The sequence below is a fragment of the Parasteatoda tepidariorum genome, chromosome 3 (genome assembly GCF_982258835.1).
Source record: "Parasteatoda tepidariorum strain Cologne lab strain chromosome 3, Ptep-v5.0, whole genome shotgun sequence".
NCBI classification, from domain to species: domain Eukaryota; kingdom Metazoa; phylum Arthropoda; class Arachnida; order Araneae; family Theridiidae; genus Parasteatoda; species Parasteatoda tepidariorum.
The window spans coordinates 87064095-87125042 of NC_141757.1; the positions used below are offsets into that span (position 1 = coordinate 87064095).

Here is a 60948-nt window from a genome sequence, read left to right on the forward strand (position 1 = left end):
TGTTGTCCCTAAGATGTGGATATTTACCTGTCATGTTTTAGTTATTCTAAAAATTCACTATTATGTACTAACTCATACATTTTTGTTAGAAACTTGTGAGAATTTTTATTAAATTTATAAAATTTTTAAACTTGTGTCTTTCATTTTTACATAACTTATACACTATTTCATATAAATGGAATAATTTTTAAAGCACGCTTTTAACATAATAATGCAAATGAATTGTGTGAACACTTCTCAAAGTTTCTTTCATTCTTTAAAAATAAAACGCATTTTACTATTTTTTTTATAATTAAGGGACATGCATTTTTGCTTTGAACTGACCAGCACCCTCTAAAATCTTTAAAAAAAATAAAGAAGAAGAAAAACTAGTATCTATAGGGGATCCAATTTAATATTTGGGGAACAGAAATTTCTGGCAGAGGTTTATTAACAGAACTAATTTTCGTAAATAATTTAAAAGATAAAGCGTGTGTTTTCAATTGTTCTTCAAAAACTTCACTGCCAGTTTTTTTTTAGATTTCACTGGTCTTATTACTTAGGACAAATAATTTTTCAAAAAATTTATTAGTATCTTATGCACAGTCATCTGACCTTCTAACCCCAAAAAAGAGAGCATTTACATGTTAAATAAATAATCATTAAAATAAGCGCAAAATAGTTAATTCATTAACGTTGATGAAAAATGATATGCATGTGCTTAGTAGCAGTTTTATAAATGTACAAAATATATATCCATAAAATAAATATATATTTTGAATTTAGTAAGATTTCATAGTATTTTTAACAATACATTATTGTATAATAAAAACAAGAATGAGAAACAACGATCTTTTTATTTCATATTATTTTAAAGAAGGCACTATTATTTTTCATAAACAATATAGTGTTAATAAATACTATTGTTAAAGAACAGTGTAGGCAAGACTTTTAAGTTTAAACAATTTTTTGTGTAGAAAGGAATTTTTTTTTTCTTTATAATAATAATTTATACTTCAAATGTGAAATTATATTTTTATAAAAGTTGAAAATAAGCTTGTATTTTTTTAATATTTATTATTCTAAACAATTTATATTCAAATATAATTTAATTTTGCAGCCAGGAAAATAAATTAAGCTATAAAACTCAATGTGATTTTATGCATTAGCATAATAAAAAATTTCAGGAAAGAAATGTCAATTAATAGAAGGAAGAAAAAAAACTTTTTATTGAGATGTTAGTACAATTTTGTCTTTTAAACTGCAAAAGTTAATCAGCTAAAACAAGTTTTACTTGAAATATCTAGGGTTTTACGATTATTTCAGAAAAATCAATGCACTTTTTTAAAGAAAAGTTTTAAGTTAAACTGGTTTTTTCTTGAAAGTATAGCAATCAAAAATCGAATTTTATTTAAAGATTCAGTTATAACTAGTTCGACTAATAAATAGAATTATTATAAAACATAAATTTGTGATAAATTAGTATTAATAATTAAAAGTAGTTTATTTCATTTATTTATTTCATAATAAGTGTAAGTGTTCCCCCCTCTTATATTTTGATTTACACCGGAATTTGAAAATTAATCTAGAATTGAGAATAAAAGTTCAGAGAAATTTTAGTAGATGACGCCACTAAGTGAAAGAAGATACCTAGTTCGTTTCCGTTGGTTTATTTCTGTCTTCATATCAAGGAGAGCCGGAAAGTCATGACTGTACGTACAACTAGTAGAGCGAAAAACGCATGCGCAAACTTTGCACTCGTTCAGTTTGTTCAGTCCTTTCATAAATATCACATTTTTAATGGCAACAGTGTCTTATGTATCACCGCATTTTGGTTGACTGAGGTTTCACGAAACGTGGCCCGTGTAATTTTTAAATATTTAATTAATTAACAAAATGGGACCTAAAACCAAGAAAGGAGCTGCTGACAAACGTAAGATAAAATCTTTTACACTAGACACATTTTTTTTCATAGCAAGTATTTCTTAATATATATTATTTTAAAGGTAAACATGTTTCTATTGCAATCCTCGTGGTTAAGACTTGTATGTTTAATTTGTCGAAGGTATTAAATTTCGTTATTTTACGTTTAAAAGGAACTTTAATAAGCATTATGTGTTCCATGTTATAGCTGAGTAAAAAGCAAATGCACTTAATATTTAAATTTTGTATTAGGCCTAATATATCATTTAGCGTAATCGCGTCTAGACCACAAATTTCGTGACTGTGTTCTAAATGAAGAAAAAAAGTACTGTGACTTCACAAACACTGTGACTTGCTTATCACAGTTTGCTACTTTTTTTTTTCCTTTCAAATTAGCGAATTGCATCCCTCATCTTATGTCCTGCACTGTCCACTCAAAGTTTTGTTAAATAAATTTAATATATACCTTAACCATTTCAGCAATTTAAGTTTCCTCAATTATATTGTTTACCTTTTAATTATCATTAGATATAAAAGATTCAATTTCAATGCAATTCATAATCCTATTGTTAAAATATAAGATATTCTAAATTTGCTCTTATCTATCTTCTGAATGTCTGGCTCTTCCTGCTTTTAATTATTGTCTATCGTTATTGAATATCCTAGTGTCCGAGATGCTTGTTTTTCTTTTATAACACCTCAATTTTTTTTCAAGAAGAAATTAAATTAGCTTCATCGTTTTTTTTTCCTTATCTCTGACAGCTTCATTTTCTTAACGTAATTCCTATTGAAAATCAAATGCTATTTATATTATAAATGATACAAAATGTAATAAAAGTTACATTTCAAAGTTATCATTGTTAATTCTGCTGTAAAAAGAGTTCTGTATCTAACCAACTTATAGTTTAAAGTATATTTATTACATGTAAGTTGGATGTTCACACAGATTATAAAAGTTTAAGTTGAACTATATCAGTTCTATATTTTTGAAAATTAAACTAGTCTATAATAATTTGAAAGGACAAATTGACTATAGTTGATTGATGTATGTGCCCCTCTGTACACAATTTATACCTGAAATCACAATTACCCTTGTAGCGTTAATATTGTTTCTGATACAGGTATACTCTAATTCTGTTGCATAGTATTTAAATTCTGTGAATTCTGCAACATGGAGTAATGAAATACCTTCTGGTTCGTTGAAGCAGTTGTTACTGTTACTGGACTGCTAGTATCAAACAAGATTTTTTACTTATGCTTTCCATCTTTTTGTTTTGTAAGGAGATGATTGTGAAAATGTTGTCTAAAGATTTGCTTCTTATCTTTTTCCAACTTTTTATATATAAATTTAGTAATTTTATTTAGGTGAACTGAGAAAGCTTTTGTTTATTTGCTGTTTTTGGAAAAGTTTACTTTCAGATCAAACATTGTACAAAAAAGATTTTTTGTTATGAAATTTTTATTATTTAATTTTATACTAATGTTTTTGGTTAATTTGAAATGATATAAAGCTTTTCAAAATGTTTCACCAAAAAAGAAAATCTGCTAAGCACCAACAAGAAATCATTAGTGATGTATAACTAGATAAAAAGAAAGTGAACTCTCTGGGTTAAACTAGATCTGTTTAAGTAATTTGTTACAAAAGCTAGACAATTGACACAGTCTAGATACAATGCTGAGATATCTACAAAAATAATTTTTTTTTTTTTTTTTAAATTGTAGTATTGGATCAGAAAGAAGTGTTTGGTTGTGTTATCAATAGTAAGCTAGTTAGATTATATATTCTTAACTACACCTTTGTTTTAGCTACAATTCAGTGTGTTTAATAAAATTGATGTAATATGTTATGTAAATTCATTACGAATTTTTTTATAGCCCCTAAAGCAGCTGCTGCCGCTAAAGCTAGCAAAACTGAGAAACCTAAAGAATCCAAAAAAGAAAATGTTCCACCTGCACCTAAAACCGGAGCTAAAGCAGAGAAGGTTGCACCAAAAGGCAATAAAAAGTTGGGATCTGGACAGTCAAAAGCCAAAGCTTTAGCTGCCAGAAAGAAGGTAGTCAAAGGTGCTCATGGTACAAGAACGAGGAAAATCAGAACAACTGTTCAATTTCGAAGACCACACACTCTCTCCTTGAAGAGAAATCCCAAGTACCCACGCAAGAGTGTACCTAAAAAACCACGGTGAGGCATTTAAGTTTTTTTTATTATTATTATTTTTTCAGTTGTAATGTTGCTGTTTTTTTTTTTTTGTTTGTTTGTTTGTTTTTTTTTTTTTTTTTGTCAGTAATAATCTGTAATATTGATAATGTGTATTCAATCTATATAGGTGTAATATGTGGTTCATTCTAAGCAGGATTTGCTGAGCAGGTGCGCTGCTTGCTTTGAATATTAAAAAACGTTACACCTCGTGTGTCCTTTGAACTTGATTACGCACCTAGATATATTAAGATATATTTCACCAATTTCTTGTACATCCACAGGGTTTGATGGATGTTTTTCTGTCGTAATTAATATTTGAACTGTTTCCCTATGATTTATTTTTAAGTATATAATACATTTTTACGACATGCTTATTTTGTTCTTGGGCTATCACTTCTTTGAATCTTGGTGATTTCATTGTAGTGTTACTTTGTTAATTTGATATTTTCAATGCGATGTTGCGCAGTTTGAAATTATAGTTTGTTTGTTTTTTATGTATTGCGGTTGTAGATTTCATCACAATTGACATCTTTTGGTGATAGTTTTTTTTTTTTTTTTTTTTTTTTTTTTTTTTTTTTGCTATTATTTATCATATTATAGGAATTTTAAACGTACTCTGATATATTTTATACTTTATTGCAACACGTTAATTATCGCTTTATGACCTGATCATAAGTCTGCATGGTTACGATATTATGGCTGGGACACTTTTGGAGACACTTTTTTACTGGCAATAAGTTATTATTACAGCATTTAACATTTTCAAAATTCGAGAATTACGCTAATTTTTTATTTGAAAAAAATTTGATAATGATAAAAATTCTAAATGAAAAGCATTTTTTTGTGCTGGGAAAAATTCTGTAACAATTTATGTTTAAAAAAGTGAATTAAACATTAATATGTTTTTAAGTTGTTTTTTATCTACCCTTTGCTTCAAATTTTTTTATATATTACTTTTTAGCTTTGATCAATGGTCTACTATTAAGCATCCTCTTACCACTGAATCAGCTATGAAGAAGATAGAAGACAACAACACACTAGTGTTTATTGTGCATAAGAGAGCTAACAAGCCTCAAATTAGAAATGCTGTCAAAAAATTATACAACATAGATGTACAGAAAGTTAATACTTTAATCAGGTATATTTTTTCTTAACAAATAGTTGTTAAAATTTCTTTAATAGTCAAATCTTAATTTCTTTTAATAATTTTATGTGACGTCTTGAATTTTTTTCTCTCAATTATTTGTTTAATTTTTCCATTTTATTGGATACCAAAATATATTACAGTCTACATGGATCTGGTTAGAAGAAATTTGGGTCCGTTAACGAACTCTTCACAAAATATCTTTTCATAAAAATGGACCCTTCACAAATTTGTTTATCTCCCTTATCGTTTTGTTAAACGAATAAACCAAGAGAGAAAGACAGGTGTAGATGAACTAAGTTTTGCCTTCGTCAGATGCTTTGTTAATCCGAAATTAATATTCTGCTTTCAGCAGCATAGGCTAAATACCAAATATTTGTATGTTTGCATCTACAGGGCTGATAGTGCTCCAGATTTCCAGACTTTTCGCTAACAGTGATCCGGAAGTTTCTGGAGATCGAAGGTCCAGACGTTTCAGAAAATCATTGATCACGGAAGTTTCTAGAAATCAAATTTTCAAGGGTGGAACTTAAACACTTTATTTTATTTGGTTGTGAGGGAGAGCCAGAGCTATACTTTATAAGCTTATATTCATGATTAATATTCATTTTTTATCTGTAAATAGTTGTTATAATCATGAACTCGAGAAAGAAAGACACATTTGTAAATTTTAATTTCTTCTCCAGGTCATCATAGGTATGTGTAAAATTTTGAAAATATTTTAAGTAAACTAAGAAATGTTGAGAAAGGGGGGAAAAACTTAGTTTAAATTTTTTTCAATTTAAACTTTTTTTAACTCAAGAAATTTTCCGGAATTTTGATGTGGGCTGACAGTCACCCCTGCATCTAATTTAAAGTTCAACATTATTAGTTATTAAGTTTATTGATTGATAAAAAAAGTTTCTAACAAATTAGTAAAAGGTTTTTGCACACATGCCTGTTATTAAAAAAATCAAGACTTGTATAATTTAGCATAATATGAATTCCGAATAGGTGCTATTCGGCGATATTCCGTTGGGGATGAAAACTCGCAAAAGCGCCCTGTATTGAAAGCTCTTCTATTACCTACGACTAGCTAAAAACTATATGCATGATCAAGCAAAATACCAACTTTTGCAACTACACTGTTAATGGTATCCGATTATTGGTTGCAGACCGTCGGGAGGATCCATCTCTGGTCGAGGGGCGTTTCGCTACTTTCCAGTGGTCTTCAATAACAATACTATTCCGTCTAAGTTAGGTATCTCTGAGTGTGTCAGGATGAGGCAGTGTTGTAAGCAACCGTGAGTTAAGTCATAGCAGAAGACTTGATTCAGTGGCAGTTGTTAGGAGCAACATCGTGGCTTTCTTACAACTTAATTATCAGCAGTTGCAGATTATACTGTAGTTAGCTCTTAATTTTTTATTTAAAACAAGTTAATAATCCTTTTGTTCTGAAAAGTTTTTGGTGTTTTTTTTTTTTTTTTTTTTTGTCTTTATTAACTTTGATCTGTTAATAGCTGCCAAAACCTAACTCCCCTTTCTTTCAAATTTAAACTGCCTTAGGAATCTGGCTGTGTTGGTCAAACTTATTTAAATTATCAATGTCAATGATTCTATATGCATTTGTTTGTTAAAGCATGTGAATAATTTTTTTATTCTGATAAGTTTTGAATTCTTTTACTGTTGAACTGGTAACTTATGCCATTATAATTTTATTGCAGGCCCGATGGACAGAAAAAGGCCTATGTGCGTTTAGCTCCTGATTATGATGCACTTGATGTAGCCAATAAAGTAAATTTCTTTTCTTTGTTATTTCATATTTAAAATTATTTAAGAATTTTAAACCTTAATATCTTAAAAATTTTACTCAAATTGTTTTTTTTTTTTTTTTTTTTTTTCCCTCTCTTAAACAAGATTAATGTTAAATCTGCAAGTATCATTTCTTTCGTGATAATTTTTTTATATAGCATTAATAGAATTTCAAATAGGTAGTGTAAGTCTGTCTGTATTGTATAGTATAATTTTTTTAATTAATTTTAATTGAATGGCATATTTGAAACTACAAAAACATGTTGAACTGGGAATAAAAATCACACAGAATAAAAGTTATACATTTTCTAAAGATTATAAAATTGTTAGAGCAAAGCATTTTACAATCTCAAATATTGATATGATGGGGTGATGTTTCACCCTCTTTTGCATGCTCATTCATAAGTAATTCATCAAGAAAATTTAATCGGTATTTCTTGAAATCTAATCTATAGACCGGATAATGGTACCAAACTACTTGTACTGTGGTTAGAGGTAGTTCATTTTAAACTAGGTGCCTGTGCTCATTAAACATTCATTTACTATTTGTCCAAAAAAAAAATTAAAAATAAATACATATATTGTATAGACTCAATTATAAAACCATTATGAGGTTAAATTTATAGTTCTTAATTAGTGTTTTATATTTTTTGTCTTTTACATGAATTTCTCATGTCCAAAATATTTTAGATATTTTAAGAGTTAGCATAATTTTTTTTCTTTTGCTTGATCAACTAATTGTGTTTTAACAATGTCATATAAAAACTAATTTTTTTCTTTTCTTTGCAGATTGGAATCATATAAATTGAAATTTTGTTTAAAAAAATAAAGATTGTGAAAAAATATTGGCTGTTATGTTTTATTAAAAGTTTATAATTTTGGATGCAAACACTCAAAAAAGTTGTGCTGCTTTGATTTGTGCACTTCTGGCCGTTAAAGAAGAATTGTGGCAAAAAGTACAGTCAAACCCCGCTTTGGTGAACACGGCTTATAATGAACGAAAGACACGGTCCTGTGCCTTGCTATACACGTATAATGTTATTTTTAGTGGATATAGTGAACCAAAAAAGTGAGGAAGTTGAATATAATGAACTTTTTTCTGTCTTTGGCTGATTCCCCCCCCCCCCTTTTTTTTTTTTTTTTTTTTTTTTTTCTTTGTAATAATTTTGAAATTCTACTTCAAAATAAATACATATAGCGATTTTTAAAACCATCTGTAGAAACTACTTTTATGTGCTCGAATGGCAGGTTAGACAGGTTTAAAAAGCGGAGTACCAGAAATTCAGGAAAAATTATCTGAGAGTCGGGAAGTGTTTCCATATCTGATGTAGAGGATTGCTCATTAGCTAAAGATTACTAATTTTTATTTGTGCGCAAGACGAAGAGTGATGAAAAATAATACATTTTTTGCTACTACATAATATTTTTCAGTCATTTATATGAATATAATGTAATAGAAGGGAGGAGTTTGGGAACCATTGGTGAAATTGCCTGCTTAACGGATATAGTGAACCGAAATTTCGGTCCCTTGAAGGTTCACTATAGTGGGGTTTGACTGTATATGCTTTTCTTAGATTTACTGATCAAGGTCCTTGTCATTCAGAGGGGCAGGAGTCTCATACTGTGTAAAGTCCTTTAATCGTACATCGAAAATGACCTTATTTTCATGTAAGATAGCATTCAGATATATTGTTTTGAATAGGTTATTTTGTAAATATGTTAATGATCGGCTCAAACCAATTTTTTGGATGAAGTCGATCCTTGTAGACTGCTTTCCACATAGTGGTTATTTAAACTATTACTTCCAATGGCTAAGTAGATTTGATTGATCTACCACAGAATGTATCAAATAACAGAATAGATATGATCCGTGTATTTCTACTAAAAATACTTTTATTGCGTTCTTCGTTAATTACAAAATTTAAGTTCTAGCTTTCGATGGGGGGGGGAACTTCCAGTTATGCAGTGACTGATCAATCAAACATTTTATATCAGTAAATTAGCTGTCTGGGTAAGTTCAAAGCAGCTAGTTTTAAGATAAAACTTGGGTGCATTGCAGGGAAGTCACTGCCAATAGGTCAAGCAAAAGCTACTTGCTGACAAAAATATTTTGCATTTGCAAATGTGTGGTAGAGCATATATTAATTTTCAACAATTAAAAACATTTCTTTTGGGGGGGGTGAAAATTCAAACAAAAGCTCATTCATATATATTTTATGATTATGTGATGCATAGTAATACATATATGTTCATTATATTACGTGATCCTTAAATTTCAACTAATTAAAAAATTTCGGATAAGCCAATAATTATATACTTCGTTCAGGCAGCTCTTGTTTTGAACATTTTATTTATTGTCCTTTAATAGAAAACTCATTAATTTTCCTTTTTTAAATTATAGTGATAGATTAAGAAATCTGTGGCAATTCTTATAGGTTTTGTAGTTAAGTAGTTTCGAAATTGATGTCTATCATCTAATTTTTAAAATATGAATTGAGGAGCAGTCTAAATTATTTGATAACTAGCTTCAATTTAATATTGGTGTGAGAGAATATTAATTATTTTTTAAGGCCTTGTTATTTTTAGAAGTTTTTATGTGTTGATCTTGAAATCCACAAGTGAGCACCACAATGAGTTTTTTTTTTTTTTTAAATTGTAAAAACAATTAAGTTCCCTCTTTCCCAAGAATTAAACTGATGCAGGCAAAAAACAGTTTACTTTTCAAAATACGTGAAACAAGTCTATCAAGTTATAAGAGCTGTGTTATAATGTACTTGAGTTGTGTAGTCGTACTTATTTTACTTTGAGATTCACTATACATACAGTCTTATTCTTAAGGCATTTTTTTAAGTTTAATTAGTGCCGCATGCAACTTAACTGTTCCCATCTCAAACTCTGCCATGAGAATTGATGCAAGATAAGAATAAAATATTTAATTCTCAAGCTAATTTTAAATCAAAGAACAGGCTACGGTGTATTTGCTTTAATGCTTAATTTTTCTTTTACGTAGAAGCTAATTCTTTTGGATAAATAAGTCTTCTGCATTCACAGCATAACAAATAGCTATTGTCTTCATTAATATTTTGCAGTAATAGTTTTTTAAACAAGGATTTTTTTTGTTGGAAATTAAATAAGTGTGGTGTTTTGTGTAAGAGTTAGAGGTTCTAGGACTTAAACTTAGTTTTTAAACCAGTTTCTTTAGGCATTTTGAAACCTCTAAATGTATTTATGCCTTTATGAAATTGAAGTAAAATAAAGAGAGAAAATTCGAATTTATGGAATGCATTTTAAGACGTGTATTTATAAAATAGTATTTTCTTTTGCGCTTTTTCAAGTCAACGTGTTAACAAAAAAATGTTTCTTCTTCTTTAGGAGCGCAACAGCCCTTTGCAGACCTTGGCTGTCTCAACAGCACGCCAAAAAAAAATTTTATGGCGGTTTTTTTTTAAATTTACAAATCAACGAAAATCATAATACAGCTATCTTATTCATTTTCAGCTACAGGGTTGTGAATTCAACTGTTAATTATGAAAAAAATTGATCTCTTTTTGAAATATTTTAAAAATTTAACAGTCTTTAATTGGTTAGTACGTTCAAATTGTCTTGTTAAAGTCTGGGTTCTATCAAAAGATTTAGTAGGGAGCAACTGTTTTAGACAATATGAATGACAAGTGTTAGCTTAAAATAAAGGTAAGCAGGCGTTTATATTTTTTTCGTTCGCCTTGTCTGGGTAAAGACAGTAATTTTCAGCGCCTGGCTATCCTATTTTCTTTAAAATTGTTTTTTTTTTTTTTTTAAATTTTATTGTTAACTGCATTTTCAGACTGATTTTCTTAAAGATTAGCGAATCTGAAATTAAGTAAATTAATATGTTCAACTGGTGGGCCATGCACAAAGTGATTCAAAATTTTATAAGGGTAATAGGAAATTGTATTTCTTTGTAAAGTTAAAGATAATTTTACTTCAATCAATAATTCAAAATATTAATAATAATCAATGATTGTAGAATGTTAATTAAATGACATTTTTGTAAACAGAAAAGTAAAAATTAGGATTCTCACTATAAGAAACTATCGAAATAGTCGTAAAAAATATTTTGAAGCTATTTATCTTGGGCAAAATTTTGCCAACGAACCGTAAGTATTTGATAGTCTGAAAATTCCCTTGTGATATGTTATTGCTGAAACTACGAATTTAGATTTAAAAAATTAGTGAAAAGTTATGAAAAAATAATGTTGCTTTAAAACTTTTCAAAATTTCAGGGATATATTTAAAATAGTGATAAGAATATTATGTTCTAATTTTAGATTGAATGAATAAAAAGCTCACCTTTTATTTTAAACAACCAACACTCTTAAAGTGAGTGGAACTGATCCCGCAAGTTCTTATATTTTTTATAAAACTTTGCATATAAAATACCTTGAATATCTTAATAATAAATTAGGTTCTTACAGTTTTAAGGTCCACTGTTCCTAAAATATAAACATTTTAATTTCAATTGTAAAACTTTCCCTCCATCATAATGCTACATTATCTGAGTAGAAATTTAAGGAGGGTTTCTGCGGGTAATATAGTTATATGGGGGTAAATAGTTTTATCTTGTTACTATACCAGAAGGCAGCTAAACTTTTAGTCTGAAGAAATTCTTCTCAAAGCCAAACAATAACTAAGATTGCAATGAATTCAAATAAACAACTTTAATTGAACTTCCGAAAGTTATGAATGCTGAGAGATAATAAATTAATATGCGCTTTTTCTTCAAATTGATAGTTTATTGAGTTCAGTTTTGACTCCTCAGACAAAAAATGGAGCATAAGAGAAAGGGTTAGGTAGTTAAGAGTTGGTTATTTAATTATTATATGGGGTTGATTAAATATGTATTATAAACAAATTCTATCCATTCATTTTTTGTGTTTGACTAACTCAACTTTTAAAATAATTGGCGGACTACTGGTCTGAGACCACTATGAAATAATAATCACTTAAAAAAAAGTATCTTATATGAGAAAAATATGTGATCTTGTGTATTTCAAAATCAGTGCTTAGAGAACTGAACTCTGGTCTGGAGAGGCTGCGGTTTGATCCTCAATTCCCCTAAGATTTGCCAAGTACTAGAACTAGGTACTTTTTCTGATGCTAGTAAAATCTTAGGAATTTTAAGTACCATGGCTACAGGAATTTGGAGAGGTAGGGAATTTTCTCCAGATCAATGTCGAAATTGAGGATGTAGCCTCACGAATGAGTGGTGCTGCCTTCCATGCGAGAGATTCTAAGACGTACTTACACCCTTGTGATGGTGATACTCTCTTTGGTCATACGAAAGGTGTACCTTCTTGACCTGATTCACAGATGGCCAGGGGCTGGTTAGCTTGGCTTGACCAAATGTTATTAGAAACAACAAATACAGTAGAGAACCGATTATTCGGGACCATCGCTATTCCGGATAACTGTTTCCGGTTTTCTGAATCGCTACAAAAAACCGTTTTTTTTTTTTTATTGTCAAACTCGACTAAAAAATATATCTTAAGAATAATTTTTAAAAACTCTTACTTCTTTTGACAGTGTAGGGAACTAATGATTTTTTCTGAAATGGCAAACATTTTTTAAAAAGAAAGAAATCTGAAATCTTTTGAGGAAAAAATAATTTATTTTTTTTTAAATGGCGGGAAAATGTATCGAATTTCTTTCTGATTTCCGGATAAGAGGTTCTGTACTGTAGGATCAATGGCTAAAAAAATTACAAATGACCATAGTTTGATGCATGTAAAAGAAAATCTGTAGCACAGCATGAATTACTATTTAATGTTGATGTTTTATTTCTGAATTTTGTTTGGATTGTTAATTATTGCAATTGTGAGCATTTATTTTTTTTTATGTATATGATTACTTAGTATTTGATTCAATTGTTAAATCAATTATCTATAACTAATCAAATTGTTATTCAAAATAAACTAATAATTATGAAGAATGAAAATTCAAGGGATATTAAATTTTTAGGCAAGGGTCTGTCTAGGTTTTTTTAAGAGGTACCTATTTTGTGAAAATTGAAAATTCAACACAAAAATATGGTAAAGTAAAAAAATATTGTCACTAAAAATAAAAATCATTTATGACTGGTAAATTTTTATACATATTTTTCTCATATGTTCAAAAACAATTTTGCTACTTTAAAATTTTGGGCTTAAAATTGTATCCAAACTTTAAAATCACTGTCCATAGTTAAATTTCAACTTGAATTTAATAAAAACAAGTTATTTAAAAGTTATCTTCATTACGAAAATTTTTTTGACTGGGTCATACAGAAAAAAAAATTTCATAAAAAAATAAAGTCCTAGTAGAATAATGTTTAAAATAATAGTTCAAATTATGACTTCCTGTTAACTTTGCAGAGAAACAGTCTTGTCATTTCATTTTTAAAAAAAAGCTTGTGTTAATATGGCGTAAGCGACGGGTTAAGCTTAGCACACCACACTAACGGAACAAACATGTGCTGCCTATTTATAGAAGAGCACTTTTTACTCCGAAAAGTTACCATGCATAGAGAGGAAATGCGCTTTACTTACAAACTTTGTGGGAAGCGAATTTTTATACTACATCATAATAGCAATCCACAGGAAAAGTTCCATTACAAATGCGTATAGTTTGCCTAAAATTAAAACTCCTCCAGAGATTTTTCTGGACCTGTTGCGGTGACTATGGTAATGAGGTATGACTATTTCAAGTAGGGGTGGGGGTCACTGTTTTGGAGTGGTTTCGAGAGAAAGGGGGTCTCCTTCTGTCTATTGTGTTAGTCCTAGACGGAAGCTACCATCCCTAAAGTGCACCATTCTTGATTCCCTAGCACCAGACAGCCTCAGACATTGTGGTAGGATGAGTTCTTAGTTTAGACAAACTATAATTATCTCGGTGTTTATCATTTTTACGGGGATACAACAAAATTTAACAAGGGGGTGAGGGAAATCTTAAAATTATTTTGTGAAACTACCGCTAAACAGTAGTAAATTTGCCCTGGACAGACCCTTGCTAGGTCCAGACATATTTGAGACAAGTACATAAAATTTACTAATGTAAAGAAAAATTTTCCATTTTTTCAAACACTTATAATGTTGATAACATATTAAATCTTCAATTAATCATTAACAGTAATTTTATAATTTCAGTCTAAGGCGACATGCATACCAGCGACGTTAGAAAAAAATCCTACATTTTAAGTATATCAGATATTGAATTGGGAACACCCCAAGACAGCTGCTAAAACTCGGTTAAAAATTTTCCTGCAAGTAGTTTATTCACTCGGGTAACAAGTTTCAATTCTTTCGTTACCACTTAATCTTCACAAAATTAATTCGAAAATTACAGTTTCTAAATGTTCCAATTTTAATTCAACTCTATGGATGATGTTTTCTACACTATGAACTGTTGCAGACTTTTTACTCCTAATACCTACAAGTTACTGTTTCTGGTGTATTTTGTGGCCATTTGGCTCACATCTGGATCATTGAGCTTTGATACTTACTTGAGTAGTATCTCTTGTATACATAATGTTTGTTACCCGATTTATTATTTATCTTTACAATGAGTTCTACACTTAAAAACTAGTGATGTAACGAATAGTGACGGGGCCGAATACCGAATATTCGGTGGCCGAATACTTAATTTCTCTTTTGATTGTAATTAAAGTAATTTTCAAATTTTAAATTAAAAATGAAATAAATATTAAGAAAATTGCTTTTTTAATTTTCGCATATTTAAAAATTTTTTAACTTGTTTTATTTTTTGTAATAATTTAAATATATTGATGCCAATAACAAGGCAATATGGCTTTTATAAATCTAAATAATTAATAATAGCATATTTTAGTTATAGTTATACTTGTAATTTATATGCTATTTTATTTAAGATAAGAAGTCATTACTTACTACTGTTAAATATATTCTTAACTATTTTTTTTGTCAGAAAAATTATTAAAACTCAGAAAAGTAAGAACTTTTTAAAAGTTTCACTTTTGAAATTTTAATTTTGTAATTAAATAATTTTTAAATTAAAAATTAAATAAATATTAACAAATTTGCTTTTTTAAACTTAGTATATTTTTAAAAAAATGTAACAACTTGATGTATTTTTTGTAATATTTTAAATATCTTGATGCCAACAATAAGGCTTTCACAAATCTAAATAATTAATAATAGCATATACTTCTTCATTATTCGGCCGAATAACTACAGTATTCGGCAAAAGGGCCGAATACCGAATATTCGTTACACCCCTATTAAAAACTCGAAGGGACTCATGCACATACATATAACACTAACTTATGACGGTGCACGGATTACAAGAACAAATAGTGATAATATAGTAAAAAGGGGTCAAATCAGGACTACAAACAAAAAAAACTTTTTTAAAATAAACTATGTAATTTCTTTCATGGAATACAAGATTATCTGTTTCTAAATAGTGCCTCACAAAATAAGCAAGCGCAAACTTTTGACTGAACCATACTGATTATTTCTCTATATATCTTAACATTGAACTAATTTTTGAGAAGGGCAAGTAATTTGCTTAAAAAATTTTCCGCTTCATCTTAAGTTTCTAAAATTAACTGTAAGGCAGAAAAAATACATTTTGGGAGTAAACAGTAATATTAAAATGCATTCTGCGATCATTTTCGGTGACATATTTTTCACAAACTATGTTCCCATATATTATGCATATCTGGTAACTGCCTTAGTTCACCTAATGACAGATCTAGCCCTGACTGTCCAGCTGATGGGGAGATTTATATATCGTGATCTGTAGCAGAATAATCGCCAAATATTGGAAACTTTCGGGCAGTGGCCCGTGAGAAACTACAAAAAACAACATCGCAGAAAAGGACCAACTCGAAAGGTATAACTCGTAGTCACCCCTGGGCAAATGGTTTTTGGTTAATTAAAAATTTGCAAGTTTATTATTTTTAAATTTGCAATTTTAATTAAATTTATTTTTAAATTTGCAAGTTTATTTGGAACCTTGGTGATTGTAGTTGGCGCGACAGACTACAAAACGGAAATATCCCCCAGCTGACACTAGTGGTTATCAAAATAAGTCACTTTGAAATATCAGGGGTCTGTCTAGGTTTTTCTGAGAGGTACCTATTTTGTGAAAAATTAAATAAAAAAATCAACACAAAAATATGGATTTATCGTTTTTTAAGGGATACAAATATAAAATTTTAAGAAAAAGCATTTTGTGAAACTACCGTTTTTCCTAAAATTGAATTTGTGAAGGTACCACCAAACGGTAGTAAATTCGGCCTGGACAGACTCCTGAATATGGATTGCGAAATTGCTAGTTTCGCTTTCATGTAATTTGGAAAAATCAAGTCATTTCTCCAAAAGTAAGAAATTTTAATAATGTTACTTTGACAGCCAACTCATTTAGAAGCGTCCTCACAATAGCTAGTCAGTTTAATAAATAAAAGTTATGAAAAACTATAAATGTTGCAATGTCAAAGTGTAAATAAGATGGACTAAGTCAGCTTATAAAGAGAATTATTGCTAAAGTAAATCTAGATTCTAAGAGCTAATTATACCTCTTTAATTTTAATATCTGTTAAAAAAATATTACATATTTTGACGTGAGGACGTTTCCCTGTGCCTAATTTTTGGGTTGTGCAAGCAAAAATTTTGATAAATATATAAATCGAATTGCACATGCATGTATTGGCCTGTGCTTGGCAAACAATGATATAAGACGGCATTCCCAAAAGAGCAGAAAATCAGGGTCATGAATCGTGGTTGCCGGGAGAAAAGTGTTGCACCAAGCAGACTCCTCAATTCTGCTTTTAACATGTAAAGTCTATGGCGGGCTTCTCACACTTTGAACCGATTTTTCTTGTTTAAGAATCGGAGTAATCAATTTAAAAAAAATACTAATAATTTTTTCAATCTTTCCTATCCACGAAAATGTGGGTCAAATTTTTTGATCTTTATTACTTTTTGCAATATTGGCTTTGAAACTCAAGTCACTTTCTACCTTTGGCTAAGGGAGGGAAGCAACTTTCTCCCCCAAGCTCATACGACTGCGGTTTCACCGTGACTAATCTTCTCTGTTGGGGGTCTTCCTCCCTCTCTCTCTGAAATACTTTTACTCTGTTCACATTCTTTTGGAAATCTTTTTCTCACACTGCCCTTTTGAAGAACTGGTACGGGGACGGCGTTTTAAAAATCGATAGCTTACTTTTCATTTATAAGCTTATAATGTATTATGAAAAATATATTCGCTGTTAATTCGTTCCTTTCGTATAAATTTTATTTATTTAGAAGTAATATTTTTCTTGCATTTTACTAATTTTGAGAGTAGAATTTATTTTTTAAATATATTATCTCCCTCCCCCTTTTTTTGTAATTTTTTTCTTCTTCTTTTTTTTTAAAGATATTTTAGAATCAAAATATTTAGCTTTTGAAATAGTGAATTTAATTAAATCAAGATAATGACGTAAAGATCTTCCACTATACTATAAAGTCGAAACTATAAAGACCAATATACAATATGAAAAAAACCTAATCTTTTCTTTTCCTTTTTTTTAAAAAAAAAATCTGTCGTACACTCATTTGTCGTCTTAAAAAACATTTACATTAAATATAAACGTAAAGTGGTGCAATTTTTCCATCTTATAAATAGTTTTAACTACTCTAATGGCTGGGATAATTTGTTTTTCCACGGTAAAAAAAAATAAAGTAAAATAAGCTAGTACTCAAGAACGCACATCCTCCAACCATGACCAAGCACTTAGCCCTGTATTGTGAAATTTCTATTCAATTCAGTAAACGAAGAAAAATATGAACATATGTATATGTAAGGTGTTAAGTAATAAAATCCTTTATTGAATTTTTAGAAATTTTTTAAAAAAATGAAGTAAAAGAACATTAGTGGACACATATAATATTTACGGGAGAAAAATACAAACGATATCAAAATACAATGAATCACTGCTGAAGAAGGTAAGACTGAAAATATTAAAACCAGTTTGATTGCCAGGGGAAATAGAAAGAATTCGAACTGTGATTATTATAAACACCACGAAATTTCATCGTGATAATTTAAAAATTAAGTTGTAATATTTAGAGTTAAGCTTCTCTTTGTTACATCAGGCAATCAAATTCGTTTTGATGTTTTCAGTCCTGATTCCTTTGTTGTATTTCACTAGATTTTGAAACTATTGCTTTTTTTTTTTTTTTTTTTTTATTATTATTGCTTGAACATTAATTTGTCATTCCAAATGTATACTTTTTAACACTTTTTTTTTTGCAAGATTCTAAAAATATATATTAAGGGTAGTAATTATGCAATCACTTAAGTATTTAATAGCGAGAAATTTTTCAAATTCACATTAAAAGTGTATAATATAATTTTTCTTCACATTTTTTCGTTCTTTTACATTGGTAGAATAAAGTATGTGAGCAATGTGTTATTTTAATTTCTCTTCCATGCCCCTATTAGCCATTCCCAGAGAAGTGTTTTCTGAGAAAAAATTTTTGCACTGCAAACAATGACGGAATTAACTTTAATTAATCTAATTATAGTTTATTAAAATATTAGAAAGCTAAATTTAAGAAAGCAAAATTTAAAAAAGTGAAGTTTTAAATAAAGTTAAATTGAAAATTTGGAAGTTAAATATAATAAAGGATATTAATATAAGAAAGTCCAATTTTTTTATTACAGGAATTTACAGTCCTTGTTGTAGAAAAATTTTTTTGCTCAGCCCTTCGTCAAAATGTTATAAACTTTAGGACATGCAGAAAAGTGTTCTTCAAAAATTGAAAAAAAATTTAAAATGATGTGGAATTAAAATTTCCGTATAAAAATTAAATTATTGCGCGTGATGTGTATTTGGTAGAACATTTATTAAAATGATTTTAATACTCTTGTTTTAACGCTCCACATGTTGGTATCAAACTTTGGACTAAATATTCTTACAGATAGGAATGCTTTTTTGTAATTTTTTTTTATAAATGTCGTGAAACTGCCGACCCAATTACGAATATTAATGCTTAACTTCGTAGTCTTTTTATTTTGAATCCAATCCAAATGACAAGGGAATTTTTCGATCAAGTATTGGGAGAAAATTTACCTTCGTGAAAGACTTTTTGAAGGAAACTAACCCGCATTTGGGTTACAAGGAGAGGAAAAACACGAAAACCTCCCAATGTTAGATAGGAATTCGCATCGACCAGTCATGACTGGGATTCTATCCCGGTTCACCACATTGGAAGTTAGGTATGCTTCAATAGATTTCATTTCTTTAAAATGATATGAAAAAAAAAAAGCTTTAAATAGGTTATTTTTATTTAATATATTCCTTGAAATAACATGGAAAAAAATAAGCGAAACATAGGATAAATAAAAATGATATTAAAACTATGTGTGTCTCAAAAGTTGAAGACACTACTATTTGTGCTTATTCTCCATTTCAAAATTAACTCCTATTTCAGCTAGTATATAATAAGTTATTTAAGGTATCAATGGGCACAACCACTCACAAGTTCAAATTATTGCATTAAAAAATTTCTCATCTACTTTTAGACTTATTTTCTATAAATTAAAATTCAAAGTTTCTATAATTATATTCCACTCCACATAGTATAATATTCCACTCATACGATAAAAAAGAGTGGAATTCTAATTAATATAAATACTTCTAAACAGGGTTGGCAGGTTTTTGACATGTGACAGTTTTTGACAGTTTAAACCATGGTTTAAACCGTCACGTCAAAAACCTCACTGTCAAAAATGTCGAAAATGTCAAAAACCTATATTCATATGTGAAATTTAATTAATACATAAAATTTATATATTTTTTATAAAGGATAGTGTTTCTAAATATGTTCTAGAAAAAATAAATTTTAAATTTTGAAGGAACACTTATATTTTGAATAGTAACCAAAATCTTGTACTTTTGAAAGCTCACATCTTTTGTAATATTATGTATTCATTTTCATGTGTTATTGAAAATCTGCAGTGATATTATTAAGAAATTTATTTATAACCAAATTTAGTGTATAGTATAGATTATACTAAAAATTAGACATTTTTAAATATAAACATTAGCAGTTTTGCACATTAGACATCTTTTAAAGAAAAATCTTTTTAATATTCTTTTAAATCTTCTTAATAATCTTTTAACATAAGACAATACAAATTTAAGTGCTTTCTGTTAAATACACAGAGTAGTTAGTGTCGATTTACAGTATATTCAGCCTATTCATTTACTATGCTGAAAATTTAGTTTATCCAAATACTTGCGAATTTCATTTTGCTGAATACTATATACATAGTTTTGTTGAATATCTAAATATTCAGCTGTTGAATAATTACTTCTTGCTTTCAAGATATGCATTATTTTTTATTCTTAATACAAGTAGGGGGAAAAATTAAGAGGTAAGAATTGTTTTAAAATGATAAGTGTAATAATTATAAATAAATATAATAAACAATATGAATTATATTTATCATTATTCACAAATATAACTACTTTTAAATTCAAATTAACATACTGGATAATAAAGATATTCGGTATAACATTAAAATTTTTTTTCATACACTTGTATCAAGTTTGTATTTATACAACATAACTTGTAAGTTCCTTATAAATATTAGTTATATGTTCCTTATATGTCAAAAATGCATAGTAATAAACTTTTAATTTTCTTAAGTATCAAAAAAAAATTTTTTTTTTCAAAATATAAATATTTAAAAAAATTTTGTGCAAAATTTTTCTGCACATGCATTTGAATATAAATTTTTGAGATTTTAAATCTGTTATTTTACCTTAATTTTAATTAAAAATATTTTAAAACCTGCTGATTACCTAAAGTATAATTAAATTTCAATATAATGCATGGCAATTGTTGGTAGTTTTGAAGTTTATATATTTTTTTGGCAAACTTTAGTTTTTGACATTTTTGACGGGTTTTTGACGGTTTAAACCAGTATTATACCCTTGTCATGTCAAAAACCACTTTTTGACGTCAAAAACCCAACCCTGCTTCTAAAGACATTAACCTTTTATTTACCGTATTATTAAAAAACTATCAAAAAATTGCGAATATCTTTTGTCCCACTAAATAATATCAATTTTAAACTTCTACAAATATATATTTAATATCCAATATTACTTCCTCGTTTTTTATAAAAAAAATCAATTTGGGACTTAAACCATTTTATAAAATTTTAATTAAAGTAGAAAATTTATTACTTATAACTGTTTGAAAATGTTAATAAATCAATAAAAAATATGAAAGACGTACTACTTGCAAATTTTAACGAGATCGAAAGCTGAAAATTAAGGAATGAAATTTAAAAACCATAAAATGTCGTCCTCGAACGAAATATCAATAACTAAATAGTTCCATAACCATAGATGAAGTTCAACTTCAAATAATCGCGTGGTGTCAATAATTAGTGATAAACGGAAAATCAGATTTCTGTAGGGAGATATTTGTTCAGATGGGTTATTTTGTTCTGTTTAAATGCTACAGAATTGGTGTTAGTGGGATTAAAAAGTCCCGCTGGTATACAAAGGCTAAAAAAAATTTTTAAATATTTACAGAAAAAAAACACTGAACTTTTTCGTATGAATGTGACAGCTAATTAATTTGCGTAATGTTATGTAAGGCATCAAAGATTATTTTCAAAAGTCACATTCTAAAAAGTAAATCTGAAATATCCTAAGAATTTTCACTGAAATGGCAATAAAAACATTCGTTTGTTATAATTTCTACAATAAAGTAGTACAGCACAAAAACTTTTATAGAGAAAAAGTGATGACAATACAATTAGTATTGTCGTACTGTTGATTTGAGTAAACTATTGTGAGTAAAACTCTTTATATATATACTTAGAAAAAAAGAAACACAAGTTATGTTTCATTAATAATATTAATTGAATAAATTTAGTTAGCCTAATATGTCTTCTTCTCTCCAACTTAGAAACATTTTTGCAAATAAAAAGTTTAGTGCTCTAGCATTCTTATGATTGACAATCTACACGGATTCAAACTTTAAGCTTCCAGAAATATTTTTAATGTATGCTATGAAAGGTTAATGATTAAAAATCTACCAGGGACATTAAACAAATAAACATACTTAGCATATAGTAGGAAGACTGATAATTAAAAAAACTAATGCTCATTAGAATTCAAATAATTGATTATTATAAATAAATAGATGAATAAATATAAATAGAAAAACAAATAAAAACAAATCTTATAGATTTTACCAATTTAATTAATATCTAATCAAATTATTAAGAAACACCTCATTCATCTTCTGTAAATTTAAATTTTTGTCTTCTTTGATTGTCGATTAAAAAAAAAAAGTTAAACCGAAGAGAGACAATTTATAAAAGGGAACATCTGCAACACGTCATCGTAAAACCATCTTTTCAAAATCGACCATGGAAGAAAGCTGGTCATCCGACTCCTTTCAGTATCATATTGAGCCCATTAAACTATTTCGTTTAGAGGGAGGAGGGGAGAGATCAGATAGGAACTCATGAGTATGGAAATTGGTTTTGGATCTTTTTATTTTCCAAATCTAAGTGTCAATATTTTCAATCTCATTTCTTTTTATGAATCTCTTGGAAAGTCATATTTCTGTTCATGAAATTATTTTTATTTATAAAAATAAAAAATTTAGATGGTTTAATTATAAAATCTGGGTAATCTCTTTTACGTAAATAATATTTCTTAAAAGCCATTTAATGATTCTTTGAAAAAATTGCATTCAACTCGACTGCAACAATTTCAATTTAAGAGAAAATAACCAAGTTTATAATTTTAGTTAGCAATTTTTCAGAGTAGTTAATTGGACAATGTTAACTTTTTCGTCCAATTAATAAGTGAAATAATTTTCATAGTCACTTTCCCTTTTTGTCAAAAGATAAATTTTGTATACTTTATTTTCAATCGTGCAAGATACTTACAACGAGTTCTAAATTCGAAATTTACTTTATGATTTGTTTGAAGCATAAATTTTTTGCTTTCAGGATTATCTATGTTTGATATTCTTATAATTTTTAACCAGGTGTTGCAATAAATTTAGTTAAAAAAAATATTTTTATTTCTAATTCATTCTAAGTGTATAGCGTTCGACTTTTTGTTACATATAAATAAAATGAGCTGTAAAATATTTTGTTAGAACGTCAAATAACTTTTGAAATTTTGACAAAAGATTTGGAGATTGAGCACCAAACGCATGAAACGTGCAAAAGTGACAGAAAAATAGGATTACAGTAAACAAAAATTTACATTCTTTTAGTTATTAATTCGTTCTACGCCTAAAAATTACATGATTAAATTACTAATAAACAATATATTTTTCGCAATTCTCATAAATCTTTCAGATAAAAATTATTATTGAAATAAGTTTGTAGTTTGTTTTTTTTAAATTCTATTTTAAACGTTTCTAGAACGAGATCTCATGAATAATTACAAATAAATTTTCAATAATAGATGCATCATTATTGATTCAAAATTATTATTATTATTGATTCAGAATTGATTCAAAATTAACAGTGAGAAGAAGGAAAAGTGATCAAGCAATCTTGAATAAAGAAATAACAAGAAACAAGCATTTGAGATTTGTCAGAGAAACTAAAGCAGAAAAAATGAAATGATAAGATGAAATTAGTTGTAAACCTCAGCATAAAGTCTTAAAATCTGTGATGAAATTACTAATTACCAACATAGGGGGAGGGAAATGAATAAGCAACATCATGAATATAAATAGCATCAAGAATTATAAATAGCTATATTATCTGAGAATTACGTTAAGTTAATAAAAAAACTTGACCTTGAAATATAAACCCTATTACCGGTAATCGTGATTTCTCCCTTTTGAATTAATTTTTACGAACAGAAATCGGGTCGGAGCACTATTCATTATGGTATGTATGATAGATAATCTAATTTTTTGTTTCAATTTTGCATGTATAGTCATCGATATTGATACAACTATTTTGCAGATAATTATTATTTTGCATTACAGATATATTGATTACCGATATTATATGTACTATATTTGTTTTTACATCTATATACTGTCTTTTTGAATGTATAAAATTGATAATGATAATGATAATTTTGATACTTGATAAAATTCTGTAACTGAAACTTGTCTCAATCTGTTGTTAGTTTTAATGAAAATCAATAAATGCCTTTTCTTTCGCAAAATTTCGATATCGTAATTTTTTATTTTATTTATATCGATTATTTTGATAAATCTTAATATTTATTACAGTGAGCAGCCTCATAAATCTGAATCTTGAAATATAAAAAAAAACATAGAATTGTTTTATTTTGTTGTTTTTCAGGATTCTTCGAAATGATCTATTAGAGAAAAGAAAATTTAAACTAACTGTCACTTCAGCTTATTAGTTGAAAATGTTATAATTTATTTTTACAACAGAAACGATGATATTTTTTATGAACCAGCAAGACTGAAATGAAAGATTTAAATCAATTTTCCTATAATTTTACTTTTACGTTTAGAAAATTACACAGCTTATCAAAGATAGCTTTTAAGGATCTTCTTCGAAATAAGTTATTCCTTTGAAAGTTATTTATTTATCATGTCTTTTTTTAACGGCATTTACAAATAAAGTGCTTTTATTACCCACTTTTAGCATTATTCTCTGTTATAATTATTATGGTTATTATAATTTTAACTTAAAGGCCTAAAATTAAAAATGACGTTCCTTCATTATATAAAGTAATCACAAGACATTACTTAATAATTTAGTACTATTTGATGAAAATATTAATACCGTTTAACAACAAAAAGTAATAAGTTATATTTTTTTTAAAAAATAGACTTCATATAAGACTATGCTCTCTCAAAATATGCAGTTTAATAAATTTATAATAAATAACTGTTTTAGATCAATAAAAAAAAACAAAAAAAAAAACGTATTATTGTAAATAATATTTTTGCGATAAGTTTTTAAAGTAACAATAATAAAGTAGAAATCATGCAAGTAAAAATGTCGAATATGAGTTTGTGGATAAAGTTGCTATAGTATCCGAGTTAAAGTATTAGAATAAGTTTAGTGATATAATCGGAAACCAGATATGTATTAATATAATTTAAAATGTTGCGATCATTTAATCGATTAATTTTTAATTTTGATGTTACAATTTGCTTGTGATAAATAACAAATATCCCTGGTGTTTATTTTTTAAGATCGAATCATAATTCTAGTTTAGAGATATTTATAGAATAGTAAATGTAGTAGACAAAAGTAATAATTAAAATGAAGTTAGTTTCTAGTGAAGGTGAATTTAGTTCATTCAAATTGCAAAATTCAAATTTTTAGATCTAAATTGAATTAACATAGCAAGCAACCATATTTGTTTAAACAATGGATTAAATGTCAACATATTTTTTTAAAGTGGCGGAATTTAATTAGCTTCAAAACGGTGTAACTATCCTTAAAAAAATTGTAAAAAAAGAAAAAGAAACATTTGTCTTTGTAATTGAAAGAAAAAAAAGTAATAAAAATAAAACTCTTAACATTAAAATTTTTAAAACAAGTTATCAAATAAATTTAAATTTTTTTTTAACAAACTTTATTTTATTTATAGAAAAATTTCAGATTTATTTTTTAATGAATAATTACTTTAAATGAATAATTAAATTAAATGAATTACTTTTATATGACTATATAGTAAAATTTTATAAATTTAAATATTTGGGTTATTATTAAATCCCAAAATAATTAAATCAAAATAATAAACAATTCAAGATATAATTAGAAAAAGTGCATGTTAAATAAAATGATAAAACATTTGTGTAAATAAAGCCGCTTTAGAGTTAAAAAGAAATATTTCTAAAATTTTTCTAAGAAGCGAGAAAAAGAATACGAGAAAAGAAAAATAAGAGTTGTCGAGCGAGTTTCTTCAGATATCTTTTGGAAGGCACTCGCGGGTTGCAAGAGACAGTGGTCAGTCAATTAGTTTCGAGTTACTTAACACCCCTTACCCACCAAAAAAGTAGGGGAGACAGTGAAACGGGTTTTCAATTTGACAGCTTTGAATTATTACCCTCGCGGAGGGAGGCTGGAGGTGCACTATATTTTTGTTTCCACACTTACTGTAGGCTAGAACGGGAAAGAGCGGGCCTCTATATTTTGGTGGCCAAGGGCCTGTGAATCAGATGCAATAACAATGGTCCCTTCGAAAGATGCTAAGAGGAATTGACGCTGAACTAGATCGGGTAAAGAGTTTAGAAACTAATGATACAAATTAATATAAACACATAAGTAAAATGACATTGTATTGATTTGAGCAAATTATTTGTTAAGCCACAGATATACTAAAAATACCACAGAAACAAATTATAAACCTTTTTATATCGCTCTGATAAGCATGACTGTAATTTTGACAACTTTTTCTTTTCAAAAAAAATCATGGAAAATAAAATCTTAAAAAATATTGTCAGAGGGTGAAGATAACTGAAATTTAATTTCCTACTAAAAAAAAAATGAAATATTAACTTATGATAAATTTAGCATATTTATTGTTAAATCATAATTAAACTTTGAAAAATATCCCACTTAATAAAACACATTACTAACTATTTAGCAAATGTTTTAATTACATTTTTAACAAGGATAAGTAAATATAAGGATACTTATGGTTGTTTTTCTTTTACAATAATAGTGAAACATTTAAATGAATTTAGCACACTGAAGATAAGTATTACATAGTCAATTCCATAATAGCATTCACAATATCATTGTTATTATTACGCAAAGCTTTAACTGCTTTGCTACGTGATACATTAGCTTGGGACATGACCAGCTCAATATCTTTGCTCTCCACACCGCTGTTGTCAATTTCACCTTCCTCTTCAGACTCTTCTTCGATAGGCTGTGAGGCGATAGTTTGAGATGGACCATCACCTCCCAATCCAGCAGATTCAGGTGCTTTGAATTTTTCGGCAGCAGCCATCTGAGCTTGTTGACTAAGGTCTTCAATTTTAGCTTCCCCAAAAACTATATATGTATCACCAGCAGGACTCTTGTAAACATCAGGCTTAGTAATGACGAATAAGATATTCTTTGACTTACGAATGGTTACTCTGCAGACTCCCTGAACTTGTTTAAGGCCCAGTTTAGACATCAGCTTTCTTGCCTTTTTCTCACCTCGACTTTGCTTAGCCTTGCTAACTAATTCTTCACTAAGGCCGGCCATCTGAGCCATTTGGCTCGTGGTGCTGGACTGCCCAGCATCGGCTTCATCACCTTCGGGAGAAGAATCATCACTTTCTGATTCTGTACCAGATTTGCGATCAACTTCAGTTTTGTCTACTTCTTCATATACTTCAGACACACTCATTTGTGGCATGATTGAGGCAATTTGTATGAGAAGTTATTATACTTTACTATGAAACAACGTGCTCCTGAAATTTCGGAGTAACGAAAAGTGAAAAACAGGAAATTCGAAGTGTTGCCAGATAAATTTTAGAAATGTTTATTTTCCTAATTTTAGCGCTTTTGATTAAAAAAATAATGCAAATGCAATTATATTAAATGCAACTCACAAAATCATCAAAATATTTCATTTCATTTGAAAATAAAATATTTGTTTTCTTATTAAATCGAAAACTATATTTGCACAAAATTAACTGTAACTGAATGTAATAATAAAAATGTGTTGTGTGTAGTCTGCACTGTCTCGAAAAAAAATAAATAAATGTTTGTTTTATTGTTTAAATGTATCTGTAATTGCTGATTAATGATTATACTTTACTTTAAATAAATAAATTTAACATAACATAAGTAAAGATGGCTTTGCATCATTATTTACGAATTTTCCTTAATTTATATTTATATACTACATTATTTACTATTGTTAGTTGCCTTTACGAAGATCAAGTCGGCAAATTTGATTGGAAACAGCAGTACATTGGGAAAGTAAAATTCACTTATATAGATCCAACAGTAGGTGGATTACAAAAATTTGTCGTGGCTACCGAAGAAAATGTACTGGCTTGCCTTAGCACACGAAGTGGAAGTATAGTTTGGAGGCAAATACTAGAAAATGAAAAGAACGGAGAAATTAATGCCATGTCTCACGATGGGGATTTGATTACGGTGAATGGCGGAGGACAATTTATTCGTAGTTGGGATCCTAATACAGGTGTACTGCAGTGGGAGACACCTTTTCCTCATATTCAAAAGAAAACTGGAATAAATTTTTTTGAAATAAGCCCTTCCTCTAGGGAAGTCATTTTAGTTGAAATGATTACTAAGCAACAAGCCCAAGTATCTGTGTATGGTTTTACTCGAGCATCTCTGAAGACGTCTGATGTTATACCTGCACCTTGGTTTGATAAAAATACTCAATGCAAATTTATTTCTAGCAGTTATTTTGCATGTTTGGATAGCAAAAAAGAAAACATTTATCTTATATCTATAAAGGATAGCGGTTCATTTATTCCTGTGTCATTAAAAAGTCTTGGAATTGAGGTATCTGAAAATATTCAAAATATAAACATCATTACTTTGCCTTATCAAGGAACAACAGAAAAGCCTGTTTTTGCACTACAGTTGGATGGCAGTGGTATTCTATTAAAAATAGAACCTCCTGGTTTAAAATTAGTTAAACTTTTACCCAACTTGAATAAGTTAACTTCGACTCTGATTGATGATAGATTGACATTATTTTCAATTAACTTAGTGGAGTCAACATTCAAAATCAAAGCTGCAGATATTGATGTCAAAAGCTATATCCAAGAATTGGAAGGTGAATACAGTTTGACGGAAGACCGTGGTAAATTAGAATCAATTTTCATACTTCCTTACACAAAAAGAGATGCCAAAAAAGATTATCATATTAGCTATAAAATGTTACTTCTGTTTGAAGATTATTCGATATTAATGGTACATCGACAAGGCAGAATTAATTGGTCTAGAGAAGAAGCGTTATCTTGTATTGTTTCATCTGAAATAATGGATCTACCTTTGTCAGATATGGATGCAAGCATAGAACAGGAATTTAGTCAACCAGATGCTGGTTTGATTTCAATGCTCTTAACCCGTTTAAAATCTCAAGTGTACTTGTTTCAAACTGCTCTTTTACAAGCTGTTATGGGATTTAAAGGAGATGGTATCAGCATGGGGGGAGACAAGAAGACTTTAACTCGAGATACTTTTGGTCTTCATAAAATTATTGTTGTTCTCACAAAACCTGGTAAAACTTTTGGGATCGATAATCTATCAGGTTTAATTATATGGAGCCATTATGAAAAAGAATTATCTCCATTTTATATAGGTGATTCTCAAAAGCCTTATTTTTCGTTGTTTGTTCAAAGAACAACTGCTCATTTTCCGTATCCTCCTGTTTGTACTACAGTTGGACAACATTTAAACTCTAAAAAATCGAGAGTGTATTCGTTTAATCCAATTACTGGTAAAACATTAGAAAGTAGAATCCTTACCTTTCAGGTTAAACAAATAATGCCTATGGGCAGTCTTGATCATTATTTGAGACCAATTTTACTTCTGGATTCTAATAATAAAGTGCACATCTATCCAGAAGTAAAAGAAATATTTTCTCACACCAAGTCTCATTACTTTTTCACGGCTGACCAGTCTTCTGGCACTTTAACTGGATATTCTATAGTTGAAAAGAATAATGATCTGGCTGCCATTGAAATGTGGAAAGTAAAGCTACCAAATAAAATAGTCACTGTGGTTACCAAAAATCCTCAAGAACATGTACATTCTCAAGGACGAGTTATGGGAGATCGCAGTGTCCTGTATAAATACTTGAATCCAAATCTTGCTGCTGTATTTACTGTTGGAATGGATTCGATGCAAAAAACATTTTGCAATCTGTACTTAGTGGATGTTATAACAGGTTTAGTTGTTTATACAGCTTCTCACAAAAGATGCAGGCCACCGATTCACGTGGTTCATTCTGAAAACTGGGTGGTCTATAGTTTTTACAATGAGAAATCTAGAAGAATGGAGATTTCATCGCTTGAACTATTCGAAGGAATGTATCAAAGTAATACCACTGCCTTTTCATCTTTTGCCCCTCCTCCATTACCACTGATTGAGCACCAAACCTTCATTTTTCCCAATCTAGTTATTTCTATGGCTGACACTATCACAGAGCGTGGAATGACGAGCAAGCACATATTGATTGTTTTACCTTCCGGTGGAATTTTAGAATTACCTAAAACATTCTTGGACCCTCGTCGACCGATACATCCACTTCCTGAACATCGTGAAGAAGGCCTTATTCCCTACATTCCAGAATTACCAGTAATGGCTGAAGGTATCATTAATTACAACCAAAGTGTTATGCAAGTCAAGGGTATAACAACTGCCCCATCAGGTTTAGAGTCAACATGTTTGGTATTTGTTTATGGATTGGATTTGTTCTATACAAGAGTAACTCCGTCAAAAACTTTTGACATTCTTAAAGATGATTTTGATCATTATTTAATTAGTGTTGTACTTTTAGGACTTCTTATTTTGTCTTATACTACTAAACGTTTGGCAGCTCGGAAGACTCTTAGAGCAGCATGGAAATAACTCGCTAAATTTTTAGTGTTAATATAATTTTTGCCTTAATTGAATGTATTGAAGGTGGGCGATAGTCATCCTTGCCTGTTCAATGATTAGAATTAAATAATTTATATTATTGTTAATTTTGTCTCATATGTTAAATTATTTATTGTCATAGTATTTTTTTTTCTTCCTTTGCCTCTTACTGCCTTAAGTTTTGTCTTTTACATATTTTATTTAGGTTCATTATTTGTCTGCTGATGTAAGTCTTTAATTCGCATTTGATTCTGTAATTAGGTTTTAGACTAACTCCTCTAAAAAAAATTATATTTCTTTTAAAATAATAACAAAATTCTTATTGTTATAAAGTAAAACTTTATTCTTAGTGACATTTATTTATTTAAAATTTAGTAATGCCCTTTATTCTGAAGTTTTAAGACTATTTTAAAAGTCATACAATCAATTTCTTTTTTTTAATGAATTGTTAAATGTTTTGAGAATTGAATCCAGGGGTCAGTTTAGGTTTTTCTGAAAGTTACCTATTTTGGGAAATTTTAACATATTATGTTAAAATTTTTGTGGAATTGTGAAAATTTTGACATAATTTGTAAAAATTATATTGAAAAATTACCACAAAAATATAGATTTTTCGTTTCTTACGGGATACAAAAATAAAATTTTAAGAAAAAATATTTTGTGAAATTTTTCCTAATGTTGTATTTGTGAAGGTACCACAAAACGGTAGTAAATTTGGCCTGGACAGATCCCTGGCCTGGACTTACTTTTAAATTGTTAATATTTTTATGTTAAAAAAAAATAATTGCTGAGAAGTTACATTTTAGGATGTAAGGTTAACAAATGTTAAGTAGTAAATTGGAAATGTAATGCTGAATCGCATGTTCCTTCTTCTAAGTGTATTTCTACCATAGTAAATTGTAAAGATTAAAAAATTATGTAGTTTTCTAGAAGTTTAATTTTAATCTGTGTTTAGCATTAGACAATCTTATATTGCACCTTATAAATAAGGATTTTCATTTTTTTTTTTTCAAAAACTAATAAACCATATTTTGTAAATCAAGTATCACTTGTGATTAGGACAGCAAATATAATGTTTTATTGTTTCTAAGGTTTAAATCAACCTTATTCACAAAGATAAACAGAAAGGCACAAAACATTAATTCATGCTGAAAATTTTAGTTATTTTTATATGTGCCTTATTGTATATTACTCTTAAAAGAATTTTATTTTGCACTTTTATTTAAGTAGTCAAAGTAGAAAAAAATTAACAATTTCATAGATCTTAGATAATATATTTACATCTGTTAAATTTATCATTTATATTTCAGCTCATATTTATTCATTGAAAGTAGTCATTAGTGACCTTAATGAAAGGTAAGCATTTTATCTGTTTTTTTAACTTTGACAGAAAAATGTTTTTGCGCTTTAAGTAAAATTTTAACTCATTTTGTTAACTGATATTTCATTGATATTTTTTGCAAAAAACAAATGCTTGATATTTAAAATTGTGTTAAAAAAAATAGTTCATACATTTATAAATTCCTATCTTTTAAAAATGGTTTGATAGAATATTTTTTTCATTCAACTTAATGTTTTTTGTATACATTTACTGCAACTTTAATAAATTGCAGTTTATTGGAAGAATATAATGAGATATGTAAGATGTATTTAGGGTGTTACCTGTAATAATAAATATGTATTCTTCCTCTCTTGATCAAAGAACTCACTCTGTCTTGAATTTATTATAATTTTTTTTGTGTCAAAATTTTTTCTCTTGTCTTTAAAATGTTTTTATAAAAAATGTAAGTTTTGTGTGTGATTTTAAGTATTTATTATATTAAAATGTCTAATAACCCATTAATAAATCTTCAGTAAAATGATAACAAAACCAAATTTCTTCGAATGATTAGTCTTAAAATTCAGAACTTTCTGGTATTATTACAACGGGGAATTATGTAACAATACAATTGATGAAATTTTCCTTCACATTCAACTATTTCAATTTAATAAAATATTTGTAAATTTTTAATTAACCAAAAACCATTACTAGCTTGATTACAATTTGTTGCTAGCATATATGTATTATTAACATTCCATTAGATGATATTCATCAATCTGTGTTTAATTCATGATTTAATATATTTTAAAAGTGAAAGCATACTTTATAGGTTATTTTTGGTAACATATTTTCTTGATGACAATGAAGCTAATAATGAATTTGAAAAGTAATTTTATAAGATAAAATAAAATGATTTATAAAACAGTCAAATATTCACAAATCTACTGCATGAAAATATGAATTTTTTAAAAAAATACCTAGATGCTTCTTTAGCTGTCAAGAAAATATGGTACTCTTACTTGAGATAATTAAAAAGTACTTACTGTATATTTCCGAAAATAGACCCAGGATTTGTGAAAAATTTTCATAAGTTTATATGGGAAGCCGGCTTATGATTGGACCTATTAGCTTTGTAAAATTCCAGGCAAACATTACCAACAAAAATTTTAGCATTAGCGGTTGGCAAAAAGGAAGCATAAAAATAATGATGTAAAAATTATATTTTTTATGTAAATTTTTTTTACTGTTTATTTTTCTTCATAAAACAGCAAACGGACAGAAAAAGAACAGGCTAGCTTCTGAATTCTGATACTCGCTGTTAGGTCTGATTTATTTTGGCTATTTACCAAGCTGAACTTCTGATGATATTAATCTAGAGCGGTTAGTTAAAGACTTGAAAAAATAAACAAATAAGGCTGGGTAGGAAATCTATAACAGAAGTTGAAAGTTACTCACAAAGATGGTGTCTTATTTTTTTTTACATCTGCTTTTATAAGGGTTTTCAATATTGGATAAGTTAAAAAAAGAAAGAAACTCTTAGTTTATACTGGAATATGCTTATATTTAGATATGCATGGTAGTTATTATAATCAAAGTGTTAGTTTCCGTTATTCAGAATCTGATAAAACTTATGGCAGTTTTATTGTACACCCTGTAAATATATTTTAGGAATGTTGCAAATTGAATATAAATTATGTTTTATACCTTAATATTTGTTAACTCTTTTTCCATTGTGCTTTTTATCACAAATTATTTATTTAGTATAGTGTGGTATAGAATTGTAATTGAAAAATTTTCATTCATGTTTAGCTCAACTAAGTTATTTATTTTTTAGTAGTTTGGGTGTGAAAAAGGCACTCTATCATTTACCCTCAGTTTGGTCAGTTTAAAAAAAGAAATTATTTTCTCACCAGTTCCTTTAATACCTGAAAAATATTTTTCAAATCAAACTTAGCATCTGATTTGCTTTTTAAAAAAATTGACTTATAACAATTTTATGTTATTGATTGAATACATTCTATTTTAATTACATGATGTAACTGACCAAAAATACAGTGAAGAGGGTGTTTGTTAAGATGATATACTTTTTAATTACGACTATTTTTTATATTTATAATATGATGTAAAATAGAACATGGTTGTTATATAGATTGCATTAACTAATTTTACAAAATGAATTTGACGTTGTGATAATAAATTTCAAGTTTTATAAGTTCAAATGTGTTTTAGATAACATGACTGTTAAAATTGTATGTTTGTAAAAATGAATTTTGATTGTATACTTACATTTAATGCTAGATCACACTTAACACATATACCTTTTTTTCTCTTTGTAGCTTCTATTTAGATTTATATCAACATTTAGAAACTTGTTATGAAATTTAGAACATTTGTAAATAACTAACTCCCTTGTTGATTGAATAATCAACATTCAACTATGCAATTCAGCTAATAACTATGCAATTTCACAACAATTAAACTTTGTTGGTTTTGATGTGTTCAAAAAAAATTTAGACATGTTAAGAATTTTATTCAATGTTTTCTGACGAACAGAATTTAGAGAACTTATACTGTAAACTTCATAGAACAACATTTTATCGCAATGTAACAGCATTGAAGTATATTTTGTGAAGAAACTGTTAGCATATTTCAAATGGCATGATCAAGACTTGTAAAAATTTTAACAATTTTTGTACTTGTCAATCATGTTTGAGGTATTGGTAATATGTTAGTGTGAAAGCAAAAGACAAATTTCATTTTTGAATAACAGCAGTTTCATATTTTTATACTTAGACTGGTAAAAAGTCTATTATGTAAAAAAAAATAAAAATTGCTGTTATTTAAAATACAGTGAAACCTCCGTTAAGCGGACATTCATGGGACCAAAAAATTTGTCCGTTTATGAGAGTTGTCCGTTTACGGGAAGGATACCCTAATAACGAAATTTAACACCGTAAATTGTTTTTACAATATTCTCAAAGATTTAGAAATAATTAAATAATATCTACAAGGATACTGTAAATATCTACAAGAATATTTATTTAAGCAATAAGAAAGATAAAAAAGAATATATAAAGAAATTTGATATAAATACATAATTCTGGATGCAGCTACAGATAAATAAATATAATTTTCCTATTAGCATAGATACTCAAGTTAGACATATGATACCAAATGGGAGCGTACTGTCCTCAGTCCGTTTCAATTATTAGGTTCACATCCCCTTACACCTACTTATCATTTGATAGGGAACATGGTTAATACCTTCTTGGAAAATAAGCCTCCTATGATTCACAGAAAAAAAGTAATGCAAAGCTGTAAGTCATGAGGACCTATGGAGATGATTATTCACAATTGATCAGCTATCAAGTGTCCGAATAAATGTTTAATTTAAATAAACACCTCAAAGATTATACTTCTGTTCTCTTTTTTTTTACCCCAGTTGTGTTAAATACAGTCTTCAAATTGATAAGAAAATTAAAGAAATTTTCAATGGGGAAGAAGCATTGAGAGAAGTCATTTCAACTTGAGGGGTCTCATAACCTGTGTGGTCCAGATGAAAAGATCTAAAAATGCCGATGTCAGAATTATTTCAGGAGTGCAGTACCAGTTTCTCTCCTTTCTTTGCAGAGATAAGGCAAGGTGACAGGAGAAAGATTGATTTTTCGGTGGTGAAATAGCTTAACAATATTTTTAGTTATGGATAAGGCAAAAAGTTTTATTTACATGCCTTAAAAATGGTGAAAAGTTGCATTTTTTTTATCTTGCAATTTATTTAGAAAAAATAGTGTCCGGTTTGTAGAGATAAAAAACAACGTTTCAGGACCAAAATGACTGTCCGCGTCCGGTTACGGGAGTGTCCGCTTTGCGGAGAATGTACGTAATGGTTTATTCATAGAAGATTCCCGGGGAATTAAAAATATGTCCGTATTGAGAGGCGTCCGTTTTGCAGGAGTGTCCATAACAGGAGGTTTCACTGTATATAGTTTTAACTTTTTTCTATGTGTTTTTGAGTCATAATAGTTTGATTAGTTTATTATTTATGAATTGTAATGAGATAGTTATTTCATAAAGTAATTTTTGAATTGTTTTCAAACAATAATTTAAATTGTTGTCCAACAATAAAATAAGCTTTAAACAAGAAAAGTTGTTTTTTCTTACTCTGTTAATGTAATAACTTTGTATTCATTTTTTTAAATCTAAGCTTTGTATTCAAGTTGTAATCAAAAATAAACTAAAAAAGCAAATTTTTTTTATTATTTCTTTAAGTATTTAACTTTGTTATTGCTGTTTGACTTAATATTAATTTTACAAATACTTTTTTGATCAATAAAATATGATAAAGTAAATTATATTGTGATACTTTTCAACAAAGTTAAGCAAAATAGGACTGCTGATTAAAATTAATTATTTGTAAATGTTAGATTTTTCTTCTTTTTTTTTTTTTTTTTACTTTGGAAATTTACTTTGACCAAGGTATTAAAAAAAATTTATAAAAATTGTTTTAGATAGTTCATTCTTTCATATTTTCTAACAGCCTCTTGTTTTCTAATAAATTCTTTTTAGTTCATAAAAATTAACCACAGACCATCGCCAATAACCCATTAATATAATTCTAGTGCAACATTAAATGTCAAATCACTCTTTCCAGTTTGTAAATCAAACCTTATTTTTAAAAGTTTGGAAATAAGCTCTTATTTCTGTATAAAGGCATATTTTAGTTATTAAATTCAAAGCAAAATTTGATAATTTTATAAACTGTTAATCTTAATACAGTTAAAAATATTCAAGCTTAATTTATTGTTTGGAAAAAAAAGTAATTTATTCAGTTTTAATTAAATATTTCATTTTATGTTATTACTATAAAAAATTATCTAGTACTACTTAGTACAGTGACAAAGAATATATTTTCTTGAATTTTATAACATGCCAGTCAAAATTAGAATATTTAGTTGTTTTTTTTTAGTTATTACAGAACTTAGTGCTATTTATTCGGAGCTGATTTCTTCCCCCTTTGTTACAGCATCTCAGAGATAAAAAACAACTTTTATTTAATAAATCTCAAATAATATTCTGGAAGTGAGATAGAAAAATTGAATACTCTACTAAAATTAAACTCAATATTTTAATTTGAAGTGCATGAAAAGTAAAATACTTAAATGTTAGCATTTATTTAGCACATTGATTGATAACATAGCATTGATTGATTAATTATACACCTGTTACCCTTTTGGGGGGAAAAAATACAAAACTGTAACAGTGTAAGTTAAACCAAAACTTGCTTAAGCCTCTGAAAACATGTGTATAACTAACTTGTTTGAACATTATAAGTGCCGTCCAAACAAGTCTAATAAACAATTTGTTTTCTAGAGATGCTGTATTGAAAGAATGTAGGTACTTTTACTTTATACATTACTTTTACACTTTAATTATTAAATGCCTTAAGAATAAAAGAAAAGCAGTTATATTATAAGGGATCAAATTTTTACTGCTGATTTTTACTTACTGAATTGCTGTAAATGAACAATGAATTTTTTTCTTGTATATTCTTATAGTAATCTAGAGTGTTATGTTTATGAAGCTTTTTAGTTAATGCAACTTGTTATAAATATGCTACTTTTCATGTAAATATACTTTTGTCACTTCAACGAACATTTAAAATATTTGTTAATTTAAAAACTTCATGTATTCACTGAAACGCAATATACTGTATATCAATCAATATATATTTAAATATTTGTGATTCATATAAAAAACTGAAAATAAATGCCTTAGTACAATTATTTTTCGAAACCATACAGTACAGAAATGTAAATCTACAAAAATCATCAAATATGCATTAGTAAACATAAGAGCAATTTTTATAGCAATTATATTTTTAGAAAAGTATTTATTGGACTTATAGTAAAAATGGTTGAGTATATAGAAGACTAAATTGCAGTAAAACATTTATATTTTAAGTATTATCAAATCAATTTCTATGAGATAAATATTTTACTCAAAACATTTCAGAAAGTTCACAAGAGTCATGAAACAAACTTAAAAAAGTTTAATTAATAAATAAAGTTAATAAATAATAATTAATAAAACTTTTATTCTATTTTAAAACAGTATACATTATTATCTCTACATCCAATTAATAATAAATTATTTACAATAACAGGCGAAGAAAATATTTCTCCTGGACAGTTGTAAGACATAATTAATTTACCATTTTTCAGTTTTAATATATATATACTCCCCTTGGTAGAAGCTACAGCAACAAAATTTTCACCGTTCCACGTGAAAATAAACGGTGTAGCATAAATTGGTGCATCACATGAAAAATTCCATAGTAAGTCAGATGTTTCATTGAGGCAATATATAATGCCATCATGACAGCCAAATATGATAATTCCAGGGAATGAAGCATTAGCTGCCGAGGAAAAAACTGGTCCATTTGTTTTATACTTCATTTTCTGGAAGAAAGTAAAATTACATAGTATAAATTTTTTCGTGTTTCTAAAACGAAAACATTGCCAGGTTGTTCTTCCAATTGTTAAAATTGTGAACATTTATGAAAATATTGATATAAATTTATAGAACATAAATGTAAATAGCCTGATGGGTAATTATTTTACAAAGCAATACAAAATAAAAGTTACAGTTATTTAATTTATCCTACGGCTAGCAGAATATTTAAAACTTAATTAATATCACATCAAAAAAGATAGAATGAAAATAATTCAAGCATTTATTCAAATTTATAATAATTATTATTTATTTTTTTTGTGAGTCATTTGTTCAGTTGGACACCCGTGTTTAACGAGGAACAACAGAAACAAAATTTGCTAGTTAAATCCATTCACTTGCTAAATATAAATTACAAGTTTATTGCTAAAAATTTAAGCATAAAGAGCTACCCACTGCAATTCCTAGTATTAAATCTTTTTTGAGAAGTAAAATGTATATTTTAACATTGATTGTTTAGTTTCGCAAAATTTTATTTATTTTCTTTTTAAAGATTACGTGCTTTTTCCAAAACACTTAACATCTGTATTTTTTACAGCTTCAAAAACCTTAATAGATGGTTGGTAATTTTTTTATTCTTTACACAGCTCAATATATGTGTTAAGAAAATGGACACAACTCAAGTGTTATCAATTAAGCAAAGACCAGATAAGAGTGAAAAAATTTAATTAATACAATTATCAAACATAACTGTTGTCAAGAAAAATTTATCACAAACTAAAAATACCAATTGTCCTGTCAGATCCATGCATAACATATGGCCATCAGTACTTCCAACATAAATCAATGAGGAAAGAATTCTTGGGGAAGAAAATAGAGGTTTCTGATACTCAAATGACCAAATTAAATCACCAGAATCCTAAATAGAATTAAATATGTGTGCAGTTATTGACATTGTTAATTTCTGCAGAATACTTGAATCTTAAAGCAAGATCACAAATAATTACAGTGAAAACTGTGTAAATTGACAACTTGGGGAGGGGGTAATAATTTGATATTCCTCTTAGAAAAGTGGTTAAGTTATAAAAAGGAAATTCAATAATTTTTACTGGTTTGATTATTAGGATCAACTTCAGGGGTGAAAGTTTTCCGTATTTTGACGGATTTCCGTCTTTTAAAAAAAAACACAAGAAGGAGTGAAACGGAATATTACTATAAGTAAAATAATTGAACAGCCAGGTTACTGCTTTTGTTTTATATGCAATAAAAAGATAAATTACTGCAACAACGGAAAGAAAGTTCTTTTTAATCATTCTAAAGATATTGAGCATCAGAAATTGGTACAGGCTCAAAAATATGTTCAAACTTTGCCAGCTGTTGAGTTGGTATTAGCTAAACCTTCAATTTTGGATTGTGTTGCAGACCTACAAGAGATCTGTTGAACATTTATCTTCATACTCTAAAAAATTCCCTATAATCTCTTGTGATTCCAATCTTGTTAAGAATAGTGCGGCTGTTGAAAATTCTGAAGGTTGCAAGAATGCTGCCGAAGTGTTACCCGAAAAAAGATCTAGTGAACACTTTTCTTCAGACTATGAGAAGCCTCCTAAGATTTTAAAATCTTCTTTTATAACTAATTATTTTCGAAAAAAGATCTAGTGAACATTTTTCTTCAGATTATGAGAAGCCTCCTAAGAGTTTAAAATCTTCTTTTATAACTAATTATTTTCGAAAGAGTTAAATCATTACTCTTTATTATTCACTCTATTTTTTATGTACTTTTATTTTAAGAATTGTAAATTTTAATTTTTAATTAAATATAAATTGATAAATGTTTTTAGTTTGTAATTAAAATTTCATAATTTTTCTTTTTAAAATTGATAAGTATAGATATACTGTAAAGATACTTGTGTACATGCAGTATGTTTTTAATCAATATATTTTAATTTTAATAAGCATTGAAGACTTAACATTTATTAAATATCAACATTTTGTTGAATATTATTTTTACTAGTGAACTATGTTTAGCTTAAAAATTGTTTTTGTTATTTATTAACAAAGTATTAAATTACCTAAGTATTATTCTTTTCCTTAAAATTTTATTAGAAAATTAAATTATTTTTATTAGAAAATTAAATGTTTGACCACTTTATTTTATTAGAAAATTAAATGTTTGAAAAAAATTAAAAGCTGAGGTAATTTTTGCTTGAAATAACTAATTACTTTGCATTTTTTGTTTATACTTCTGAACAATAGTAGGTTTGGTAAAATAACGATGGAATTTTTATAAGCCTTATTTGCATTTTGTGTATTTTAATTTTTATTGAAAAGTTTGTTCACAATTTTTATGAAAAGAATTCATATATAATTTTTTGTTTACTTAAAATTATTGGACGGGACATGCTCACTTCTGATTTTGAAATTTTCACCCCTGATCAACTTAGGTGGTCAACATAACAGGTTTCACTCTACAAGTAAGAGCATATTTTAATTACATATACTCTTATAAATGAAATATTAAAATATGTTTTAATTAGTAACTTAAATTTGTTTGATATAAACATTTTTAAAGATTTTATATTATTATAGTGTTTAACAAACCATTTTTAGAAAAGATATAGTTCCATCTAAGGTTGCAATACACACTGCTTTTATTTCTTCATGTAATGCTGGAGATGCAAATATACTTCCCGAGGAAACTTTACTTTTCCATAAAAGTTCACCATTCTAAAATATAATAGAGTATGCTATGGTGATTAATGAATAAGAAAAAATAGATGCACAAATTAACTAATAAAGAAATAAGCATTTACAAAAAAATCAGCGTAAAAATATAAATTTGTAAATGTAGTTTTAATAAAATTTTATTTAACCACTTTTTGGAATTATATTAATAAACTCATACAGTCGAACCTCAATTCATTGTTCATGCATCTTTTTGTTTTTCTATATTTATCGTTTTGCTTTAACAGTTCTATCCCGAATGCTATTCTTATAATGTTAATAATACCCATTTAGATTGTTTTTGAAACTAGCAAATCCCTGCCTCTATCATTCCTAAATTTTACAGAAATTTTTTAAAAATTTTTTTTATTTCCTTTTGAGAAGAAAAACAATAATTTCTGATAATAATAATGAAGAAAAAAATAAGGATTTTTTTCAATTTGGGTAAAACACTACAAACAGTCCATTTGATGTTAAAACTTGTGTTGTCGGTTCAAGAGATTATTGCAGAAGCTGAAGAAGAGCTAAACTATATTGATGGACAGAACGACAGCCTGCCCAAATATTTGTGTAAAGCCTCAAAGTCTTTGAAGCAATGAGGAACTATCGATATTCACACAGAATTATAGAAAATGGACAGCAATCTGTTACAAATTTCGAACATGTATTCTCTGCACTTAGACAAGACAAAAAGATTGTGTTCAAATAGGCATGAAAGTGGTCGAAAATAAAAAAAAAGCTGAACTTTTACAAAGCAGGAGGGGGGGGGAGTTCTATATAATACTGTGATATCGAGGAGATATATATAAAAGCAACTTTCAACTCTACTGGGAGATTTTTATTTAGTATTTAAAGTGATAGAAGCATTTAGACAGTGAAATTTAAATTTTTTTTAAAAATATAATTATAAAATTTTGATCACTACCATATTAAAGAAAATTAAGCAATTATAAGAAGTTGCAGCTTAATTATCATTTTAAATTAAAACAGTCGCCAACTTTTACTTTAATATCTTCTGATAGATTGTTACTAGCAATTTTAGTCACTTTGACTGTTTGACCAATCAAACTTGAATTTATTTTTTTCGGTAGTATCGACTGTATGCACTTTGTTTTTGCACTTAAATTTACTACCATCATTAAAATACAATCATGTTACTCATAGCTGCTAACTTATTTTTAAAATCGCGATATTGGATTTTAAAAAAGCGGGAATGTGAATCGCGATATTGCTTTTTAAAATCGCGTGAATATGAATCTCGATGTTGGATTTGAAAATCACGTCTATATGAATCGCGATGTTGGATTTTAAAATGAATGACTAAGAATCGCGATGTTAGATTTGAAAATCGCATAAGTAAGAAAGATGCATAATTTTTAGATTTCGTGAATACTTATTGCAATGAGTAATTTTTAAATTGCGTATAAATACGAAAATTGATGTTTGATAATACAACCGCGTGATAACCTGATAACGAATCGCAATATTGAATTTAAAAATATGCGATTACGAATCGCGAAATTGTATTTTAAAAACGCTTAAATACAAATCGCGATATTGGATTTTTAAATTGCGTGAATGGGAATAGCGAGTACGATTTTTAAATCGCGTGAAAACGAATCGCAACAAGTAACTTTTAAATCAGTTAAATAAGAAAATCGATGATTTACATAAAAGTCATCTGAATAAGAATCGCAATTTTAGCAGATTCCGGAGCAGTTCCTAATGTTTAAAATTCTGAAAATCAGCTAAACTAAACAAATATCAGTTACCAAAAGGAAACTGAGTAGAACTCTTTTTCAAATCTATAGCGGTTGTCAAGGCAATGGCGCACCTGCCGAAATTCCACCCATTTTCTTCTGAGAATCATTTTCTCAGGAGGCTACTGCAGAGGGAAAAAAGTTCGTCTCAAGTTCGACTATCGTTCGGGCAGGTTGGGTTTGTCTTATTGGACTCCCCAAAAATTTAAGTTTTTGGAACAGGGTCGGAAATTTTAAAAATTGGGAGAAAAAAGCGGATTTACGCTCTTTCGCGGAAGTCTTTCATCCCTGGTTCAAACTAAAATTTCTAAATTATTTTAAATTAATAAATATGTTTATTCACCTTTCTTTTGCAATATAAATATTTTGCATTAAGTACAAAAAATTTTAATTAGAATTTTTTACATTTCTCATAAATATATTAATTTTGACATATATTAATTCTTTATAACTATTTATACATTTTCAAGTCATTATTTGATATCTTATGTTGATCCACATTTTTGGTTTTTCCTTATTTATCATTTGCAGTGAATGGTCTCATAAGAAATAATCAACCCAGATTCTACTGTCTTTTATATGTCATGTTAAAAGACATAAAAAAATATAAAATTAGAGCTTTTGATTTATAAATGGTAGTTGTAATGAATAGTTCAAATACAATATCTATAGCACTTACTATATCTATGGCATATACATGTTTATCATGTGAGCCAACAAAAATAATATTTTCAGATGAAACTATTGGTGAACATTTTACTTCTGCTCCAGTTTGGAATTTCCACAGAATTGTTCCATATTTAGAGTCTAAACAGTATAAATGGCAATCATAGCAGCCTAGAAGTGAAAGTAAACAAACAGTTTTTAAATTGAAATTATTTAAAATTAACATTTTAAACTATAAATTAAAAATAGAAAAAGATGTGGATAAATAATAGAAAATTGTAAACACAGTACTTTCTAAAAATGATCATAGATATTTTTTCCAAACTTCAAAAAAAGCAAATATAACATTTTAATCTTCAGGCTCATAATATCTAAAGTTCATATTGCTCAAAATAACTAAAAACTGTGTTTAGAATAATTTTCAACTCTAAGATTTAATTTTTTAATAAATTTAAAAAACTTAGATTTAAACTCTTTTAGACACGTTTTTATGTTTTTGAATAAGGTAAAGTGATTAACATATTCTCTCATAGTGTTTTTAATACAACAATTTTGGGATAAATACCAACAAAAACAAAATTTCCGCATGAAGACAAACAGGCTGATGACTCAATCCTATTAGGTAAAACAGTTTCCCACTCCATATCTTCTTTTGTTATATTTATGCAAGAAAATATTCCAGCATGAGACCCAATGTAGCAAAACAATTCATCTGACCTAAAATAAAATGAAAAACACCTTAAATAATAAAGTTATGATATTTTAATACAGTAGGGAATCGATTATCCGGAATGATCAGGATCATCGCTATTCCGGATAACTGATTTTTTCGGTTTACTGAATCGCTACAAAAAGCCGTTTTTATTGTTAAACCCAACTAACAAAAAAAAAATTGGAAATAATCTTAAAAAGAAGAAAAAATTATGAAGTAATACACTAATGATTATTTCCAAAATGATGGTAAGGTAAACATCTTTCAAAAAAGAAAGAAAAATCCTAAAATCTTATGAGGAAAAAAAAATTTTTTTTTTGAAAATGGTCGGAAAACTTATTGAATTTCGTTCCGGTCTTTTGGTTTTCCGGTTTTCTGAATTCCGGATAACGGGTTCTGTACTGTATTACACGTGAAATTATATTCGAGTAAAAAAATTTATTCCCTTTTACAATTGCTCTCCAAAGGATTTACTAATTTGACTAAAAGAAATTGATTATTATGGCTTACTAAGTATGAATAATTCTGTTTTGGTACTGAAGGTAGAGCTGGATGAAGACGGTACAAGAAACAATCGTATGTCTGTTTACACGATATTATTTGTGCTTTTCTCGTGTCATGTTTTACTCTACTTATAAACAACACAAAGTTAACATATAGCGACTCGAACCGCAATGCTCATCCAGGATATAAGTTGGAGAGGAGCAGAGCCTGACTAAGGCAGGGGCATACGAGGCAGTTGCCCTGGGTCCCATCATTAGAGAGGCCCCGAATCGAATAGAAAGTTTATTTTACGTTACATTCTTTAATGAACTTTTTTTAAAACAAAATATCAGTACAGTGTGAAATCCTTGAGTTTTATGTTAGTTTCTTCATTAATCTATCATATGAACACAATCTATATTTCTTAAATCCATGGCTTTCTAAGGAGGAATTCAGCTTAAATTTTCACAATTACGATGGACAACTTTGGTTAATCAAAAGCCTGCATTTTTACATATTGCAAAAGGCTATATGCTTACAAAAATACAGGCTTCTGATTGGCTTAATGGAGCCATCGTAATTGCGTAAATTTAGCCCTAATGTCAGCAAGGATATGAATTTTTCGCTGTTAGATGACAAAGTTAACAATCAGAAAACAATCGGCATGATGGACATAGAATTATCAGAAAATCAATAAGATGGGCAGAACTATATTTCGTCTGACCATTGGAGGGGGAGGGACTTCACAGCTATTTTAGGTTCTAGTCAATTTTCTTGTTATTTATAATGAGGTGAAAAATTTAAATACCTCAAAGTTAAATACCTTTAAAATCCTCCATATTAAATACCTTCATTACTGAAGTAGTGAAGCAGAGGGGACCCCCAAAGAAGTTTTTGTTCCGGGCCCCAATTAGGCTAAGTGGGGGCCTGGAGAAGAGCGAGACGTTATCTGCCCAAAAAAGTGAATTTCCCATTCTAACTGATAAGCTTCTTGGTTTCCTTAGGATGGCAGTCAGTCCTGAACATTTTCTCTAAGAAAGTGTGCATGCCTGGGGATCCACAACAAATATTTAAGAGCTGTGTAATTTGCTCTCTTCTTATTTTCTGATTTTCCTTTTTCTACTTTTGGCTGCAGCGTTAACACCACAGTATTAAGAAATGCATATTTATAGTTAAGTATTTTCAGTTTAGTTATGTGTTTATAGTAGTTAAATAAATTAATTTAAATCAGCCTTCTACAACCTTCTGAAATAGCTATTTGGAGTTGGTGCAGAAGTATGCTCTGGGGAATTGGTTTTTGTATACCCTGTAACCAGATGGTTAAGATATAACCTTAAGCCTGCGAAAGTAGATGCAAATAATTAGCAATAAATATGTCATTGATTTAAAATAAAAATATTTTTGGATTGAAAATAATACTAAGTTTAGAATAGTTAAATCATGTTTTAAAATTACAATAACAAACAGAAAAACTTACTTTAAATAGTGTACAATACATGGTGATGCATCAATGCATTTCTTTAAATCAAACTTAAACATTGGAATCAATGAAAAAGACGAATGGGGAATATTTTTAAGGTTATACATTATATTGGAATGATCACAACCACATGCACATCTTGTAACACATTCTTGTTTTGAAAACACTTGATAGCACTGGTTATCACTATTCAGTCGTTTAATGCACTTCCTTTTTGAAGGAAAGAGAGTAGGGTTCTTTTGCAATACATCACAATTGTTTGCTTCTTTAACAGTAATTTTTTCAGCGTCATGCAAATGAGACTGCACAAGTTTAACAACATTACAGAATGAAGAATTTAAAATCCTGTCTACTAAATTAGGCACATTTATTTGAAATGCCCATTCAATGTTTGAAGAGAGTTGAAGAGCAGAAATTGAATCTCCACCACTAATAATAAAATTACTGTCTTCAGTAAATTGTGGCTGATTTGTAAACTCCTGAAAAAAAATACAATACAGATGAAAGTTTAGAAATTTATTATTATCTTAATGATAATGTAGTAAAGTAAATAATAAAATTATGTACATAAAATTGAAGGTCTGATAAATTTAATTTAAAATCCTGTCTACTAAATTAGGCACATTTATTTGAAATGCCCATTCAATGTTTGAAGAGAGTTGAAGAGCAGAAATTGAATCTCCACCACTAATAATAAAATTACTGTCTTCAGTAAATTGTGGCTGATTTGTAAACTCCTGAAAAAAAATACAAAACAGATGAAAGTTTAGAAATTTATTATTATCTTAATGATAATGTAGTAAAGTAAATAATAAAATTATGTACATAAAATTGAAGGTCTGATAAATTTAAATTTGAAAAATTGTCATCTGATTCTAAGACTATATTGTATAAATACAGAATTTAATATAATATTAGCATAAGATCAGGCAAACTCAAGGTATTGCTAATATTATCTAAAATGTAGGCTAAGTAGAAAATCAGGCTCTTTTCAAACTGCCGGCATCATTTGTAAGGCTTATTGCGGTGAGTCTTGTAAGCACATTGCAAAGTAACATTAGCAGAGGTAGATTTTCCAATTAACCTACAGTACATTATACACAAATATGTATAATAATATTTCCAAAAAATGTTAGTGAAATTAACTTATAAGTAAGATCATTTCATTCAATTCTTCTTAATCATTAGAATTTTATACTTCTTACTTATCGTTTCACAGTCATAAAGTTACTGCTAGAAATAATTCATAATTTATTATTAATTATTGTATTAAATGGGATTACATAACCATTTTTGTACAGTAATTAAAAGAAAATAAACTGAAATCAAAACAAAATCTTATAAATTATTACATTTTCCAAAATCAAATAAAAGTAATGCACATTTCAGAAAGAAAAAAAAAAACTAAATTCTATGTCTCATACATATAATGATAATATTTCAAAATAAAAATATGAAAAAGCATACTCTCCACAGTTCAGAAATAACTTCAGAGCAGCTCTCTTTTAATTGAGTTTTATTTATCTCCCTAACTTTTCTTTTAGCCAATAATAATAATCTTCGATAATCAGTTTTACCTGAAATAAAAGCTAAATAAGTGGTAATCAGGTAACAAAAGTATTTACAATCTACTGAACATTGGGTATTAAAAAATTACTTAAACACACATCACAAGTTGAACACTGTTTGTAAAATATTTTTCTTAGCAGTGGTGAAATAAAGTTAAAAAAAAAAGTATGAAAGGAAAAATAATTTTTCGAATTCATATTAGAACTAAAAATTTAACTGCATTTTCATGAGGTCATTTAGAAATAATCTATGTTTTAGGCCACATTAAAGTAATTTTAATTCAAATTTATTATGCAAAGATTGAAGCGTAATTTTTGTTACTTTTGGTAATATATTAATCCATGGTTCATTATATCTGTGTGATTTAGTTGAAGAAATATAAAAGAGATAATATATCCATAAAAAGACATTTTTATTCAATTATAGCTGCATCTATATAGAATAAAGGTAGTGTTCTTTTTGTTTTATTGTAAGGAAAATCATAGAGGTGAATTCTATGAATCTATCTGGTGAATCCATCATTCAAAAATAAAGGTGAAAATTCTATTATTTTATTGCATGAATATTATCATTCCCCTCAGCAGGGTAGTTAAATGGCAGAATATCTTTGCCTCTGTGGCTTAGGTAAGTATATTTTCAATTAAATATTGAATTAATAGCCAAAAATGGAAAAATTGGATTACAACAGATGATGATTAAACAGTTGAGAAATTAAAAAATCAAGGAAAATTTGAATGAAATTATTATTGATGCATTAAAAATAAACCTCATTTTAAGATAATGAATAAAATTAAATATGTCTAGAATATTGTTCCAACAAGACAGTATCACTTACCAAAAATTGTAAGCATTGACAACTCAGATAATAAACCTGCGAAACTATTTCAGTTGTATATATACACAAAAGTGATGCCTACAAGTGTGCAATCAATAAGTTTTTATTTGCATAATATTGATACTCAATTATTAATGGACATTGTCAAAATATTCAAATTAAATACAGTGGAGTCTCGATAGTTCAAGGTGGATGGGAACGAGCCTATCTCGAACTTTCAAAAACTTGAATTATCAAAAACTTAAAATTTAATAAAAATTTAAATAAATGGAAGCAATTCTTAAAATTTCAGTATTTCATTGAAAAATATATTATATTTGAAGAAAATTTACTTACATTAGAGCATCAGGGAACATTTACTACTTTAATCCAAGTTAAAATATTCATTATAATACTGTCTCAGATTAATTGTACTTTAAAATAATTGTCTAATGCTTTTTGTTAAAATACACTATTCACATGTTTCAGTATATAACACACACTATCGCTTTTCAACATTCAGTTGTAGTAATCGTCGTTAAATCAATCGTAGTAATTGTTCTATGTGTTGTGTGTGTGTTGGCCATTATTTAAAAGCAAGACTGACTTTTTTTCACCAGCTCGGATTTAAGGGAAACTCGAACAACGGATAATCAAATTATCAAAACAATACTGTAATAGAATTACATCTTAAAGGAATTTAGTGGTTTTTCAAATAAGTAAAGCTTTCCTGCAACAAACCATTTGGGGACAGAGGACTCATGGAAGTTAAAGCTCCACAAACTTATGACCAACATTATGATAGTGGCAATGTGTTCATCATTGTGCATAAGTCAACTTTCTTTTCTGAATTAACTGTACCCACCGATCTGAAGCAAGGTGTACCTAAAACCACTCTAAATTATAGAATCTCAGTGCTTTTAACCACAAAGCCATCATTACTCAGTGATTAAAGAAAAGTACAATTGCCATATATACAATTTATTCTCAGCTTTATCTTAATTTTAAAATGTAAAAGTGAATTAAATCTATTACAATTAAGCAGTTTTTATTACTGCAACTCAAATTTTTAAACAATAGTTCAAAAACAGAAAAAACTAAATTAAAAGAAGAGAAAAAGGAAAAGAGGTGTTAGAGAAAAAATTTTAGGATTCGCTATATATTTTTGTAACTTATCATTTTGAAAACACTTGACAAAATATTCAGAAAATTTACACTCCCTTATTAGCTTGCTTATAACAATGCATTTATTTCAAGAACAGTTGTTCAATTAAAATAATTTGCATTATTTTACATTAAACTAATTCATTCATTTATTTGTTTGCTAAAAAAAGATTACATTAGATAACTTTACAATTTTATTTTTATAGGCTTTAAAATTTTCACACTTTTTTTATACAACTTTGGTTCCAACCAATTCCGTCTGTCTTCCTATCTAAAAATTGTGGAATGAAGGGCAATTCTTTTTTCCCCCTTCTAATTCCAGATAGTCTCCTCCTAGATAGGTGAGCTTATTGACACATAATAAAAAATCCAAGACTTTTTCTATGTGTAAGACCACTTATGAGTAGTAAATGAAGTGATGTTTCTTGTGCACAACCATTTGGAAGGATAAAACAATTACAATTTTCTATGTGCAAAATCTCTGGTGAGTTAAACAAATTATGTCTATAAATCTATACAACATATTATAAAAAAAAGTTACCATGAGAGGTCAAAGGTATGTAAGGAACTGTGAATAATTCAATTGGTGGAGCATTTGGACAGTTTTTTCTCAACTTCATTATTAACGTTTTCCTTTCATTTTCTGAAAAAGTTCTACTTTTCTTTAAAACCAAATATAACAACAACTTAAAATGTTTCTGATCAAAATAAACACTGTAGTTAGAAAGGCCTTCCTCAACATCTAAAGTATCATGCAATATCTCTAATGATAGCTTTCTCCCTTTGTATTTTATCGTATTATCTTTTCTTTCTTTAAAATAAAAGTTCCCAAATGAATCCTGGATAACAATATCCCCTGTACGTCTGAATACTGCAGTATCTTTTTCAGGAAATGATTCATCATCAACAATGCACCATCTTTTATGACTACCTACATTTTAAAGAGAATAAAAAATGATAATTTCAGAGCTTAAAAAAATAAGAAATGAAAATACTTATTAAATTATATTCACTAAATATGGGCACCAGCTTACACTTATTTTTGTAAAATAAAATGTAAGTGAGAAAATAAAATATGTAATAAAATTGACTAATACAACAAACTTTTTTGTTTAATTTGAATTAAAAAGGAAACCCTAAGTACATTTGAATTATCTAAAAATCTATTTACAAATTGCCAATACAGCAAAAGTTGGAATGAAATAAATTACCTCATGTAACATAAAATTTTTCACGAAGTCAACATTTTAATATTAAGAGATTTAAAATATAATTTACACATCACTATCTATGATTGAATTAGGGATATGGTGGATTGCTCATCAAGAAGAAAACAAGACTCAGTGTTTTCCACTATTTCACGTAAGTGAATATGAACGATAATATGGTTTGACAATAGATGCAGGGAAGAAATTTATTAACCTTTTCCCTGCATAGTAAAATAATAGACAGTATAATAATTCAATAAAGAAATGGTATTTAACAAAGAAATTTATGCAAGATGATGGATTAAAAAAAGAATATTAAAACTCTTAAAAATAGCAAACATATTATTGAATAAATGTCCTTAAAAGAATCATACAAGATTCAAGATTTTTTTTGATAAACTTCAAAAAGATGTTAGTTACAAATTTAAGAAAAATGGGGTTCATCAATTAACTTTTAAAATATCAGCTTAACCGAAACATCAGTTTTATACAAAAGTAAAATCAAATTGGGTTTTACATGCAAAATTTAAATTAAAAAGGTTAAAAATTCAAAGAGATAATTTGAAAACAGCCACCATATATTTCTAAATATATAAGCCAAGAAATTTTAGAAACTTTTCGAAAGCTTAACTGGAGGGGTCGGCTTATAATTGGATGATATCGCCCACAGAAATACTTCTCCTGTTGCCAATAGGGATAATCAGTAAATGACACAAAACCTACATAAAATAAAAGCTGAAAACAAAATGGCTAAATATAAAAATTGAAAAAAGAAACACATAAAAAGGAGAATTTCAAAGGAATACTATAATTTTTTAATCTTCAAATTATGAATTTGGAAGTTTTATTCTTCTTTTATCCACAGAGCAACCATTACCAAAACTACTATTACTGCAAGTGTAGGGGTACATTTTTATTTCCAAACGTAATATGCCTTATTATTTTTCTTATATCAGCCTATATACAAGTTTTGAATTTTGGGTCAATTTCCAAATAGAAAACGTACTCTTGGGTTTATACACTGCTGGGCTTATATATGGAAATATATGGTAATTTAGAAATGCATTTACAAAAAAATGAAACAATTGTACATTGAAAAATTTAATATGCAAAATGCAAGTTTTCCACACACGAAATGAAACATTCTCTTACTTGCTTGAAATAAAATTAGAAATAAAATAAATGTGCAGTTCTCAAAGCATGATAAGAACATTTACCTATTTGAAGCTCTCCTTCATCATTATTATCCAATTTAAGGTTTGTATCAGAAAGTAGTTTACCCAAAGGAATAGCAGCATTCACAAATCTAAAAATAATATATATTTATTAATTAAAAATTTTCAATATTGTGGGAGAAGTTTTGGCAATTTATCAATAAAATAATGATTTCCTAATTCAGAAAAAAATGAAAAATTTTAGTTTTAACTCAATCAAGATATTGTTCTTTACAATAATTAAGAAAAAAAAGCAAAACTCTAATAACAGAAAATTAAGACTATCACTACATTTAAAAAATTATATGCATTTTTATCACTTAATACACAGAAATTAAAGTTTGAAACAAGTATGAAAACTATGAATTTATTTCTACAAAAAATAATAAGTAGTAATAACTACACAACACATTTGTTATCATCTCTAAAATGCTGCTGAGGGAGAGAAATTATCTATGGTATCATTCAAATCAGTTAATTACATTGTATTGAATATTTGTTGTAGATGCTTACTACAGATTTGTTTTTAAAAAAATATGTTACGTTTATCCCTCTCAATTTCAAGAAAAATAACTATTTTCAAATAATTTTCTCTGTATATTCAAAATTTGTGAGAAAATTTGCATGTTATTTGTTCCTTTCATAACTTTTTTTTCTTCCTGATGATAAAAATTATTATTAATAATTAATGCAATAAAAAGTAAGAATAATTTCATAATAAATTTAATTTGATACTCAAATTTAATTTTGAAATATTCATTAAAGGAAAAAACGTTTGTTTTAATATCATGAAAAAGTACACAAATATTATTAAAATCTTTTTTTTTTCAAATTATAATTAATGAAATATAAAATTCTTGGTGCTAATCTCTTAGGGAATATTCATAAAAAGGTTCTAGGATATTATCATTAAGGGAAATAATCCCCTTAAAATTATTCAAATAATTACTAGAATTTAAAGCATGAATTAATGTCTCAAGAAATTTTAACACTCAAGAAAGTCTCAAGAAATTTTTTTTAAATTATTAAATAAGTAATGAATTTGATCACGCAACTTGAAAATTATTAATTTTAAATAAAATAACTATACAATAATAGAAATGGAAAATAAACATTTTTTGAAAATTGTTCTCAAAAAATTTAAATAATTTTTGCATATGAATTAATATATCAAACATTCAAAAAATATATCAGGAGTAAGCATAAGTATAATTAAGAAATAAATTTGATTAAGAGGCAATAAATTCAATAATTAAAATGAAACAAATTTTCTTTATAAATTGGTCTCAAAACATTCTAAGTTGTTTTCAAAGACAGTTCTGAGTGTCTAGTTTTGTTTTAAAAACAGTGATTCTCTAGAAAAAATATTCTTAATTCTTAAATTTTATTTACTCTTAAAAATTCAAATAAGGTAATTCAGTATGAAATTTATATAAGGCTATCAATCACAGAATAAATGATAATGACAAAGAGTGTACTGAAGAAGATGGTGATGATTTTTAACCTTCAATTACATAAAATTTTGCTAGAAAATTTAAAGATGCTTTGTTTTTATAAAGAATTTATCAGACTTTAGCCAACGAAATTTGAATCTCTTTCCAATTGTTTGGTATAATTGTTTTTCAAAACAAGGAATAACATTAAAATTTTTTAATGTTTATGAATTTAAACTGGTTTTGTTTAAAGCAAAATAAAAATCAAAAGCATTTCTTCAGTTTAATATCTGTTGAAGTCCCAGTTCCAAGAAATTTCATGAAATAATAAAAAATTATCTATTGTACAGAGAGTATACCAAAATATAATTTGAAACATATTTGAGAATGATAAATGAACTATATTTTATACATAAACATGATTTATGTTTTTTTCTTCTTTTTTTTCATTATTTTATCTACAAGGAAAAAGAATATTCTAGACTATTCTTTAAGTTTCAGGTTCATGAGAATGTTTTTAGAATATTTTCGTTCTGTTCTTGTCATGCGCCATTAGAAATAAAAAAATATTCATGTTTGATTACATTCTTTAAATATTTAATTTATTTTGTTTTATTAAAACTAAAGATTTGAAAACAGGCAGTTTTCTTCAAAAGAGAAATAAATAAATAAAACTAAAGCATTTCTCTTTTCTTATACATTGTTTTCTTAGTTCAACTTTTTGCAAATAAAAATCACAAACTCTTAAATAGCATAAGCATAGATTAAAAATAACATAATGATAAAAAAAAATCTGAAATAATCTTACGTGTCTGCCACATTAATTTTATGACATGTTGCCCAACAGGAAACCTCAGTTAAACCATAGAGATTGAATAACATTGTTTTATTTTCAGGAGAAATCCATTTTCTTAATTTATTTATAGACGGGCAAATTTCTCCCCCAAATGCAAGAGTTTTCAAAGAAGATTCCCTACTCAGCAAAGACTTTTGTATAAATTCATCTCCTAAACTTGAAATAAGAGACGGTGTTCCCTATAAGTTAATATTTTAGATATAACTTAATGGTTAAAATGACAAAACTTGATACATAAAACAATTTCCAAGAAGAATGTATTATAGTGAGTAATATATAGATAAATTATAGTTAACAGATGCATTTATGATTATTTATTGTAGAAATGTAATAAATGCTATAAAATATTAATTAAATAGCAAACACTAAAATTTCATTTAAGTTTTTTAATTAAACTTTGACCACTTACAAATGCACCACAAATTACAATTGTTTACTTTATTAAAAGTTTCTGCTTTAAATTCAAAAAGTTTAATTAGAACACATAACTTGAAAAAGACATAGGTCCTAACAAAGTTTTGATTTTTTTTTTCATTTGCCTTCAACAAATGGTGATTTTCTTGTAATCAATAACATATTTTATTTAATTTTAAATTACTAGTGAAACTTTGCAAACTCAATGTGTTTTTAGCTTTCAATGTCACTTCAAGTAATCAAAATTTCTTCGCATATTAACAAATATGTATAATAAATAATATTTTTTTTTTAATATTAGGAGCTGACTATCACTCAAATATTTTATGAGATTGAAAATTTATCAAAATCCCTTCATAAATTATAATGTATTCTAACCAATTCACTTGGAACCTTTTTTGCACCAGGTAGTTAATTTAAGCAATTTTTCTAGAAAAATTTGGCTTGATCAAATACAACTAAAAGCCTAAAGACCTTATAAAGTTCTTTTAAAGATTTTGGACAGACTCCAAACCTTTTAGTAATTTGTATTAACAATTTAAAATACTTTTAACATTTAACAATAAGAACAAACAATAATATATAATAAAAATGTGTCCAAATAAGAGATTTATTCTTGTAAAGAGTTAACAGAATCTCCAAGACAGGAAAATACTTGAACTATTTACTTAGTATATAATTTTTTCTTTATTTGGCAGAAAAGAAATTCAAAAATTAATCTTAAAAGATTTATAAAATATTGAAAAATACAACAGCTTAGGTAAAGTCTTACATTTAAATCAACATAGCTTGAAAAATGTTTTCAGTAAATCATTATATTCTGAACTTGAAACACTAAATATATGAAGCAATAATAAATTTAAAATGAAATATGTTTGCGATATGGTATAAAAAAAACATTATATGTATAAAATATGAAAACAATTCAGTAATTTTTTTAAGTCTAAAACTAATTAGTTAACAAACACTTACCTGAAGAATAGTTATTTTGTTATCAATAATAACTTCAGCTAATTTTTTAGGAATCGATTTAATTTCATCAGGAATAATAGTCAGGGTGCATCCAGATGCACAAAAAAGAAAAATATCGATGATACTTGGATCAAATGTGAGGGGAGAGCAAAGCAAAATATTATCATCAGTATTAATACTAAATTGGGATCTGGAAAATAATTATAAAAGTTAACATCTTTGACAAAATTGAAAGTAAATATATTTTTAATAAAAACAATACAGAAATTTTCCATATTTTAATTTGATAAACAAGTACAGTCCAACCTGTTTATCTCGAATCTCACTGGAAAGGCCAAAAATTTGAGATAAAGAGGTTTCGAGTTATACACGTATTTTAAAAAATTAAATTTAGTTAAGAAATTCTATTAAAAGTGCTTTAATTGTTTTTAGTAGAAAAATGTAGGCATTTCTTTAAATTAATTATACCACATACATCTATTTACATAATATTTTTGTTAACATATATTTAACACTTTTTTTTCTTCTTTTTTTTTCCAAGCTTCGGACATGTGCACAGGTCATTATGGACCCTTTACCATATAGCCCAAAGCTTGGCTACTAGTCCGGCTCCACACCAGCCTAGGAACGAGCATAGTCAGCAAGAATTTATTGAGAATTTTATGTACAAAGTCACAATGTTTAAAAAGATACAAAGATTAAACATAGTACAAGTTAATAACGCATAATAACAAAAATAAAGAAAGAAATATAAAAAGAAAAACAAAATAAACTTAAAGGCCGTAAACTGTTTGTTATTGCCTAAACTAAATCAAAAAAATTGAAAATAATTTAACACCCCCCCCCCCTTTATATTTAACACTGAAAATAATTTTTCAGATTTCTGGTGTATAACCTTATTTGTTTCGATTATCCTTTTAAGGTTAGAAAGAGCAAAAATCCCTCATGGCCAACATTTTCCTGGGATTCAAGAATAGTTTATAATTCTATAGCTTTTTCTGCCTCTTTTGCATTCACTTTTGGTTCATCAATATGATCTTCAGCCTCTTCCTCTGATATTCCTTAGACATTATCCATGATTTCCGGATCTGCCAATGTTCCGCCTGTTGCCAGGCAGTTGTCCACTTGTGAAAATCTTCAAAATGAATGTCAACATTAAATCCACATTTTATTGAATTCCATTCTGGCAAATCTGGAACTGCATTTTCAGCATCGACAGTTTCTTCTTCTTTACTGATGCCTTACCCTCTCGTTCATCCTCTTTACGGCTATTCTTATAACCAGCTTTTTAAAACCATTTTGGATAGTTTTTAGACACACTTCTCCAGACAAAACAGTAATTCTGATAGCATCTAACATCTTTATTTTTGGAAGAGAACTTTTTTCATCGATGGCATCTACAAGTTTGAGTAGCAAAGGTTTTCTATAGTTCACTTTGAAACTTAATTATCCTTTGATCCATTCCTTGCAATTTTGAGGTGAAAATGAATTTATATTCTTAGCTTTCTTATCAATGTTGAAAAGCTAACCCCTGGTGGTCACTACTCATTAACCCCTCATTTACTATCAGAATCATTGTATTCCTTTCTAGTTAAGGAAGTGTAGGGATAGTGATTGAATTCCAAGAAACACCCCCAACTTGTTCATCCCTACTTCCTGTGGGTTCACGAAATTCATCTCTGTCTGCAAGTTCTACTGATAAAGAAAGTTTTGACACTTGTGCTCTATTATTAAAAATTCGAGAAACAGAGGTTTTGAAGAAAAACAAAATCGACATAAACATGGAAAATACATTGATTTTAGACAGTAAATGTAGGGAATTTCAGAAATTTTTAAAATATAGAGGTTCGAGATAAACAGGTTCATTTACATTTACATTTCAGGTTATTACATTTCAGGAAAATAACATAACCATGTAATTTTTAATTATTTCACTTATTGCAGAAAAAGGCTATATTATTCACTATTTTTATGCTCCTTCTACAGTAATTCAGTAAAAGTTAACTGGAATCATAGGTGAAGATTACATAAATTGCACGAAGATTAGATTACGAAAATCACAAAGCATTATAACAGATTAATTAGCAATACAATCATGATTTAAATCAAAGATTTCAATCATTTGATTTTAATTTGTTAACAACTTGATTAATGTTGATTTTTCATATGAATTATATTTTTGATTTATGAAATAAAAATAATTTATTACAGCTCATGAACTTAAAAATGGGTAACTTAACACTTTTTCTGATTTTAAAAATAAGTACATCTACATAAAAAGCATGTATAAAAATTTAAGACACATAATAATTTACAGGGAAATCTTTTAAAAAAAATTTAATTATTGAGTACTTTGAAAAAACTTATACAAAAATATTTTTTTTATATATTGTCGATTATAATCAATTGAAAAAAGCTAGTTTATCATATAAGAAAGCAATATCCAAAAAGCTCATTTCAAGCTGCACAATCAAATGGTTAAGCAAATATTTTATAATCTATAAGTACTCACTTTAAATCAAGAATATTAGGTAAAATGCATTGATGAGGTACTTGCACTATCTTTGGTTGCCCAGTAGAGCCTGATGTTTGCACAATGTATGCAATCGAAAAGTCAGAAGGAGATTTTATGTCTCTAGCTTTTGATTGAAAACATGTTTCCTTCTCACAGTTTATAGATTGAAGAACAGTGAATGAAATATTAATAATTACTTTGGAAATTGTTTTCTTCCAGCAAGAACAAAGTCCATCTAATTTCTAAAAATATAAACGATGTAATATAAAAGAAATATAAAAATACAGATAATAAATACTTTACAGAAATTATATTTAGAAAAAGGTATCCTTCAAGATACATTAATTTCTAAAGTAACTTCTCAAAGTCAACTTATCCAAACGTTATAAAAAAATAACTAGTATTAGTTTTGTAAATAAATTCAAAAAAATTCTTAAAGTGCAGCCACCTTAAAAAAATTATTCACCTCCATTTCGATACTTGTGTTGAAGAACTGTTATGGGTTTGGAGCTTTTTTCCTGCTCCTACCTATCACAGACTTCCTTATTACCATTTCTACATGATTCTTTCTTTAGCAGTGTTACAATTTGTATTGCAAATAATTTCTATATGATGACTATATATTTAATATTTCAGAGTAGTTTTTAAACAATACATACTTCAAGCATTTTATTTTCAACAAGCAGGACACCAATTGGAACAAATCTTTGTAAGTTGTTTAGCATAACCACAGGCTTATGAATGTCCAAAAAAGCAAATGTTGAAGAAGTTTTTAAAATTCTAGTAAGAAACAAAATATATGATTAGTAACTAAGACATATATAAATTACAAATATATCTATAATAAAATATTATAACTTAATTAATGTTAATTTTTTTAAAAAATAGGTTAAAAAAATACTAAAAAGAAGTACTTTTTTATTGCAATAAACTACTAAAATAAACAATAAAACAAACAAGTTTTAAGATTTTTGTAAAAACTAAATATTAATTCAGAAACTAATGGTTTAAGACATCTAATAAATAAATCTAAATATCAATCCATTTTCTCGTGATTTGAACACACATTTTTTCGTTAAAATTTTAATGAAACTTTGCGCACTGAAATTAATTTTTATGAAAAGTCCATATTTGAACTATGAACATGAAACAAACAAATTTCCTTTCCAGATTTACAAACATTTAATTTCATAAATGTAAAACAAATTCAAATAATTATTTTGCGTATTTCCATAAAGAAAAAAAAAACATTCTTCACTTCATAAATAAGATGAAGCAAAATTATATTGAATGAACTAAATTAAAAAATGAAGTTAAGCTGGAAACTTACTAGTATTATCCTGAGGTTGCATTAAGTAAAACTACGATCAAAATATGTGTGAAATAGGGACTTAAATTTAAAAACTCTAATACCTGTTAAAGCATAAATAATGAAAAAGTATTTTCAACAATAAAAAATATTATTTCCCAATCACAAGAGTGTCATAACACTGCAATGAAATGAATAAAATTAATAAACCTAACAATAGAGCAAAAATAGTAACATGTGAATGATGCTAAATATTAACATTGTAGTGAATAACAAAATATCTGCAAGATTGAATATATTTAAATACAAGAACTCTAATAAGTTACAGTGATTTAAGGAAAAAATCATAGGCAAAAATTATAAATCTTTTAGATGAGAAAAATAGAAAATGAATAATTACCCTAAAATTATAGAAGGCAAAATAAGACATGGTTTTATTAAGCAGGCAACTGCAGTATTATTACCACAAACTGAAAACAATGTAGAAGCAACTTCGTTTATACTTGAAACTAATTCCTCGTGATTGAAAGTATAGCTTGATATGAAATCATGAAATATAACGCGTGAAGTCAAGTGCGGACAGTTTTCAAATAAATCAAACAGAGATTTAATTTGACTAGTCATATCATCTAATAGAATATTCCCTTTAAACTAATTTCAGCACACCTTCCAATAATTAAATCAATTAAGCAGAGACACCAAAAAGATGAATGTGTACTAATGGAAAACTTTAAACAAAACTAACATTATTAATTTTACTGTCTATTTAAATTGTATTTATTTTTTAGCTGATTCTTATGAATAAAAGATTTAAAACACAATTTGAGTATTGAGCACAATTTTATTATGTATATAAAGGAGACAGCTTGTTGTTTAACGAAAAGTTCATAGAAACATATAAATACGCTTTATTCACTACTCTGGAATAAGTCAATTGAACGCCTTCCCACATGACAAAGCTAAAAGCTGAACAAAAAAACTAGGAAGGTTTGAGTTCAATTCGCAACTCGAGAGTACGCCATCTGGGGAGAAGACCGATTTCATGTCTTGACCTTATCCCCTTTCACTCTCCCCCTATTCTCACAGGGCTAAAGAGAATAGAAGGGCTGGTTCACTCCTTTGAAGTAACTCTAGCCGCGCCAATCCTCCGATTTTCTCTAGTGACGTCACTTTAGCGCAAAGCTCGCACTTTTACTTCAAGAACGGAGCGTTCGGCTTTACTAGCTCTAACTAATATTAGATCATTTCCTTT

The 60948-nt window shown here is 27.7% G+C and overlaps 4 protein-coding genes across 4 annotated transcripts; 2 read left to right on the forward strand and 2 right to left on the reverse strand.

The window, feature by feature from the left end:
• Positions 1 to 1803: 1803 nt before the first annotated feature.
• Positions 1804 to 7882, forward strand: RpL23A (ribosomal protein L23A). Its single transcript, XM_016069667.4, has 5 exons — positions 1804 to 1912; positions 3778 to 4084; positions 5064 to 5240; positions 6950 to 7019; positions 7827 to 7882. The coding sequence occupies exons 1-5, from the start codon at positions 1876 to 1878 to the stop codon at positions 7839 to 7841; spliced, it is 606 nt and encodes a 201-aa protein (XP_015925153.1). The 5' UTR covers positions 1804 to 1875; the 3' UTR covers positions 7842 to 7882.
• An 18765-nt stretch (positions 7883 to 26647) lies between these two features.
• Positions 26648 to 27657, reverse strand: LOC107441007 (nascent polypeptide-associated complex subunit alpha). Its single transcript, XM_016054130.5, has one exon. The coding sequence runs from the start codon at positions 27421 to 27423 to the stop codon at positions 26776 to 26778; it is 648 nt and encodes a 215-aa protein (XP_015909616.1). The 5' UTR covers positions 27424 to 27657; the 3' UTR covers positions 26648 to 26775.
• Positions 27658 to 27698: 41 nt separating this feature from the next.
• EMC1 (ER membrane protein complex subunit 1) lies at positions 27699 to 37720 on the forward strand. Its single transcript, XM_071182828.2, has one exon. It carries the CDS (start codon positions 27864 to 27866, stop codon positions 30621 to 30623), a length of 2760 nt encoding a protein of 919 aa, XP_071038929.1. The 5' UTR covers positions 27699 to 27863; the 3' UTR covers positions 30624 to 37720.
• A 307-nt stretch (positions 37721 to 38027) lies between these two features.
• Positions 38028 to 60707, reverse strand: Aasdh (Aminoadipate-semialdehyde dehydrogenase). The gene is made up of 15 exons (XM_087160161.1): positions 60097 to 60707; positions 59047 to 59167; positions 58385 to 58629; positions 55873 to 56062; positions 54439 to 54665; positions 52201 to 52289; positions 50317 to 50706; positions 47696 to 47805; positions 46821 to 46965; positions 46226 to 46754; positions 44119 to 44270; positions 43567 to 43724; positions 41005 to 41130; positions 39191 to 39322; positions 38028 to 38411 (listed from the first exon to the last, which is right to left on the reverse strand). The coding sequence occupies exons 1-15, from the start codon at positions 60318 to 60320 to the stop codon at positions 38046 to 38048; spliced, it is 3204 nt and encodes a 1067-aa protein (XP_087016287.1). The 5' UTR covers positions 60321 to 60707; the 3' UTR covers positions 38028 to 38045.
• Positions 60708 to 60948: the final 241 nt, after the last annotated feature.

Coding starts and splice junctions, on each gene's coding strand:
- EMC1 (XM_071182828.2), top strand. CDS start 27,864: ATGGCTTTGCATCATTATTTACGAATTTTCCTTAATTTATATTTATAT.
- RpL23A (XM_016069667.4), top strand. CDS start 1,876: ATGGGACCTAAAACCAAGAAAGGAGCTGCTGACAAAC. Junction 4,085..5,063: donor AGTGTACCTAAAAAACCACG/GTGAGGCATTTA, acceptor ATTACTTTTTAG/CTTTGATCAATGGTCTACTA. Junction 5,241..6,949: donor AAAGTTAATACTTTAATCAG/GTATATTTTTTC, acceptor ATTTTATTGCAG/GCCCGATGGACAGAAAAAGG.
- LOC107441007 (XM_016054130.5), bottom strand. CDS start 27,423: ATGCCACAAATGAGTGTGTCTGAAGTATATGAAGAAGTAGACAAAACT.
- Aasdh (XM_087160161.1), bottom strand. CDS start 60,320: ATGACTAGTCAAATTAAATCTCTGTTTGATTTATTTGAAAACTGTCCG. Junction 52,290..54,438: donor AAAATTAATGTGGCAGACAC/GTAAGATTATTT, acceptor TATTATTTTTAG/ATTTGTGAATGCTGCTATTC. Junction 41,131..43,566: donor ATGTATATGCCATAGATATA/GTAAGTGCTATA, acceptor ATTATATTTTAG/AATGGTGAACTTTTATGGAA.